Genomic DNA, 61,161 nt, shown 5'->3' on the forward strand with positions numbered 1-61,161 from the left:
AAACCCTCCTCATTCTCGCTAATTGGACTCCCAGAGATCCACCTGGGGCCTAGTCATGGATCTCTGAGGTTTGCAGACAAATGGATGGATCTAGAAAAAATCATCCTGAGTGAGGTATCCCAGACTCAGAAAGACAAACATGGTATGTACTCACTCATAACAGGATACTAGATGTGGAACAAGGATGACTGGACTGTTACTCACAACACCAGGCAGGCTACCTGGAAAACAGGACCCCAAGAAAGACACAGGGATCGCCCAATGACAGAGAAATGGAATGAGATCTACATGAACAGCCTGGACATGAGTGGGGGTAGTGAAGGGCGAGGGTCGAGGGAAAGAGAGCTTGGGTGAGTGGGAGATCCCAGCTGGATCAACAACAGAGAGGGAGAGCAAGGAATAGGAGACCATGGTAAATGAAGACCACATGAGAATAGGAAGAAACAAAGTGCTAGAGAGGCCCACAGAAATCCACAAAGATACCCCCACAACAGACTGCTGGCAATGGTCGAGAGACAGTCCGAACTGACCTACTCTGGTGATGGGATGGCCAAACACCCTAATTGTCGTGCTAGAAACGTCATCAAGATTTTATGCAACTGTCTTGATGAAAGGGTTCTGGTCATTAGACAAATGCGTATTTAAACCACAGTTATATACCTATTATAATGTAAAAATAGGATTTACCACTGATTATTTTTAATAATGCAAAAATTATATCATTTTTGGAAGTTTAGTGGTTTCATATAAAGTTAAATATACATTTACCAATTTCCCCAGCAACACTACTAGGTACTTACCTAAATAAGTGAAAATTCATATATAAAATTTTTTATAATGACATGTTCATAACAGCCCAAATGCAAACAACCAAGATATCCTTCAACAAGTGAACATATAAGCAGTGGCACAATATACTGCCAAGGATTACAACTCTGCAATTAAAAAAGTTATCGACCCTACACAATAACATGGTGAAACTTTTTTAAAATTATTTTTATTTTATGTTCATTGGTGTTTTGCTTGCATGTATGTCTGTATGAGGGTGTCAGAAGTCCTTGAACTGAAGTTACAGGCAGTTGTAAGCAGCCATGTAGGTGCTGGGAATTGAACCCAAACATTGTAAAATATTATTTTAAGATGTGGTGCATTTGTTTATGCTGTGGAACATTTGTGTTAATGATGCAAAGATGTGCTGCATTCTTTTATGTTTCATTTGTTTAACCCTATGAAGTTGTGTTACTTTGCTACTTTGCCTGTCTAAAACACCTGATTGTGGTGGTATTGTATTCCCCAAAATATTGTGCACCCTAATAAATTTATCTGGGGTCAGAGAACAGACAGCCACTAGATACAGAGGCTAGAAAATGGTGGCACTCACGCCTTTAATCCTAGTATTCCAGAGGCAGAAATCCCTCTGGATCTCTGTGAGTTCAAGGCCATATTGGAAACAGCGAGGCATGGTGACATACGCCTTTAATCCCAGGGAGTGATGGTAGAAAGGAAAGATATATAAGGTGTGAGGACCAGGAACTAGAAGCATTTGGCTAGTTAAGCTTTTAGCTGGTTAAGCTTCAGGCTTTTGAGCAGCAATTCAGCTGAGAACCATTGGGATGAGGACACAGAAGCTTCCAGTCTGAGGAAACAAGATCAGCTGAGAAGTTGGCCAGGTGAGGTTAGCTGTGGCTTGTTCTGGTTCTCTGATTTTCCAGCATTCACCTGATGGTCTAATAAAGAGCTAAATGGCCAATGTTGAGGCAGAGGAAAGGACAGGTAGAGCTGAGGCAGAGAATATAAATAGAAGGAAAAATCTGGGAGAAGCAAGAAGGAGCCAGAGAAGGACAGGAGAACTTCAGGGGCCAGCCACCCAGCCACCTACCCAGCCACAGAGTAAGAGGGAAAGTAAGATTACAGAAGAGAAAGGTAAAAGCCCAGAGGCAAAAGGTAGACGGGATAACTTAAGGAAAGCTGGCTAAAAACAAGCCAAACTAAGGCTGGACATAGATAAGAAATAATAAGACTCCATGTGATTTATTTGGGAGCTGGGTGGTGGGACCACAAAGAGAAAAGAGTAAAAACAAACAACAACACCCGAATCCTCTGGAAGAGCAGCCGGTGTTCTTAACTGCTGAGCCATCTCTCCAGCCCACATGCATGAATCTTAATTTCCTAAATTAAAAAGATGCCAGAGCCCAAATGTTACTTACTAAGAATTACAAGACATTATGAAAAAGTAGTATGGAAACAAACAAACAAAAAAAAAGGATGAGTGATTGACAGAAGTAGTGTGGTTGATATATTGTTCACCCCAATAAACTTATCTGGGGGTCAGAAAACAGAACAGTCACTATATTAAACATAGAGGTTAGGCAGTGGTAGCACAAGCCTTTAATCCTAGCATTCAGGAGACAGAGATCCAGACGGATCTCTGCGAGTTCAAGGCCACACTGAGAACAGAGCCAGGTGTGGTGGCACACACCTTTAATCCCAGCACTTGAGATCTCATGTCTTGCTTGGGAAAGACACATGCCTTTAATCCCAGGAACTGATGGCAGGAAGCAGAAAGGTATATAAGGCGCGAGGACCAAGAACTAGAGGCTTTTAAGCTTTTAGGCTTTTAGCAGCAGTTCAGCTGAGATCCATTCGGATGAGGACTCGGAGACTTCCAGTTTGAGGAAACAGGATCGGCTGAGAAGTTGGCAAGGTGAGGTTAGCTGTGGCTTGTTCTGTCTTTCTGATATTTCAGAATTTATACCAATAGCTGACACTGAGTTTTTTATTAATAGCCCAGGACTAATTCTGGCTAATGCACAAAGGGGAACTGGCCCTGAAGAGAAATCTCTTATGGCTTATATAGGTAAGTTGCCTTTAGATTCATGGCCCCAAGTTTCACTTTGGTTAGTTAGACCTGCCTTACAGAGACAGAAAACTGCAAGACTTTGGACATGTGAGAGATTTACAAAGTAAGATATTGTTACAGTTATGTGAAATAAGCCACAGCTGTTCTTTGGGAGAGCTGTTAACCAGGGTCACTGCTGCCTGGCAGAACTATGCTCTTCCCTGTTAAGAAGCACAGGGTTTTATGATCAGCTGTTAGCCAGGCAGAGGTATATTTGTTTTGATATGCGAATAGTGCTTGATAAACTCTGTCTTGGGGAACAAATCTTGACCTGAAACATCCTCAGCACATCTAAAACCTAGTTATGTTTGAAGTTCAGTTGCACTCTTATCTTCTTGTTTTCTAGGGGGTCTGGGTTAGCATGCTATTTATCTGGAGTTAAGGTTAAGACAATGCTTCTTCAACTAACTTCTCTGTGTAACTTAATATTTTCTAAGCAAACTTAGTGGTAAACCCTTTATGATATTAGTTTACTTCCACTTTCTCCTTCACCTCTACATAATTTCTATAACCATATATAATTATGAAAAAGCATCAGACCAACAAAAGTTGAGGGTGTATGATCATAGAAATGGGGAAGACTTTTATCACCATGGAATGCCTTTACTGTCTCCAAGACTAGGGAACAATGAATGTTGGCTGAGATCGACATGTTTGGAAGGGTTATTTAAGGACTCCTGCCTTTCATAATGGGAGTTACAGCCAACTAGCTTCTTGAGGAGAACCACTGGGAAAGAGAAATACTGCTGCCTTAGCCATCAGAGCAAAGCAATGAGGGAAAGATTCCACCCGTGTTAACCTAGGCTTCCTGATTCAAGGCCATGAGAGACACGCTACCTGTCCAGTCCTGCAACCACTGGGCATTTGACTCTGATAGTAACTTTGTCTACCTAGTTAGCCTTCCAGTTAGTAAGTCTCAGTAAATATGTCTCACAGGCTACCTCTTTTTCTTGTCTCTCAGATACCTACTCCAGCTAGAGAGGGCTATTCAACAAAATACCTGACCTATACTCTTCAAACATATCTAAGCATGAGAAACAAGACTAAAAAATTAGCACAGACCACAGGAGACAATGGAAACAATTTCTAAATGTATGTGGCAACCTGAATCCTGAGAGAAAAACTGGACATTAGTAGAGAAACTCTAAAATCCAAATGAATGTTTTGTATCAGTGTTAATTTCTTAGTTTCGATAAATTTGCCATGGTTATACAAGGTAACACAAGGGAAACAGAGGGGCTCTACTGTCATAATTTTTCTGCAAACTGTGTATTGTAAAATTTCACTTATTTTGTGGTGTGTGTGTGTGTGTGTGTGTGTGCATGTGTGAGTGTGAAGGTTAGAGAAGAATGTATAGGAGTCAATTCTCTCCTAAGGATCAAACTTAAATTGTGCTTTGCAGCAGGTGCCTTTACCCACCGACACACACACATTATCTCTCTCTCTCTCTCTCTATATATATATATATATATATAGATAGATAGATAGATATAGATATATAGATATATAGATATTTAGATATATAGATATAGATATATACACATATATGTATATATATTTCTTTTGTTCGTTCAACTTCTGTTCCATATCTACCTTTACTATTTGACCTTAATATAACTGGATTTTGTTATTAAACATTTTACTCTCATCTTTATTCTTATCAACGAAAATTTCTGGAATATTAGTTATTAATGGGCTTTTGCTCAAGCAAACTAATCAAGACATCTTGATAATAACTAAAGAAAAATACTTATTGCAAATGTTACAAGAATGAGATTGTTTTGTCTTTGATTTCATTACACACTTGTGGATGAATATTATTTCTTGCTACACTAGGTAAATGGCCATCAATCCTATTGTCCTTTTCTCTTCCCTTAATTTTAAAAATAGCTCTGATTCTTGAGAAAACCTGCCCATACATATAAAAGAGTAGATGCATCAAAATGTAAGTTTTGTGCTAACAAAACTCAATACTTTGAATTCCTTGATTGCATGCCAACACTTGGTAATTTACTGTTGAAAATATTTTCAATTACCTATCAGGTAACACCTTGGTTAGGTTTCCTTTCGACTTTTATGAGGAAAAAAAAAGACTAAAAAATGTGTATTTTGGGGGAAGGGGGTTGGAATCAGTCACCCACATATTAGGGCCATTTGCTTCCAGCCTCACATCTGACTTCCTTACGGTTCTTTGGGGCCACACTAGTGGAGCTTCTGCTTGTCAAAGGTCTAACCCCTGGGCCCTTCTTAGTTCCTACCTAGAGATAAAGTGTCTTTGAAATAAGTCTCAGGTATCCCTGGCTGCCTGGAAGGACCCTGGGGAAGTCCTCCTAGGTACAGACACTTAGGCAGGGTTAGACAGCCATCTGGTGTTTTGTGAGGGCTGGCACACTATGTGTAGACAACTGATGTGACATGGTGCACTGTGAGGGCTGGGGTCACCCTCAGTGAGGCCGGGATAAGCAGCCGTGCCATGCACTGTGAGGACTGGGGTCATGCTAAGACAACTGGGGTGAGGACAAGCAGCCTCATGAGCAGGTGAGGGGGGCAGGGTAGGAGAAGAGGCTGAACCTTGGGACTTTGTCTTCCACAGAGATAGACAGCTGCGGACGTGCCCATGGCCAGGACAGACACGAGGCCTGGAACCCGTGCAGCATTCGCCCTGACCCGGACGAGCCTACGCAGCCAGCGTGCGCCAGGGGCGCAGGGGCGGAGGGGCGGGGCCGAGAGCGGGGGTCCTTGCTGATTGGACGACGGGCGCCGCGGGGGCGCAGGCCCCACTCCTCAGGGTCAGCACGAGGGGCCTTTTGAAAGACGCGACTGGCCGCGTGCCCGGCAGAGGCCTGAGGCGAGAGGTCGACGGTGGCAGCGCAGCCATGGCGACCGCGGGCGGCAGCCGACGAGCCCCGGTCCCGGGCCCTCGGCTCGGCCTGCCTCTGGCCGCTCACCTGCCTGCGAGCCTGGGCGGCGAGGGCGCGAAGGACAGCCTCGGGGGTGCGCTGGCCCGGGGGTGTGGGGGCACCGTTCGGTTCTGTCCTCTCCTGCTTTCATCTCTCTAGACCGTGCTAATGAGGCCCCTCAGTCCCCAGGAGACTCCTGGTCCTTCCTTTCACGCCCACCCCGTGGTCCCTCCATTCCCTTTTGTAGTTGAGCTTGGGGGAGGAATTCTGAAGACTTCATTGTCTGTTAAAACACAACTCAGCTTTGAGGTCAGTTACAGAGGGATTTGGCAGTAGCCACGGGAGCCTATGTGTGTGTGGGGGGGAAATCTGTGGATTTAAAAGTTTTCGTGGGTTTCTCTTCCTCCTTCCGGGAACTTATTTCCCTGGGATTTTTTATTTTCTGCCAATTTCATCCTAAACAGATGAGAAAACTTCTGGAAACAATGACTGGTTTCAGAGTTCCAGGGTCCCCAGCTTTGCTCAGATGCTGAAAAAGAACTTACCAGTTCAGTCATCAGCTCAGACGGTCGCTCTGCCCACCGGTTATTCCTCCGAAAGTTGCAGCCTGTCGAATATGGCATCCAAGGTTACACAAGTGACAGGTACAACTTCCTTTTTATTTGTAGAAGTGCCTTGGTACATTAAGACCCTGGGATTGCCAATAAGTGTAGTGTTGGTTTGTTTTTGGGGGGTGTGTCTGCCTGTCTGTCATCTCCGTGGCCCTGTCGCATTTGGAGTTAGTAACTGTGACTTACAATACAGTAGATGGCCTGTAGAACTCTTTAACCTTGCATTTCCTAGTTTCCACCTTCACTGTTAAATTACTTAAAGTATCTCACACACACACACACACACACACACACACACACACACACACCCGCCCATGAGGTGTCAGGGAAAGAACTAGGCTAATAAGTCCTTTGTATTCTATAGACCACTTAGTATAACATAAAGCAGAGGCAAGCATACTGTAAACCTTAGGCTGAACTGGAATCAGTGGGACTCAGTGGGATAGGCATTATAGCCGCAGATTAGAGCACAAACTAGATTGTAGTCCCAACTAAACCAGATCTGTGTCGTTTCCATTCTAGGCCTTAGTGAGCGCATCTGTAAAAATAACTTCTCTCTGAAAACATCACTAAAGTTCCAATATTTTTTCTAGCACTAATATAATTAATATTTCAGTACAGTGTGTCCTCAGTGTGCCAAAAGACATTTACAATAGCAAGTTGTGCTTATATGTGTGCCCAGACTGTCTAGTAGGAACTTGGGGGAAAGATATGCTTATTTAAGAAGGATTTTCTTTAAACCATTCTAGGCCTTAGTGAGCGCATCTGTAAAAATAACTTCTCTCTGAAAACATCACTAAAGTTCCAATATTTTTTCTAGCACTAATATAATTAATATTTCAGTACAGTGTGTCCTCAGTGTGCCAAAAGACATTTACAATAGCAAGTTGTGCTTATATGTGTGCCCAGACTGTCTAGTAGGAACTTGGGGGAAAGATATGCTTATTTAAGAAGGATTTTCTTTAAACCAAATTGACCAGTATAAACATTTGTTCTTAGGTAATTTTCCAGAGCCGTTGCTTTCCAAAGGGCTTTCATCTATTTCAAATCCTGTCCTTCCTCCAAAAAAAATACCTAAAGAATTTATAATGAAATACAAACGTGGAGAGATAAATCCTGTGTCAGCCTTGCACCAATATGCACAAATGCAGCGTGTTCAGCTTGACCTTAAGGAGACTGTAACAACAGGCAAGTTTGAAGTTATGTCTAATTATCCCAGTGCTAGCATTTTTTCCCGATAGAAGTAGGGCATATAAGTGGTTCTGTGTTCACTTATGGTATGCATTATTAGGGCTAATGAGTGTCTTATGATGCAAATAGTGGTACAATAAAGACACATTTCTGGCGATGTTAGGGATCTGTCCTGAAGTGTAAGAAACATTCTGTGACTGTGATGGCCTAGAAAGCAATATGTTCAAATTTGGACCGTGAAATTCAAGGATTTGATCTGAAAAGAGCGCTTCTGTGGTTGATGCTGTATGTGCAGACTTGTCTGTCATTTCTTCCACTCTCCCTTAAACCTGAAAAAGTCTCTTACCATGTTGTACCTGTGGATGGATTCAGGAGTGTAATCAGTTAAGACCAGAAAGAGGCTTCTAATCTCTTTATGTTGTGGACACTAAGTAAGAACTTTAGGAACTTGGGAAAATAAGAGATTAGGTACTTTTAAGAAACATTGACTAGCCAGACAGTGGTACACACCTTTAATCCTAGCAATCAGGAGGCAGAGGCAGGTGGATCTCTGTGAGTTCTAGGCCAGCCTGGTCTACAGAGCGAGTTCAGGACAGCCAGGGCTACATAGAGAGACCCTGTCTTGAAAAAGAAAAAAAGAAGAAGCATTGACTAAAAATGTGATAGTAAAAACACAGCTTTAAAATATTTGTATGCATGCATAGTTTTGTTTCTTATTTTGCAACTTTGCCTGTATATTCCTATATGTATCTCAAAGATTTGCAACATAATTTAAAGCTCTGGAATTTTTTTTTTTTTTTTTTGGTTTTTCGAGACAGGGTTTCTCTATGTAGCTTTGCGCCTTTCCTGGAACTCACTTGGTAGCCCAGGCTGGCCTCGAACTCACAGAGATTCACCTGGCTCTGCCTCCCAAGTGCTGGGATTAAAGGCGTGCGCCACCACCGCCCGGCAAGCTCTGGAAATTTTACTGAAGATTTTTAAGAAGTTTCTTTGGGTGAAATACCAGTAACCTTAACATGACAAAAATGTGCACTGTAGTATAAAGTAAACTGTGGTCTCAATCCTTGTTTAACTTCTTAGCTTTCCTACACTATTCTCAAATAGATAAGCCTTAGAAAATGTAAGCTATTAGAAAAAGATAAAAAATGCCCAGTGTAAATGCTTCACTGGTCTGAAGAGTGCCAGTGGTGTTCGTTTTGTTATAAGTATGATTCAGTACATTTGTGAACCTGTGTTGTAAACAATGTGAGGTTCAAAGCTCAGCATTCTCATACAGAACACTTTTAACAAATTTAATATGTAATATACCTAAGAATCATCTGAGCCACTTGTTAAGAATGTAAAATGTTCTCTGGTTTGGTAGTTTAGATAAAAATACATGTAAACATGGAAAAATGGAAAATAGAGATGTTTAGGTAAAGGAGAAAAAGCAAGGTTAGCCAGATATAGATTTAAGTTCCTAATAAAATCTTGAGTGTATCTTTTAAAACCAATTAATATAGCATGGTTGTGAGAAAATAAGACAGTCCCTAGCCAAAAAGTAGTGATTTAGAAATTTAGTATAGATTCCTAACATTAAAATGTTCTACCTGTAAATTTAGAAGATGATTAAATTTCATTTTTCATGAGGCAAATACAAAATCCAAGTAAAGGTAATAGTGTAAAGGTAATCCTGTTGGAGAATTTGTGGAAGAATGGGCATTCAGTTTAATTCATGAAGATGCCTTTTCTCTTTCTTGTTTTGTTTCTTCCTATATGTTCTCCGACCCTCCCTTTCCTGAGTGGTAATGGATTCAGTTGCTTACTATGATGCTTTAATGGGTATACAAAGTTTCTCCAAAAGTATACCTTATAATTTGGAGCTTATAAAATTAATAGGGCCATCCAAAGATGAGAGAAATTTAATTTTATTTGTATTGAAATTTTGAACATGAATACTTCTAGAAGTCTTCAAATATTTTATTACCTCTCAAGTAGTTTAGTAAATATTTGAGTGCTAACCATTGCTATACATTATACTGTATTCTGAAGCTGTCTTTATTGCTTGCATTATATCTGCAGCCAATATAGCTGCTTGAACCCACAAAATCAGTTTAGGGGCTGATAGAACTATAATTTTAATCCCTAATTAGTCTACAGAAAGTTGAGTTTATACTAAAATGAGATCATTTAATACTAAATAGTTTTCTAGAACTTTATACTGGAATATTTTCATAACATTCAGACATTAATTGCAAGAATATTCTGTGAATTATTGTAGTGTTCATTCTTGGTTCTTTTTCAAGGTAATGTTATGGGACCATATTTTGCTTTCTGTGCTGTGGTGGATGGTATTCAGTACAAGACTGGACTGGGACAAAATAAAAAGGAATCTAGATCCAATGCAGCAAAATTAGCTCTTGATGAGCTTCTACAACTTGATGAGGCCGAGCCAAGAGTTATAGAACCAGCAGGTAAATTGAACTGACTACAGTGTGTTTGAATGTGTCATTTTCCAGAAGGAATCATCTGAAAGACTTAATGAAGGATTACTTAACAACTACAAAATTAGATTTTGAATAATTTCTCTCAGTTGCTGTTTGCTGAAATGTTTCATAGTTACAATGATCTTGCATTTTCATCACAAAAAGATATAATCATGTTTTGCCAGTAGTCATACTAAAGGATGTAAAGTAGTATCTTTTGTGGTTTTGACTTAAATTTCCCTATTGATGATGTGTTTATTGGACATTATCTTTTTAAGGAGGAGAGACAAATCCTGTTAAAGTCATTTCTTCCATTTTAAACTAATTCTATTGTTAGTGACTTTTAAAACTTTGTGTATTCTGGGTATTTATAAGATACTTTATGTACAAATAAAAACATTCCATCCTGTGGGTTACCTTTTAACTTTATTGATAGTATCCTTTGATATATAAAACATTTTATTTTTTGATAAATCCAGTTTTCTTTTGTTGTCCGTAATCTTTGGTGTCATACCCAAGAAACTATTGCCAAATCCAATGTCATGAAGTTTCTCCCTGTGGTTTCTTTTTAGAGCTTTCTGGTTTTAGCTATTACATTTACAAATTTTTGATAAATTTTTATTTTCATATAAGATGCCAGTGTACAACTTTATTCTACAGCTTGTGAAAATTAGTTTTCATGGGAGCGTTTGTCAAAAAAATGCCCTGGCACTCCTGTTAAAAACAACTAGATTATATCTTTCTGGGCTCTCTGGTATGTGTATATGTCCTTATGCCAGCAATACACTCTTTTGATTACTGTCATATTGTTTTGATTACACAGCTTTGGAATAAGTTTCTAAATCTGTGTATGTGAACTCTCTATTTTTATTCTTTTTCAACTTTGTTTGGCTATTTTACCTGGTATTTTACAATGAAGTTTTCCTTGTGCAGTTTTGTTCTGGTTATTGAGATTATTTATTCATAATAAGCAGAATTTAATATCTCTAGTTTTCCTTCTGCTTAAGCCATATTCTCTTGAGTAAATGGATTTTAAATCCTTCTTTCTGAGTTTTCAGCTTGCTTTTCTCAAGTCCAGGAATATGTGTCTAACTCTAGTTAGCATTTTCTCTAGTGTGAGATGTCAGGTAACATCACCACTCTGTCTTTACTTGTCTCTGTATCTTTAACTGGTTTTTCATCTTGTTTTCTTTTAACTAAGTTTAAAAACCTTAGCTTCCAGAGCCTCTTCAGTTAAACCTTCCTGATCTTTTTCCTCAGGTGTCCCTCTGTCCCTGTGTCACTATCTTGTTTTGCATGTGCTCTGTAGCTTTTAGGGCTGATCTGGAAAACATTTGCAAAGAATAGGACTAATATTATTAGAAAATTTGTAGCACTGTCCTGTTAAAAGCCTAATAAGAGCATTTAAAATAATTTTACTCATTTTGATAAAATGTTAATTTTAAATGTTTTACAAAGTATTATTGTAAACAGATTGTTCTCATGTATCTGAAGTAAGCTCAGTTTCAGAATGGTGCAGCTTTTACAAAGGAAGCTAGGCTGTGCTGTTAAGATCAGGAAACTCAGAAATTAGTTTGCACAGCTGATGTCAAAATAGGAAGACCAACTGAGCCAGTGAGTACTTGATGATGACAGAGCTGACAGAAGTGTAAAGAAATAGAACCATTATGTATGGTCGTTCTTGGGTTGTTACTTTTTGGAGTGCATTTTTGGATTACTATTACTACAGAACAGTAAAGTGCTGGCTCTCAGTTCTTTCTAAGGTTGCCACTTCATTGTCTCTTTATGTCTTCGTTTTATTTACAGGACCTCCTCCTATCCCTGCAGAACCTGTTGTCACACCCGAAGCAGCATATGTTTCAAAAGTACAATATGGTAGGACATGATCTTTTTAGACTATTAACCTGATGAAAAATTAAAGTGCACAGATATGAAAATGTACCTTAACATTTTATTCAGACCTTTCATGCTTCTATTAAAGGGGAAATGTTCCTTAAAAATTTGCTTGTAGTGAGAGAAATGAGGTTGGAAAGGAAAGATTTAAAAAGGGATTTTAGCCAGTTCCGATGGTACAGCCATATATAAGTCCTAGCTGTTCTCAGGGCTGAGGCAGGAGGATAGCAAGTTCAAGGCTTGCCAGTCCACCAAGCAGCCTGTCAATGTAGTGAGGCTTCTCTAAAAATGGGAAAGGGGTCTTGGACATAACTTGGTGGTAGAGTGCTTGCCTAGATGGTATGAGAACTTTGTCTCAGTTGTCAGAACCACATGAAATACTGGTGGGCAGGATCCTTTTAATAAAGAGGTAAGTTAATAAAGCATGTACATGGTACACACATATACATGATGACAAAACACATAAAATAAAATCTTTAAAACTCATGTATATATACATATAAAAATACACATTTTATATATGTATAAATGAGATTAAATATATAGGTAAATGTACATATTTATATATGTATATATTTGTGTGTATAAAACTTCAGTTGAAATTACTGTTTATGTGACCAAGAACTAATTAATTCTCGTTGTACTTTAATTTCTTCACTTTTAAAATTGCCATTAAGGCAATTACCTCATCTAATTATTGTGAGGATTGAGTTGATAGGCACAAAATACATTGGTTTCTGGCGTATAGAAAGTGTTAAATCAGAACTTGCATTGTTTTATCATGATTGTCATATTCAATATTGTAAAGCAATTGTATCCTTGACTGGTAGCCTATTGTCTCCTGGAAGGCAGGAAATTCTTCTTAATTCCTATACTGATGATATTTGAGAGACACTTCAGACTTTAAGGAAGGCATTTGTAAGTTGAAAAGAGTTTCATTTCATTTTTCTAGGCCTGGAGGTTAGGGTTTGGGAACTTTGGTTCCAGTCAGCCTTGCTGTTCTAGTCGTCTTTCTAAGACAAAGAAAAAAGGTCTCAATTATTTGTGTGCTTGCATGGACAGACCAGGGAAATAAGCACATTCAAGAGACAAAATCCACTAAGAGATAGGTATGGTCACTTGACCTCAGAGGTATAAGAGTTCATGAACATCCCTGATGGCTCAGTCTGCAAGAGTGGTTGCTTATGGTAGAAAAGGTTTTGCCATTCCTATTAGCCTCTGAATATCTTTAATGATCAAGGGGGTAGATTTCAAAGAATTGGTAAAGGATCTAAATCGTATTACCCTAGGAGAACCTGTCATAGTATGTGAGTCAGAAAGGATACAGTTAATAATGCAAAGGTAGAGTCCAGTTTTGGAAATTAAGTTTTGGAGCCAAATGTCAGAAAAGGGTAAGCAAACAAATATATGGGGTTAAAATAGGAATTGAATGTTTAAGCTTTTGAAGAAAAAATAAAGATTTGAGACCCACAAAAAATTTACTGAACATTTCATGTTGGGCCAGTTATCAAGGTCTGTCTGCTTCGAAGTACATTTCTAATAGACTGTATTTCAGTAGTATACTGGCTCTGAAAATAGATTCAGGTTATCATGATAATGGGTATCTCTTGAAGTTAGCAACTTGTAGTCAAAGAAGTAGCATAAGAAGGCTGGAGAGATGGCTCGGTAGTTAAGATCTCCTACTACTCCTGTAGAGGATCCAAATTCAGTTACCAGCACTCATAGCAGGCCACCCACAACTGCCTGTAATTCTAGCTCCAAGAGGATTCACCACCTCTGGTTCCTATAGGTACCTGCACTCACATATACAACACCCCTCACACACACACACACATACACATACACATGATAAAATACCTTTAAAAGATATTGTGAACAGATTTTATGTGTGTCACGGTTTCATCTCGTTATTCCTAATACCTTGCGATGCTGTTTTATTCCCTCAATAGCTAGCACACATGTATAGGGAAAACAGTATTGTACTTGCTCATTTTTTTACTCATTTGCTGAGAGGAATATTTAGTAACTATTTGATTTGATTATATTCAAAATATTTCTTTCAATATTAAGACCAAGGGGGCTGCTCAGCAGTTAAAGCGTGTTCTGCTTTTGCAGAGGACTGGAATGGAGGGAGTATGTTTTCAAGATTGGGTGGCTTACAACTGCCTGTAATTCCCAGCTCCAGGGGATCTCACATTCTCTTCTGGTCTCCATGAGTCCCCCCCCCACACACACACATGCACATTCACACAGAAAAACAGAATGCACACACAAATAAAAATAAATCTTTAAATTAAGAGAAGAGCTATTTTAGCATATTGTTTTGTTTTTTATGGTGTTCAGGATTGAACCCAGGAGTACATTTGAAGCACTTTATTACTGAGCTATATCCTCCTCATATATTGGCACAGTGATGAGTCTCAGATGTTCTTTGTGATGTTTTTAATATGCAGCAAAACATTTTCTTACTATATCCATAATTTGTATTCTGTTGCCCCTAATTGCAGTGTACTTTCTGTATCATAAAATAAGACACAAAATAATTGCAAACCATATAGTACATTCATTCTTGGAACGATTAAAGAGAATGAAAAAACATTAACAGCCACCTTCATTGTTCATGACTAAGTAAATACAAAGAGTAGGCTTTAGTGTGGTCTTGGCTTTATTTTTTCAATGAAGTATGTTCATATTTATAGATTGTGTTTCAAAATACCTGTAGAGAATTGGTGGTAGTGGTCCTGCATCTGGAGAGGGGAACTTATGAATCTATATCTTTCCTCTATAAAAGAAGAATAATTAAAAACATTTTAATGGAAATTTCTTTTCCTGTACCATGAATTCTGGGTGATAAACAGAGCCACTAACAGTTCACTTAGCTTTAACTCAAAGTTTAATTTTGTAATTTTATGACTGTCCTTTTACTCTTTATGTTTTTTGTAATGTGATTCACCTGGTTTGTTTCAGGTATAGTGTTAATAATATTAACAAATAAAAATGCAAGTTCAATGAAAATGAGAACAGATAAATGGACTTAAAATAAGTTATATCCACTTAGCAAGGTACTGAGACTGCTAATGCATTTGTGTGCCTTTTAGAAAATTATGATTATTAAAAGAATTTATTGAAAAATTTAAATAGTCATACATTTCATATACACGCATTGCACAAATGCAAAATCATTTCAGTTTTCTTTGAAAATATTAAATGAACTATGAACCACCTGATAAACCATTAACATCCACCAATTTAATATCAATGTTTGGGTGGGAGCTCCACTTCAACCCCTGGCACCCTGGCATCCCTGTACCCAAAGAGTCTGGAATGTTCTGGTGGAAGATCCACCTCAACTTCCTTCCTGATCTCTTTCCCCAAACCTGCCCCTTCAAAGCCCATCAAACACAGCTCCTCCCCCAGAGAGGCTCAAGACCACTCCCACAGGGTATATAAGCTGCATCCCCAAAAAACAGACTCATGGTTCTTCTGGTCTGTCGTCCTGGTCTCCTCTCTGAGGGGCCCGGGAATCACCCGGGAACGCTTTACCCATTAAACCTGGGCTTTTCCAATTCGGTCTGATTCGATTTAATTTGGATTGCTGTGTCAGCAGAGAGGCCTTCAGGGTGAAAAGACTTATCAATTAAGAACCTTTTTCAGTGGTCTAGGCATGTTGGCAAATGCATATAACCCCAGAGCTCCAGAGGCCAGGCAAGAGGATCATGAGTTTAGGGCCAGCCTGGCCTATACAGTGAGATACTGTCTTAGAAACAAAACAAAGAGACAAAAAGCAGTGCTATACAACCAACTTTGAGAAACACTGAAGTAAGTGCCTTTTGCCATTGCTGACCCTCTGGACAGTGACCTTTCATTAGCAATGCACAGTTGTAAATGAACAAAATATTAGGTCTCCAGGGCTCTGCTGTGCTATTTCAGGCACCATCATATTAAAAATAAATAAATAAATCAAGCTTCCTGGGTAACTAATTTATATTCTTGGTTATATACACTGTTCTATAGTGATTCTGGTTACTACTGAGAATTACTTGAACCATCTTTCAAGGTCAGGAAGTTTTTTAGTTGGAATGTGGAACTGTATCAGAAGTGCAAATACTTTTTGGGTTGCAGTGGTTCTCATTGGGGCAGATTCTAAGTAATTTGTGTCATGATGACTATGATGAATGTGTTTAGATTGTCATAAGTTGGGGAGGATTATTGTCATTAAGTGGAATGTTGCAATATGTGGCATAGACAGTAATGTACAGCCAAAAAAAAATACCATGTTTATCATGAGTTTGAATGTCATGTCTAGACTGAGTTCAGCAAACATAAGCAGAGTGTTCAGGTAGTGAGGTTGACACTGACATATCATTCATAAGAAGTTATTCACAAAGCTCTATAATTTGTATTATTTATTTATTTATTTATTTATTTGAGACAGAGTTTCTCTGTGTAGCTTTGCGCCTTTGCTAGAACTCACTCTGTAGCCTAGGCTGGCCTCAAACTCACAGAGATCCACCTGGTTCTGCCTCCAGAGTGCTGGGATTAAAGGTGTGTGCCACCACTGCCCAGCTTAATCTGTATTCTTTTACAACTGAATACAACCATGACAAAAAGTGGAAATTTGTCCATGTGTCTCTATAAATTAATAACTAGTGTAACTGCAAAAATAAAACATTTCTTGGAAAAATGCTCTTCAAATTTGTACTGCTTTTTATTTTTTCTAGAAGGGAGACAAGTCCAGTATGCCAAGATTTCACAGCTTGTTAAAGAAACATTTAGTCAACTAATTTCTACCCACTCGCAATATCTGAAATGTAGCAGTTCATTGGCTGCTTTTATAATTGAAAGAGGTAAGTCCGTATATTTGGTATATGTTACTTTGCAGAATTAATTAAACCTCAGTAATTTGAATTATACTTCAGTAATAGGGTTAACTGTCTGCTTCTTTAGACAGTAGTGATGCATTGATTTGAAGTGACCTTTTCTGGTAGGTGAGTCATTAGATTCAAAGCCTCTCAAAGGTAGAAATTAAATGGACTGACCAGGAGCCAGTGGAGAGCTGCAGAATAGAGACCAGAAGCTCTGCCATCTCCAAATCTAGACCTCAGTATAGCAGACACTGAAAATAGAGCTGTTTGGAAGAGTCTGTTCCTGTGGACATGTTGATGTTGCAGCTCTATTTTAACTTTACCCTACCTTTTAATGTTTAGAGTTTTACTTTCATGCTAATCCCTGAAGTTGCATTAGAGATGTTGATAAAACCTTTTTTTTTTTTTTTTTTTTTTTTTTTTTGGTATTTTCAAGACAGGGTTTCTCTGTGTAGTTTTGGTGCCTGTCCTGGAGCTTGCTCTGTAGACCAGGCTGACCTCAAACTCACAGAGATCCGCCTGCCTCTGCCTCCCGCGTGCTGGGATTAAAGGCATGTGCCACCACCGCCCTGTGATAAAACATTTTTTGATATTTGATATATTCTTAAGGAATTTTTATGATATACAGCATATATATCTTCTCTTCCCACCTAGATCATAAATATATATTAGATACAGCATATATATCTTAATATATACATATATCTTTTATATATAGATATAGATATATAAGTTGAAAATCTAAGATGATGAAACACGAAAAACTGATTTTAATCATGCACATGTGTGAGAAGCTGGATATGTTGAGACACTCTTGTAATCCCAGAACTCGGGAGTCTTAGATGGAGGATCCTGACTTGAGAGTCAGCTTGGAATTACATAGTGAGGCCCTATCTCAAAAAACAATTTATGAGAATTCATAGATAGGAGAGAAGTAACTGAACGAAAATCTTTTGCAACAGGCAAGAGTTAGGCAGAAACTTTAAATGCTAGTGAGGTTTCTCTGAGTAGAGGAAAGGAAATATTTTTAGAGAGAGGGAGGTGTGAGGGAAAAGAATAGCAAAAAATATTTATTGGACAACAAGGAGGTGAATTTATTGATAATACAAGGTATTATCAATATTGTTATATGTAAAGGAGTAAAATAAAATATATTTAGATAAGTTATGGTTGGTACTAGACTAAGAGATGGCTTAAAAGCCAGCTAAAAATTAGATTTAATAAGATAGATAATGCAAAATATATATACATCAGGAATACTTGATGTATGTTATTATTGGGAACATTAGCACCAGACAGATCTACAACCAAAATTTACTTTGGGCAAGTTACATACTTAGCATCTCTGTGCTTTAATTTTCTTCTCATTTTTAAAAATAGAGATAATGGAAATAATAACCTGTGTACATTTTAGAGTTCATTGAATTAAATACTATAATGTAAATAATTTAGCCCAATATTTAGAGTTTAGTGATTTACTAAATGTACTAATTTATATTGTGAATTAAAACTTTAATTAAGGTAAATTCATGTGTAGTGGTTGAAAACCACTTTAAAGAAAAGATGATGGAAGTTAAACATGAATTAGATCATCACAGTTGAAGCTGTTATACTGGAATTTCTGTGTAAGAACTAAGAACATGAACAGAAAAAGAAAATTCATATCTAAATTGATGATATGAAGATGATGATAATGAACTAGAATGGATAAAAACATCACTTCAAGTTCACGTGGTAGAATAGTGTCTCCATGTTCACAGAAATTCTGGAAGGTGACATGAAGTTGTATGAAGAATATGAGAGAGAACTAAAATGTTCTAGAAAATACAAGTGTGTATGTGGGCTAGTAAAATCTGAGGGAAATTAAGTGAACATTCCTGCAGTAACTCATGTGTTTCTAGACTTCATTACCTTCCTTGCCTTATTTTAGTTGAGTTGTAAGAAACTAACAGGAAAATGGATGGATCTGGAAAGTAGTTAAATGTTCTGACAAAGGCCCAAAAAGAAAATCACATTCTCTTTCATATGCAGATTTTAACTTTTAGTGTTTGCATGTGCATAAATAAGTGGGAGTGGGCATAGATTGTGAAACTAGATAGGAGACCACAAGAGGAAACAAGAGTAAGTGTTAAGGAAAGGGAGTAAGGGCAAAAGGAGACATGTGACATAAAAGCAGAAAGGAGCCTGCTGAGGTGGAAAGCTATATGGTAGAGAAGGGGACTGAAGGAGGAGAATTAAAAAACAAAAAACAAGAAAAACAAACTTTGTTTGAAAAATATCATGCTAAAAAATGAGAAAGAATATATTCTGGCTTTGGTATGTTGTTCATGTAGATAGGCCCTTGTCAGTCATGTACCTCAGGGATTATTATCATTGATGTCAATTCTGTGCACATTTCACAATGAAAATTTTTTAAAAGAAATAGTCTGGGGAGATGTCTCAGCAGTTAAGAGATCTTGGTCTGCAATCACGAGGACCAGAGTTTTAACCCTGAACCCATACACCAAGCCGAGTGGTCCCTTTAAATGCCTGTAACCCTAGCTTCAAGCAGAGTAGAAACAGGAGGACTGCTGGGGCTGCTGGCTTCCCTCCTAGCCAAGAAGTGATCCCAGGTCCACGAAGAGATCCTGCCTCAGAGGATCAGGCAGAGAGTAGTGGAGAGGCAGACCTGACATCCTCTTCTGGCTTCTGAACATGAACACACGCACAGGCATGCACACCCTCACACACACTTGAGCATACACTCACACTTCCTAGTGCAGCTGTGCTGGCTGTCTCTGTTTCCTCAGGGTGATACCTTGCATGATTTCTTTACCCACTTAGGTTGCAGCTTCAATTCCAGCTTATTTGGAGAAGATTTAGCACCAACCTTGCATGATAACCTGTTACTCTTCACATCAGTTCCATATTTTTTCCTTCAAAGAACATATTATAATCTGGGATTTGTTTAGCTTTCCCCCCTTGTCTCCTGCATGAAAGTATGTCTTTTTTAACATTTAATCCTAGCATCTATTCAGGCCCGGTCTATGTCAGGACATTTCTAATTTCTGTTGAATTAGTAAGTCATGCAGGTTGCAGATGTAAATTGAACTTTGTTCAAAGGGCTGAGACTAGATTATCTGAAATCATCAACATGGAAGTAAAAGATGGAATGAGGAAGATAGGGTGAATTTTGTTGGTTTGAAGGAAAAGCAATGAACTACTCACTACACTTGACTCATGATTAGGATGTGAGAGGAAAAAAGACTGCTGATTTGAATTGCACATTTTCAAAGCATGGAATTTCAAGTGTGAACACAGCAAAATGTGGATGGAAACAAAACAGAGAAATACATAGGGATCTTTATTTAAAATAAATCAGCTTCAGTATAACAGAAAAAAAACTAATTCGGTTTATAGAGTTTGAGTGGACTGAAAAAAAATAGAGGCATTATATAGAGAGTATTCAGAAGTAGAATAGTAAATGGAGTCTGATTAATTGTGGTACATATTGAAGGTTAAGGTTATTTGGTAATTCTGTTGCTTATATTAAAATTTTAGATGATGAACTGTGACATAAGATAGTTGCCACTTAAATTGAGATAACTACATCTAAATTTCATTTCTGAAAACATTCTAAGACTGTTGGAACTGCGTTTTCTATTAGTTTTATCTGACTGAAAATTGAGGATAGGTACTGGAGAGATGGCTGTGCAGATAAGAGCCCTAGTGGCTCTTCGGAGGACCCAAGTTTGGTTCCCAGTGCCCACTTTGGGTGACTCATAACCACCTGTAAAGTTCCAAGGGCTTCAACACATTTGGCCTCTTGGGGCATTGGCATATACATAGCATAAACACAGATATATGCATACACATAAATAAAAAATAAAATCTTCAAAAATGATTATAAAGGTAGAATTTGAGCAATGAAAGAGAGAGGTTAAAACTAACAACTTGCTGCTGTTTTCAGCTGGACATCATGAAGTTGTAGCTGTAGGCACAGGTGAATACAACTACAGCCAGTGCATCAAGCCGAATGGGAGGGTGCTGCATGATACTCATGCAGTTGTTACAGCAAGAAGGTCTCTCCTTAGGTAAGTAAAGCCTTCAAATATTAATGTTTTCAGACCAAAGTAAAGAAAACTATAAAGAAATTTCCCTGTTTACAAGTAGAAAGATACTCATAATAGAGCAAAGAATATGACAACCTCTACTACAAGTCATCTGATATTTTTGTGTTGCTGTGGTAACCTCACGACGGTAATTACAATGTCTTGTGTAGACGTTGGTGACTTCCTTGTGAACTAAGTTTTAAGAGCCCTGCAAGATATTTTAAAGTTATTATTCCATTTTTGAATGATTAAAATTATTGGAAAGTGTAGCTTAAATTTGCACAAAGTAAACTTGATCTTATTTCACTTCTAAATTAGATATACTTATCTGTCTTCGTTAGGGTTTTTAATGCTGTGAGGAGACATCATGTGCACAGCAACTCTTATAAAGTGTTGGGGTGACTTGCTTACAGTTTCAGAGGTTCAGTCCATTATCATCATGCCGGGGGGTAGGGGAGGTGGCCATGGTGGCATACAGGCTGACATGGTACTAGAGCTGAGAGTGCTACATCTTGCAGGCAACAGGAAGCTGACTAAGATACTGGGTGGTATCCTGAGCATAGGAAACCTCAAAGCCTGCCCCTGTAGTGACACACCTCCTCCAACAAGGCCATACCCACTCCAACAAAGCCACACCTCCTAATAGTGCCACTCCCTATGAGATTATGAGAGCCAATTACTTTCAGACTACCACATTACCCAAAGGCAGCACCAGAAAAGCACAGGTTTCCAGTTACAAATTCCAAACATAGTCTGTGATTTAGGAGAGTATAAACAATACATCCTTTAGACAAATGGTTCTCAACGTGTGGGTCTCAACCCCTTCGATGGGTGATCCTTTCATGATCCTTTCATAGGGGCAGCATATCAGATATTTATATTACAATTCATAACAGTAGCAAAATTACATTTATGAAGTAACAATGAAATATTTATTTAAATTTTGTTTTCATTTTACATACCAACCACTGTTCCCCCTCCCTCCCTTCCTCCCTCTCTCCTCCAAGCTTCCTCCCATCCCACCCCCATCCACTTCTCATAGGGTGTAAGGCCTCCCTTGGGTTTTTAACACAGGTTGTCATACCAAGTTGGGGCAGGACCAAGCCCTCCCTGCTGCATCAAGACTGAGTAAGGCATTGCACCATAGGGAATGGGCTCTAAAAAACCAGTTCATGTACCTGGGATAAGTCTTGGTCCCATTGCTAGGGGACCCACAAACAGACCAAACCACACAACTGTCATCTCATTCAGAGGGCTTACTCAAATCAAGATATCTTTTTCATTGCTCTCTCTCTCTATCCCTCCCCCAACTTGGCCATCTCAAACCCTCATGTTCCCACCGCACCTTCTATACTCCCAGTTTACCCAGGATATCTTAACCCTCTCCCCTTCCTGGGGCAATCCATGTGTGTCCCTCTTAAGGTCCTCCTCTTCACCTAGTTTATCTGGGGTTGTAGATTGTAGCCTGGTTATCCTTTGCTTTGCATCTAATATTCACTTATGAGTGAGTACATACCATGTTTGTCTTTCTGGGTCTGGGTTACCTCACTCGGGATGATTTTTTTTTCTAGTTCCATCCATTTGCTTACACATTTCATGATGCCATTGTTTTTTATGGCTGTGTAATACTCTGTTGTGTAAATGTACCACATTTTCCTTATCCATTCTTCAGTTGAGGGACATCTAGGTTGTTTCTAAGTTCTGGCTATTACAAATAGTGCTGCTATGAACATAGGTAAGCAAATGTCCTTGTGATGTGGTTGGGCATCTTTTGGGTATATGCCCAAGACCCAGGAATGAAATAAATTTATGGTTGGGGTCACTACAACCATAAGAAACTGTATTGAAGTGTCGCATTAGGAAGGTTGAGAACCACTGCTTTAGACTGATAGATCAAAAGAGAAGGAAGGGTGCTGAAGTCAGATTTCTCTTGTCTCTGTGTCTGTCTGTCTATCTATCTATCTATCTCTAGCTCTTTCTATCTCCCTCTCTTTTTCCAGACTGATCAGTCATTCTGCTCTTAACAAGAGGAAGGAGTAGCAGGTGGTTCAAAATGGCCAAGAATTTTCTCTCTACAAGTTACTGTATATAAAAACATTAACAGTGGAAATTGAGTGTTACATCTCATAATATCACCAACTTTTGATTCTCTTAAGCCATTAAACTTCTTATTAACTTCCATTATACTAAATGTCTAATCCAAGTCTAAGTATGTGTCCTCATCCAGTTTTTTCAGTTATTAACATTCTGTTACTCTTGTTTAATTTCTGTATGCTCACTGTTGCTCTTTTCTTTGTTGGAATATCTAAAAACAAATGTAGACCTGTTTTACCTGAAAAAATACAAGTAGGTATCTCTAATAAAGAAAGAATTGTAAATTTTAAAATTTGTTAGAGAGAGTGCTGGGGAGATGGGTCAGTGTGCTTGCCCTGCAAGCATGAGACCTTGCAAATCTCTGGAACTCAAATACAAGGCTAGACATGGCTGTATGTTCCTGTGCCCCCAGCTTTATGGAATGGAGACAGCCAAATCCTCAGAGCTCGATTGCCAGCTACCCTTTCCGAAACTGTAGGCCAAACTGCCTTTCTCAAGGCAGTAAGGGAGAGAGCAATTGAGGAAGACACCCATCACCCTGCCCTATCCTTTGTATGTGCACTATCATGTGCACTTGTGTACATAAACCACACACACACACACACACACACACACACACACACACACACACACACACCATTATTATGGAAGCCAGCCCATTAGGACATTGCAACTCATGGTTGTCCATTCTTTCTTGATGCTCATGGAATTATCTGACCTTCTTAATGCTTTTCTCAAGTGTGGCATTTTCCTGTGCTTGGCATAGTTATATACTGGTGTTTAATTATGTATTTCTGGTAATGGGAATAAATAGAGTCTATCTTAAGGTCATGATGTTTTGTAAAGTAATGGCAGTCCCCTATCGATTAGTTGCCATCTTTCAGGATATCTACTTCACTTCTTAGTACAGTGTAATGTTCTCTGTGTTGTAGCTGTCCTCTTGGATTTTTCTTTAACAACGCTAAGAAACAGGAGCCACTGTTGGTGATGGTAGTAGTAAAATAGTAGGAGTAGCTTGTTTTGATAGAAAAGAAAGGCAACAAGTTGGCTTTTCAGAACTATCTCTGGAAGAAACAGGGAACCTGGAGTCAGGGTTTTTTTTATAAGATACGATAGAGACTCAAATTGCAGTGTAGAATAGTAATCAAGCAATGCCACTTTAATCCAAGTTACAGGGCAGTCCAGTGTGAGGACTTCTTGAGGGACTTAATTTTTCACTAGATAAAGCTAAAGTTATGTTAAGACTCTTATCAATATCAAAGCTTTTGACATACAGAGACATTGCTCATGTTATATTTGGTACTCATTAAGATAATAGCTGCAATAAATGTTATTACTCAACAAAGTTACAACATTTATTTTAGGTACTTTTATAGACAGCTTCTACTCTTCTATAGCAAAAACCCTGCTATGATGGAAAAGTCAATCTTTTGTACAGAACCAGCTTCTAATCTCCTTACTCTGAAACAGAACATCAACATTTACCTCTACATGAACCAGTTGCCTAAAGGATCAGCCCAGATTAAGTCACAGTTGTAAGTATTATTGCTTTTAAAAGATAGAATGATCACTGTATACACATTCTGAACCCCTGTCTCAAGAGTGAGCTCATTTGTATCCATATTTTCTGTGTAGCCTTGAGTTATTTGTGGGCTTCAGAGCACCACAAATCTTCTCCCTCCTCTCCATTCACTCTGATCTAGACCAGTTTTTAAAAGTACTCATGCTCCATCACTTTCTTTTCTAGTCTATTGAAAAATCTGCTTTTAAGATTTCACAAGCTTTAGGAAATTATGGGTCTATGCAATACTTATATTCAAATACAGGAGATTAAAAACTGCTCTGTGGTCAAAATGTCATTGCTTTGATGAATACATAGTATCAGGTAAGACAAACTCTGAACAGTACAGACAGGCATAGTGAAGAAAGAAAACCCTATCCTAAATCTGACCATCTAGAAATAACTATGGGCAGTATTTTTATAAAAGATCCTAAGAATCACTTTGAAAATAAGATCTATGGATAGATAAAATTCAAGAAAAATAACTTTAGATTTTATTGACGTTTTACCATAGGTGATTCTTAAATAAAACTTTTTCGATTACATCATTTTGTAGTTTTAAATTTTTTTATATAGAAGAAGCTAGCTCACAAATTACAAGAACAAAAATTTCTGTTATTATTATTATGGGTTTTTTAAGATAGGGTCTCATGTAGCCCAGACTAGCCTTGAACTCATTATATAGCCAAGGCTGGTCTTGAACTTCTTGGCAGGAGTCAGAGGGTTGAGACAACAGCTCACTATATATCCCTGGCTGGCTTTGAACTTGCTATGTAGACAAGGCTGGTCTTGAATTCATGAAAATCTGCCTGCCTCTGCCTCCCAAGTGTTGGAGTTAAAGGCATTTACCACCGTACTAGGCCTTACCATTCTATTTTTAAGGGACGTAAAGAATGATAATAGGAAAATTATGCTGAAGCTCTGTGTTGGTGATTTGTTCTGCATTAATTTTTTTTGTGTGAGGGTTGATGAATCCATCCCTATTTTCTTTGTGTTTGCATCTGTTCATGTTATTGGAGTGGAGTGTATGCTGGCAAATTAAACCTGTTAGAAAACAAGTCTTGAGAACATGCACATTTTACTTTTAACAAATTTGTACCGTTATTATTTTAAAGAAAACTTTCTCTCTCTCTCTAGACGCCTTAATCCACATTCTATTTCTGCATTTGAAGCCAATGAAGAACTGAGTCTCCATGTGGCTGTTGAAGGCAAAATTTATCTTACTGTTTACTGTTCTGCTGATGGAATTAATAGAGTAAACAGTATGTCCTCAAGTGACAAGTTAACAAGATGGGAGGTACTTGGGGTACAGGGAGCATTGCTGAGTCACTTTATACAGCCAGTTTATATCAGCAGTATACTTATTGGTGAGTTTTAGCACATTTTGGATATATTCAATAAAAAAAATGCCTATATTTGACTTACCAGTATACAGCCAGCTTTTGCTTTGTTGAGCTGTTTGGTTTATAGTGACTAGAAATTACACTTACTATATGACTTCTGTAATCTTATAGGAGGTCAAGAATTAACATACTAGTCACTTAGATTTATTCTGTCTTGAACTTACAGCTTCATTTACCTGATAATGAACCCCATTTCTGAAGGGATAAGATGCTCTTTTGAACCTCCTAAATCTAAAAGCTTATGCTCTGTTTTATCTTCTCTGATATAAGAAATTAAATACCCATTTTGGCTCTTTCTTTATATCATCTTAATACATTTGATCATTATGTAGATCCTTCTAATTGGTCAAATGAGTATGATTAACTAGAATGCAATGGACAATTATTCATTTCCTAGATAGAGGACGCTATAGAATTTTGGATTTATAATTGAATGGCTTTCCAGATACTATCTCATTGAAAAAGAGTTTAGGGCTCTTCTTCTTTTAAGTTGGTATACAAAATAATGTGATTCATTTTGACATTTTCATATATACATGTCATTATACTTATTTTTGTTGTTTTTTTATGTATTATCTCACACAATAATGGGAATCATGATATTTACATGCATGTATGTCATTGTACCGTGCCCATATCCATGTCCTATTATCTACTAACGACATCCTCATTTCTCCCCTTCCCCCTACTTCTGGTCCCCTTTGGCTTGCATGGTGTGTGTGTGTACACATATATGCATGTGTGTGTGTGTGTGTGTGTATATATATATATATATATATATATATATATATATATATATATATGTATATAAATTTAGATTCTTCATATGAGAGAAAACATGACTAAAAACATACTGTGTTTATATACAGTTTGATCCCTTTCCCATTTACCTGTTGAAGGGCACCTAGGCAGGTTTCATGTCTTGGGTATTGTGCTTTTCCTGTTGTCAGGTGTGTGTGTGTGTGTGTGCCGTGCACATATGCCAATATCATGGTTTTTTTGTCATTATGGCATTATACGGTAATTTGAGATCAGGTATTGTGATGGCTTTAGCATTGTTCTTTCTGCTAGGATTACTTTGTTTATTTGGATCTTTTATGTGTCCATAGGAATTTTCTAATTGTTTTTACTAATTCTGTAAAGAATGCCGTTTTTATTTTGATGGAGATTGTATCAAATTTGTAGTTTTTTATAGTCTTTTTACAATATAAATTTCGCATCCCGATGGATATGATCAGTCTTTCCATATTCTGTCTTCCTCAATTTCTTTGTTTAGTGTTTTAAAGTTTTCATTGTAAAGATATTTCATCTGCTTGAGTAGATTTATTTCTAAATGCTTTTTTTTTTAAAGCTATTGTGAATGGGATTCTTTCCTTGGTTTTTTTCTCTGCAAGTTTGTCACTGTCATATTGAAATGCTAGTTATTTTTTAAATGTTGATTTTGTGACCTACTTTGAGAAAAATGTTTATAAGAAAGATCTTTGTTCATAGAAGAACATCCTTGTTTCATTGCTGATTTTAGAAGAAACACTTTAAGGTTTCTCCCCAGTTAGTATAATGTTAGCTATAAATCTGTTATATAGAGTATGTTTCTTCTATCTTGATTTCTCCGGGCTTTACTTATGAAGAAATACTGAACTTTGTCCAAGGTTTTTCCTGCTTCCATTTGAGTTTATGATATGATTTCTATCCCTAAGTCCATTTATGTTCTGTGACAGGGTCTTGTGCTATTCCCTTTTGGGGGAGAGGGTGAGTAAGTGGAGAGTCAACGTCACAGACTCTGGGAGAATGTTGAAACAAGCTCAGTTTATTCAGGAAGAGGCAAGCCTTATATACCCTCTACCCCACCCCAGGGGAAGGTCTGATGAATATGCATCTGCTGTTGTGACATGGCTGCCTCTCATTGGTCCAGGTCATCTCAGATCATGTCTCAGCTGCTGTTACTAAGGCCCTTAGGCAGACCAGGTTGGCTCTCAGAAAGTATCTTATTACTGTTTGGCTGGCTGGCCCTCAGGCCTGTTAGGGATGAGTCATCCCACAAGTTCTGCATCACAAAGCATTCATTTGTATATGCTAACATTTGTCCTTAAATGCCTGGAATGAAACCAACTGAATGTGGCCCATGTTCTTCATGTATCATTGAATTTGGTTTGCAAATGTTTCATTGAGAATTTTTACATCTGTGTTCTTTGAGGCAATCAGTATATAGTTGATGTTGTATCCTTGTCTTGTCTTTGATATCATAGAATGAGCTGGGTAGTGTTTAATCCCTTTCTATATTATAGACCAGTTGCAGGTCAAAGATGTGCAACTTTTAAAAATATTACCAAATAGCCCCTGGTGCACCTCCCCAGTAACTGTGGGTGAGAATACCTGTTTACCCACATTAGCAGTCATAGTCATTTCTTTTTTTTTTTTTTCATAGTCATTTCTTATGCTCCATGGGGAACTACATTTGACACTTTCTAAGATCATATTGTTGGCTAATGTTCTTATTATGTTTGTTGTTTTAGTCAATTCAGTCAATCAATTCAAATCCTTTCTCAAGACATTTAAAGTTTTTCTAAATCTTCTGTAGCAGATTGTTTTTGTTCTTGATAAATATGAGTATGGGATCTAAGAAATTTGTGTGCATTCTCTGGAATCACAGATTTGGTGGTCAGAGCTTTTGTTAAGTTTATGATCTTTTTAAAAATTTGTCATTTGTGTGATGTAACTTCACACTGTAGTTATAGTGTTGTTTAAGAGGATAGACATTGATTCCTGTAGGTAGTTGATTAGTGGTTTGGAACAGGAGCATAAAAATTAGATCGGTCATTTGACTGCCATCTTGTACCTGGCAGTTTGGGGCAGTGGGGCAGGGGTGGGGAGGAGTTGCAGGGGGCAGTATACAGTCAATGAAAAGAAAACGGCTTTAGAAAATTGCTTCAGATTTCTCCTCTCAGCATCTCTGTGGGTCCCATATGAAAATAATTGGTGGTCTGGTATAACCTAAAAAAGTGTAATGTGCATGAATAAGAAAATTAAGATTTCTGGAACTCCTGGAATCTGTCCTATAAGCCCAGAAACACGCACTTTAGAAATTTTTCAGGGGTTCTGATGCAGGTCATTGAGTGGCTCACATTTTAGCAATTCTCACTTGAATGACTGTATTCTAAAAGAGAGTGATTTGATACCTGGAAGATCTTGAGAGTTAATGGAACTTTACTTGTTGTGTCATACAGTTTCTTACCTAACACATAGCACTTACTAAATGTGTTCTAAGTAGGTATTCATCTAAGCCTAGTGTTAAAACAATCAGTAAAATGGAATATAGGTGTGAGCACAAACAATTGTGTTAATTAAGCAGCTCCAGTTCTTTACAAACTTCTTCCTTTTATATAATTGAATTTTGTTTCCCTTTTAATTCTGTAGTGTGGAGCATTACAGATTAAATTTAATTCTTTGAAGATGACTTTACTGCCTTTCTCTTAAGTACTATAGAATGTTTATAATTCCTTTTAAAATTATATTTCATTTGTGTTTGTGTGTTCACCTGTCACAGTATGTATGTGCATGTGGAGATCAGAAGGGAACTATGTGGGTTCTGGGATCAAACCCAGTAAGAGTTATGTCAGTGACCCTATAATTCTTTATATTGATTCCACCAAGCCTATGTTAACTTAGTAGAATATCAATGGAAAGAACAGTGTATTTAAAATTTCATTTTAGTTTTGGAAAGGTTTTTAGGGTCTTTAGTAGGAGGTTTATGTTTCAATAAAGGGCAGGAGGCATGCATAACTAACGAGTCTCTTGTTGGGGTCTGGTCCCACCCATCATCATCTCAATTCTAGTTTTTCCTGCAAGATTATCTGACAAGTTGTCAAGACAGTATGAAATCTCTTTCTGAGAGACAACCCCTACCCTTTCCCTGGATGCCACTAGGATCCCAGGCTTTTCCAATTTCTTGGGGTCCATCTAAATTTTAGTAGTTTGGTAGCCAAAGTGAGTGGCACTTGTGTCTTTTGAGAATACCTTCACTCTCTTCAACAATATTGTGTAAATACAAAGCTTTCATTACTGTTCATAATATTAACCAAAATGGTCATTCTTTGAATTACTTTGTGTCCTGAAATTGGAACATTGTGATCCTGTAACAGTTTATAATGTGTGGTCATTAGTTATAAAAAAAAATTACTTGACTTTTGCCAACAATCTGCTGCTGATTTCATGTGGAAACCAAAAAATCAAGACAGAATGAGCAGGTTCTTTCTGGCAGAGCTCTGTAAAAAGTACCATTTCTTTGTGTGTCAGTACTGGCTCTTTGCATTTTTAAATTTTTAAAATTTTATGTATGTGGGTGTTTTGCCTGCATGTGTGTCTGTGTACCCTGGGCTTGCAGTGCCTGAGGGAGCCAGAAGCCATCAGATCCTCTGGTACTGAAATTACAGAAGGTTGTAAACTGCTGTGTGAATGCTGGAAATCAAACTCTGGTCCTCTGGAAGAACAGTCAGTGCTCTTAACCCCTGAGCATCCTCTAGCCCCTGGTTCTTTGTTTTAGTATTGCTTCTTTTTTCATTTTTGAGCATTTCTTGATGGAAATTTTGTCATTACCTTGTCCTGATTCAGGTCAAATCTATGAAAATAACTGCTAAGAGAATAGATGTGGGCTAGAGAAAAGAGATGTGAGCTTTGGATTATTTACAGTTAACCTATTTCCATTATCTATCTTTCTTTTTTAGCACAACCTTTTCTTTTGACTTTGAATTTCTGAGTGTGTTTTGTTTTTGCTTTCTAGGTGATGGGAATTGCAGTGATACTAGAGGCTTAGAAATCGCAATAAACCAACGTGTTGATGATGCACTCACTTCAAAACTTCCCATGTTTTACTTGGTCAACAGACCTCATATTAGCTTAGTACCCACTGCATATCCACTGCAAATAAACTTGGACCGTAAATCACTCAGTTTGAATTGGGCACAAGGGGACAATTCTTTGGAGATTGTGGATGGCCTGAGTGGGAAGATCACTGAAAGGTTAGAATTACTACTTTCTCTAAAAAATCATATATTGAGCAAAAGAAGGCATTTTATTGAAATTTTACTCTAACAATTTTTTATATTATTTATTAGATTCTGAACAATTTGTATTGAGTATGGCCATGTTGCTGACATCATATTCATTATAAATTTCTTTTTTGAATAATACAAGCTTACAAAGCCATATAGTAAATGGTGAAGCCAGCACTCAAACCCAAGGAATCTGGCTCTAAACCTTGTGTTGTTAAAATATTAGAACCATAGAAATTGTTCTACTAAGTCTGAATTTCTGGATGTGGGATTAGGAATCTGCATTTTTTCATATTCTATTGCAAATATTATGAACACATAAGTGTAAGAACTATTATAACATGTTATGCTGCCTTCTACTATAATAGCCATGTAAGTTGCATGTGATTTTCTAATGTTTTATCTGGCCACCCCTGTAGTAAGGATTACAAACTGGAATTCTAATATAGACATTTTTATTTCCAAAGGCATTATTGTTAACCATACTATTCTATGCCTTTTGGATATTTCTTTGTCATATTCCTATAATTCATTATTGAATAAAAATAAAACCTTGTAGTAATGGATATATTCTATTTACATGAGCAGTGAGTAATGCTAAAAGCTTAGTGCTCAGGGGAGGAGGAGTCTTTTTTTCTTTAGGACTATAGTCATGGTAAGTTGTCTAGGGTCTAGTAAATAACCTTACACCCATGTACACACAAGCAGCCCAGAGTAAACCCAGTGTTCTTTGAGCATGGCTTTTGTTTTCTTTCAAGTTTACATGCTTTAAATATCTTCCTTTTGGAAGGACATTTAGTTAAGACCAATACAACTATTTCTTGGCATGAATATCATCAAGCATAATACTCGGGGTAATAGAATAAAGTCAAGAATAATACAGACTGTAGCACAACAAATACATTGTCTGAGCTTTGGATTATAAATGGATTCAACCTTACACATTCAAACAAATTAATGATATTTTAAAACTCAGAAAATAATGGCATGACAAAATGGAATAAATAAATGTGAAATTAGTTTAATTTCTTTTTGGTTTTTTGAGACAGGGTTTCTCTGTGTAGCTTTGGAGCCTGTCCAGGAACTCACTCTGTAGCCCAGGCTGGCCTTGAACTCAGAGATCCACCTGCCTCTGCCTCCCGAGTGCTGGGATTAAAGGCGAGTGCTGGGATTAAAGGCGTACGCCACCACCGCCCGGCTTCCCCCCCCACCCCCCCACCCCCGGAGCTGAGGACCGAACCCAGGGCCTTGTGCTTTCTAGGCAAGTGCTCTACCACTGAGCTAAATCCCAAACCTTAGTTTAATTTCTTATTATGGTCTAGCATTTGCAAATAATTACAAATAAAGCAGTTAGATGTATCCAACTACAGACTGTGAATTTTAGTCCCAAAGAATCAGTAAAGCAAAGAAAGTCTAACCCTGGTCCCAGGAGGAAGAAGCAGAGAGGATCCTGAGTTAGACTAGTCTGGGCTTTTAACAAGTTAGACCCTGGCTGGCCTGGAACTCAGCAATCCATTTGCCTCTGCCTCCAGAGTGCTGAGATTAAAGGTGTATGCCACCATACCCAGCTTCCCAAGAATGTCTTACATTTTTTGAGTTATGTATATATCACATTTTTATTATCCATTCTTCTGTTGAAGTTTCCATTTCCTGATGTTTAGGTTTCTATTTCCTGACTGTTGCAAATAGAGCATCAATGAACATGAATGACCAAGTATCTGTAGAGTAGGTATAGATCCAGAATGATACAGCTGGGTCATATGTTAGATTGATTGATTGTTGTTTGGTGATTTTCCATATTGATTTCCAGAGTAGCTCCACCAGTTTGCATTCTCATCAAAAGTTATTAAGGGTTCTGCTTTCTCCACAGTTTCCCTAGCATTTGTTACCACTTGTTTTGTTTGTATTAGCCATTCTGCCTGGAGTGAGATGAAATCTCAAAGTTGTTTGAGTTTGCCTTTTCCTGTCTGTTAAGAATGATGAACTCTTTTTTTTTTTTTTAGGTATTTCTTAGCCACTTGTTTTAAATGGAAAACTCCCTAGCCCATTTTTTAAATTGGGTCACTAGTTTCCTTGATTCCTGTTTGTTAGAGTTTTGTATAGTCTGGCTATTAGCCCTTTGCCGGTGTGTAGCTGGAAAGGCTGTCCCACTCTGGGGGCTTCTTCAGGCACTTGATTGTTTCCTTATCTGTACAGACGCTCTATAGTTTTAGGAGGCCCCCTTGTCAGTTGTTCACTTTAATTTCTCAGTGAATGGAGTCTTATCAGAAAGGTCTTTTCTGCACCTGTATCTCATAGGATACTGTCTGTGTTTTCTCTTGGCAGTGTTAGTGTTTCAGGTTTCGGAGTGCGATCTTTGACCCAGCTGAATCTAATTTTAGATAAAGGTCTAATTTCCTTCTTCTGTATGTGGACATTCCATTTTCCCAGCACCATTTGTTGAAGATGCCGTCTTTTCTTCAGTGTATGTTTTGCCTCTTTGTCAAGTATCATGTGGCTGTAGTTAGAGTATACACACACACATACTAATAATACTATAATAATAATAATAATAATAATAATAATAATAATAATAATGCCATCAGCTTGAGATGGTGACATAAGAGGGGTTGAAGGGAAGGAAAAAGGAGACCATTTTATTTCAATTAAAAACATATTTTTTTTTTAAAAAAAAAAGCAAACAAAAAGCAACAAAGAACTAAGGTATTGAGCACTGTGAGTTTGAGGCCAGCCTGGTCTACAAAGTGAGTTCCAGGACAGTTGAGGCTACCCAGAGAAACCCTGTCTCGGGAAAGAAAAAAAAATGAAATGAAAGAAAGAAAGAGGGAAGGAAGGAAGGAAGAGCATCTAAGTGCTGGAGAGATAGCTTGATGGTTAAGAGCAGTTGCTGATTTTGCAGATGGGAGTTTGAATCCCAGCACCCACATGAGGTGGCTCACAACCACCTGTAACTCCAGTTCCCGAGGATTTGACTCCCTCATCTGAATTCCAAGGATACTTAACTTGCACTATATTCATATACACATGCAGACACACACATGTAAATAAAAATTTTAAGAGCATCCAACTGTATGTGTGTATGCATGAGTGTGTGTGTGTGTGTGTGTGTGTGTGTGTGTGTGTGTGTGTGTGTTTTAAGACAGAGTCTATGTAGGTTAGCCTCAGTTTTTCGGTTATCTTGCCTCAGCCTGCTAAGTGTTAGGGTTACAGGTGTGGACTACCATATCTGTTATGAATCCACCAATCCTTACATGAAGCAAATGTATCTTGCATCATGAAACATGTTGAAAGATTATTTCCTCCCCAACATACACACAAAACTTACAAAGAAAGCTTCCTGATAATCAAAACTGCAACAAAAATTTAGCAGCATATTAAAAACACTTAGATATTGTATACAACAGTACTAATTGAAGTTTTTCCACATAGTGGCAGAGGTGACATCAAACTAGAAATTTAAATTTATCATCATTATTCATATCATTATTCTACTAGAGCATATAACAGATCTACTAAGGACTAAGAATAAAAAGGAGAATAGTAGATGGTTTGTTGGGGGATAAAATACAGCCTTATTGACTCAAAAATACTATCATGATTGGTGAGAAAATGTCAGGGTGATTGGTTACTGTTACTGCTGTTGCATAACATCGATATGTTGGATAAGAAAAAAGTAGAAACAAAATATGGGGAAAATGAGGTAAAACTACCACTGTTAGGGGGATTTTCAAGATGGAACCCAGTACCTCACAAACACTAGGCACACGCTCTTCTTCTGTGTTCCCCAGTTCTACTGAAAAGCCCAAGAAATTTACAGAAAATCTACCAACACTATCATGGTAGGAAAGTAATTAGAGATTAATAGATTTTGTATGTATAAGTGCATGCTAACAGTTGGTACATATAAACTACCTCAAAATTCAGTGATTTAAGGCAACAATATATTATTACTTCTCAATAAATGTTTGGATCAGCTGAGTGGTCCTTCTGGATCTGGTTAGAAATCCCTCAGGCATCTGAAGTCAGGTGTGGGTCAAATGAAGAGTCATTTTGGTTGATTTCTTAGAGGAATAACTGTTGTTTGCCCTTTAGTATGGTAGTCACAGCACACTTAGCTGAGCATGAAGGAATCACAAGAGAAGACTTCCCCTGAAACCTGGACTCTGAACTTGTACATTTTCTGTTTGTTCACCATAACAAATCACAGGGCTAGCACAAATTCAAGGGGAGGTATGGCTCTGGAAAGCTACCTGGAAACTGGAAGAATGGAGGGATTTTCCAGTTTTAATCATCTGTCACAGAACAGCTAATAAGTTATAACGAGAGGGAAAAGTTACTTAGTAAAAAGGTTTGTGATCTGTGAACTCACTTTTATTAGAACAGACAAATTATGCACACATATACACATGTATGGATGGTTTTGAAGTAGTGTTTTCTAAATTAAAGTTTGCTTACAGGGAATGCACTGTACAATTTCAGGAGATTTGATACATGTATCCATCCAGGTCACCTATTACTCTAGTCAAAATTCAATAGCTGTCACCACTCCAGAAGGTATTTTCACACTCCCTTTCAGTCAGTCATGGGAAAACAACTGCTTTCATTTGTATTATCATAGATTAGTTTTATCTCAAATAATAGAAATATTCAAATACATTAACTTTTGATGTAGTACAATAATAAGTTAAACTAACTAAAGTTAGCTTCTGACAGCAGTTAAGTACTCAAGATGCTTCTTATCTAAAATAAAGCTCCAACATGCATTCTTCTGCCTAATTGATATCATAAATATTTGTGAACTGTTATTTAATCCCTACAATTGTGAACATAAATCATTAACTATGATTACGGCATGTTTCATTTCTTTCGACTTTAGTTCCCCATTTAAAAGTGGTTTGTCAATGGCAAGTCGGCTTTGTAAGGCTGCAATGTTAAGTCGATTTAATCTGCTTGCCAAGGAAGCTAAAACAGATGATTTACTTGAAGCTCGGACATACCACGCAGCTAAGGTAAGGTGATCATAGAAGTACAACTAAAGACAATAATGTGGTGAATCTATGGAGAGAGCAAAGATGTGTTAAATAGTTCTGAATGTAGCATATTATCGAACCTATTTTGACAGTATTGCTTAACACCTTCTTGTTATACCCAGAGAAACAAAGGTAATAAAACCTTTTACTCTGCATAGCATTATTAACTATAGAATGTTATGTCTTAAAATAATACATTACTCAAAATATGTTTAATTTCAGACCCTAATTTGGACATGATTTAGCAGATAATAAAGATTTTTTTCTTTCTAAACAAATTTTTAGTGACGAGGGCAATAGATCAATAGTTAAGATAGCTTGCACATGCAAGGCAAACACTGAGCTAAAGTCACATAGCATACTGGATTTTATTTTTTCTACTTTCATTTAATATGACATGTCATGTGCGTGCTTCCATGTTATCATTAGTATTTTGATTTTCTGATTTTAATAATACAATGTTGTATGAAAGTCACTTAATTTTTGCAAGCACTGAAATGACCAAACCATACTTTTGAGCTGCAAAGCTTCATATCAACTATAAGCCTGTGTACATATTCCCACTTATAGTTATATCAACTACACGCCTGTGCACACATACTCACTTATAATTATATCAACTACAAGCCTGTGTACACTACCCACTGACAGTTATATCAGCTATAAGCCTGTGTACATAAACCAGCTTATAGTTATATCAACTATAGGCCTGTGCACACATACTCACATACTGTTATATCAACTACAAGCCTGTGCACACATACCCACTTACAGTTGTATCAACTACAAGCCTATGCACACATACCCACATACAACTAAGTGTAAGCTTCTTTATATCATTGCTGTTTTCAGTGATGTCAAAAGGCTACAAGTCTTTTAAAAAAGTATAAAAAACTGAATGAAAACAGCCTTTCATAACTCTGGAAGTAAATTAAAGGTAGAAAAATCAAATATCAAAACTATATATTCTTGAAAAAGTGCTAGGATTTTAAATAAGAATAACGAGTTTATGTTCTTGCCTGGAGCTGTTTTCATTCTCTTGTCTTCATGTCTCTAGTTTGAAGATGGGGAGTGTAGTTTTCCCAGAATGAAGGTGCTGCTAAAGTCATAGATTTACTGTCAGAGGAGTGGGCTTGATGTGGGTCAGAGGATTTGTGGATTTTTTTTTTCTGCTTAAGGTGCCAAAATTGGTAGGAAATGAATAAGAAAAGCTGGTGAATTCACTGGCTCAAGTTGCAGTCCTTGTTGGAGGCAAGTGGTAAATCTGGTTATCAAGATAATATGGGGAAATTAAAAGACTAAAATGAATTTGAAATTCTCTGTGTTCTCTGGCCAATGGGAAAACTATAGAGTCTTAATGCAGACTATTGGAGTCTAGCCCCTCAAGAGTCCTCTCCCAGGGACTTGTAGCAGAGTCATAAACATGAAAAGTTCAAGAAAAACAGGCAATGAACAAAAGCTAAAGGATGCTTAAGATACAGATGCAATGTTAAATATACCCACTTCTTCATGCAAGTTTGCCAGAAGAAGGCAGAAGCCTTACGGGTCTTATGTGTTTGAGTACAATGTCTGCTGTTACTAAATCATTTATCTCTAAGCTATAAAAACACGATAACTACTAGGATTCTAGGCCTAGTATAATAATAAAAAATAAAATAGAATAAAAAACTAGGATGAGACCATAGCAGCTGTATACCTGATAAAGACAGATCTCATAGTAAAAGCAGGAAAACTTAAAAATAAAACATAAACATCACAGAAAATATATTCTGGCCACTGTGGCATTAAAATGTCAATTAACAATAGAATGAAATCTGGGAAATTGCCATATATTTGGAAATTATGAATTACCAATGGATCATAGGAAAAAAACTTTCAGAAAAACTAAGAAATTAACTTAGAATGAGTTAAAAAGGACAATATATTGAAATGCATGGATGATTAAAGAAATAGGGAAAGTGTATAGCTTTAAATGCTTATATTACAAAAGAATTCTAAAATCAGTTATTTAAGCTTCCAACTCAAGAAGCTGGTTAAAATACAAGTGGGAAACTGGGAACACAGAAATAAGTAAAATGGAATAAATAGTATGAATCAGAGTGAAATCGATGAAATTTGAAACAAAAATTAATAGAATAAATGAAATCTAAAATTGCTTCATTAAAAGAAATAAAATATAATCTCTTAGTGATAAAGGAGTATAAATGAGAACAGAAATTATTGAATTCTGGAATGAAAAAAAGGGTCAGCATTATGGACCACAGGGAGCCATTGGATTTCCAGCAGCTGTTTGTTAACAAGTTAAATAAAATGGACATGTTACTAGATAGACACAAATAACAAAATCTGACTAAAAAAATAAACAGAATATCCAACTGTAACTTAATCAAATAGAGAAGTTGTGAATTGTTAACATGTTCTTTTCCCATTTAAAATATCAGACCCTGAATTCTACATAACAAAATTATATAAATCCTACAAAATCACTTTCACATAAAAAGGACATTTCCCCAGTCTTCTTATAAGACCAATACTTCCTTGATACCCAAACTAATGAAAGTATCACAGAATGGAAATAACAATACCAACATAAATGTGAAAAGACTTTAGCAATATACTGAAAAACCATCCAGCAGCATATAGTAATCATAAGTATTCTACTCTGTTTGTTATATCAGGTTTACAAGGTTGATTTAACATCAGAAAATTATTTTTATGTAAAACACTATATTAATAATACAAGTTTAAAGCTTTCATAATTATCTTAAATATATTCAAAATGAACAGTCTACCATTTTACAATAAAGCACTAAGGAAGTAAAAAAAATAGAAGTGAACTTACTACAACTTCATAAAGGGTATCAACAGTGAACTTAACAGTAGTATTATTTCTAATAGTGAAAAACCTGAAATCTCCCTTCCCTAGTAGCTATGACTGGAAAAAAGACAGAAATGTTATCTGTTACCCCTCTTTTTTTGTTTTGATTTTTGAGACAGGGTTTCTCTGTGTAATGTTCCTGGCTGTCCTGGAACTTGCTTTGTAGACCAGGATGGCCTCAAACTCGCTGAGATCTGCTTGCCTCTGCCTCTAAGTGCTGTGATTAAAGGTGTACACTACCACTGCCTGGCCCATTACCCCTCTTACATTATTCTGTTCATCTGTTCTGGTGGCCCATAGAGTGATATACAATAACCATAGTTATCAAGTATGTAGCAAGCCAAAGTAAAAGAATAAACAGCAAGAGATAGATGGCAAAATAATAACAATACTACTACTACTAATGATAATAATAAATAATCTGGTGCAGAAACCTACTGGAGAAGCCCTGTAAGACCATCACCTGGAGGACCTAGGCAGAGTGTCCCCTTGGGTGAGGTTTCCAAATAAAAGAACAAACAGCAACATGGAGCATGTCTTCTTCCTCTGTGGGCTGCAAATGTTAGGAAATAACATTGCTAAGACTATAGGATAGATTTCCTGGGTATCTGCTAGATAACTTATCATGTGCTGTTAGATTGTATGTAAATTAGGAATGTCGCAGATAAGAACAATTTATTTATTTGTATGTATGTGTATATGTATGAATTATGTTGTATGTGGGTACTTGTGGAGACCAGAAGAGGGTGTCAGATCCCTTGGAGCTTGAGTTACAGGTGGTTGTGAGCCACTGATGTGAGTGCTGGGAACCAAATGTGAGTCTTCTGGAAAAGCAGCGAGAACTAACTCTGAGCCATCTCTCCAGCCCCTATATAAGAACAATATGAAAAATAAATTATATAATTACATCCTAAGAGCAGATATTCCAAAAATCTTATTTTAGAAAGCCATTTCACACAACAGCAAATACACAGGCACATACACACAGTAATACATTTAACAAAAGAGCTATAAGACTTGTGCACTAGAGTGATAAAACATTGCTGAGTAGCCGGGCGGTGGTGGTGAATGCCTTTAATCCCAGCACTCGGGAGGCAGAGGCAGGCGGGATCTCTGCAAGGAGCAGATACCCTAGCCTTCATGTCTCTGTTGGAGGAGAAACTACTCCCTGTGCTAATACATACTTTTTGGATAGATGCCAAGAACTGTGTGGAAGTGACCTGAAAGTGGTATGCAGAGGCTCTGCCCTTTCCCTCAACTTCTTCCTTCCAGGCTGCATGCAACGCCAGTACATGGAGCAGCTGCAGCTGCTGTGTGGTGAGCACAAACTAGAGGTTGAAGAAGAACTCGAGAAAGAGCTGTATCAAGAGGCTCGGGAGTGCTAACCCTTCTCTCTCAAGGTCTGGGCTCTCAGAAGTTCTTCTTTGGCGATGCCCCTGCCTCCCTGGATGCCTTTGTTTTTAGCCATTTGGTCCTGCTACTGCAGGCAAATCTGCCCAGTGGGAAGCTGCAGGCCCACCCTCATGGGCTACACAACCTCTGTGTCTACTATACCCACATCCTTAACCTCTACTTTCCCTGGGATGGAGCTGAGCCAGACACCAGCAGGCCCTGAGACCCGAGGAGGAGCCATACCGGTGCTGGAACCAGATTCTATCTGTGCTGGCAGGGCTGGCAACCATGGTGGGTTGTGCCTTGCTCAGTGGCATTGTTTCTATTCAGCAGGCAACCCCCGCTCGGGCCCCAAGCACCCGGGCCTTGGGCATGGCTGAGGAAGATGAAGAGGAATGATGTGTTCATCCTCTTAGGACTTATTTTTCTACTGTCATGCATTCCAGATGCCTCATTGCTGGAGCAGCCAAAAATGGGGTGCTCTCCTTAGAATAAAGCTGTTCACTAACTGAGAAAAAAATGTTAAAAAAAACTGATATGCCAAGGGATCTATGATATTTTAAAATAAATTCTATTTGTGGAACCAATCTACATAGCTTTTTCCCCTAAGTTTTTCATAAAAGCCTAACATCTTACTTGTATATTCAGAAAAGATTTATTAACACTGTATTTTAGGTACTTGTTTATATCTCACAATAGTATTTTGTAAGAAAGCAGTGATTATTCATTAGCATACTCCAAAGCATGTCATAAATAATGTAAACTATAGTTGTCAAACAAAATGAAAAACTTTATTCTGTACTCACTTTAATGTTTTATTATCTATGTTTTTACTTGCTTAATAATTAGCAAATCTTATAAATCAGAGTTTATATCTATTTAGAAAAATATACTTGTGTACACATTCAGTAAACCATGCTGTAAGCAGATGTGCTTTCATCCAGACTTCATTGTTTCATTTATAAATCACAAAAAATATATTTAGTATGATCCTTTCGATGACTATAAGGATTTTGGGGTAGTAAATGAACATTGGCTTTCAATTATAGCCAGTATCTGCATTAGCCCTTAACAAAACAATCAGGTTATCCTTTTAACTTTAAGCCAGGCATAGACTTCTCTTTAAGTCATAGATGTCATATTCTTCAAGATAAAGCTGATTACTTTACAATGAACACTGTGTAATTCAGTCTCATTGGCCAGTTCTAGCCAGGGATGGGTCATTTCTTCGGCTTCTTCATCAGCACTTGCTGTTACACTTCAAAGTTTAGTGGAGTAAGCTTCTTTCTCTAAACCTCATGAACAACCTGTAGTCCATAAGCTGGACCACTCCAGGTGCTGCTAATCATTTGGAGAAATGAGTGCTCATGCATTACAATGAGACTGGAAAAACGGTGCAGCCACTTTGGGAAACAATTTGGCTTCTTCCACCAACAAAGGTAAACATTCTTGCTGTGGGACTCAGCAGTACCACTGGTATTTGTGAGAAACAAAACTGACATGTTTATAGCAGCATTTTCCTGATAGTTAAAACCGGAAACAATGCAAGTTCATAAGCTGGTGAATGGACAGATGTGGTAGACTTATACAATGGTATTAATCTACCATAAAAACCTAACCCTGACATGGAATAGCATGAAAATGTTATGCTAGCCTAACATAGTGGCGTGCTTAGTGTGTTAATAAAGTTATATGGAACTTCCCAGGAAGAAAAACTAGAGACAGAAAAATGTCTAGTTGCGTGGGGCTAATACAGACTGACTGCAGGCAGGCACAAGGGAAGATTTAGAGGTGGAAGTTTATCACTGGATTTGGATGACATTTGTACATCTCAATAACTTTAACAAAGACAAAATTGTACACTTGCAGTGGGTGAGTTTTATAATAAATTATAAAAGGTAGCTTTTTAAAGGTATATATATGTTTGTTTATAGAAAATGAGAATACATGAAAATAGCAATGGGAGTTATCTACAGTTTGGGTGTTATAGTGCATACTTTATATGTTTTTTTCTTTCAGTTTTTCTGTCGTGAATTTGTTTACTCTTAATTAAAATAACAAGCAAATGTTAAATAACAAGCAAAATTGCCTTTTTAGGCGTGTTGGGAAATAATTGTTTTAAATTAGCACAGGAATTGAGTTATTAGTTTTTTTTAACATAAAGTTAAGCAGTGTGGGGTTATTGACTTTGTAGGCCAGTTGATTCAGTTCAACTTTTCTCTTCTCTAGTGTATGTCTGGACCCTATCAAGAAGCTAAAGCACTACTGAAGTCCTACTTACAGCAGCACGGCTACGGCTCCTGGATTGTGAAGTCTCCCTGTATAGAGCAATTTAGTATGTGAATTAGACAACACACTGTCATATTAAAAAGCTTTTATTTTTGATGTGTTTGACTGTTTTAAAACATGGAGGCCTCAGCCTTCACAGTAGAAGTCTTGCAACAGCAATGCCCAGATATTGCTAAAAATGTGTAAATACCTATGTCACCTTGATTGAAACATTATGCTCCTTTGCCTTTTATAAAAAGAATTACTTGACTAAACATGTAGACATTTTCCATTTATTTTTATAGACATAAAGCTGTTATAGCCCTTATATAGTTTAAGAAGCCATTAACCTTTTATAGTTTAAAAGAGAACTCATATTCCTTTGTTTTTACTTTAAATTTATCCATACAGATGTAATATACAATGTTGTCTGGTGTCCCACTATAGGTTTTTTTATAATTAAAAGTGAAAATCAAGAATAAAAGTAATACTAACTTAGTGATTAGTTTAGCAGGCATCTGAGTGTATGATCCATGCCATTCACCATGCTAGGTGATAGAAAACCAATAATTAGAATGTCAATCTGTGGCTCAGAAGTTCATGAGTATACTCCACATACAAATACCTGAAAAATCTAATCACAGTAGGAACGGGTCTGGTAAATGATTATGATTAATACATGATTTCCATATATTCTTAAAAAAAGAGTTCCCATTTTAAGTGCCTTATAGAATTTATAACACATGTAATTTACCTCTTTATAATTAAATTAGCAGATATTTTTAATTTATATGGAAATAAAACATTCCTGAGCAGCGTACATTTTTGTTTATATAGTAGTTAGATGAAGGGACAGCTTAATCATTAATGTATCTTTAGTGTAATTATTTATTCCACACCTAGTATTTTTATTTTATTCCTTTTTAATCAGAGTGTTATTGAGTATTATTGGTTCTCAAATGTGTTCCTCTTATATCTTTACTAAATTTATGAGTCCTACTCACCCTACACAAGCTGTTCTCATGAGATTGTTCTGCTCTGAGTGTGTGTTCAACCGTTCTGTAAAGACACTGATCTAGACCATTTACTAGGTTGAACCATGGGAAATTGCATTTTTATAGGATAAAAATGATTAAAATACAGGCAGTTTCCTATGGATCAGCACAACTATATTATCAAATTACATCTTAGTCAGTTGTATGATATTTATGATTAGCTGACATTTCCTTGTAAATATTTTTTAATCTCCTTATAAGCTGCTTCCTTTCAAGGAAAAATTTCCGCCTTTATTTCTTTGATTTTGCTACTTAACAGTAAAATTGTCTTTGGAAACTTGAAGTGCCTCACCTTCTCTTGGCCTCTCACATTTATACCATCTGGGAAGGCAGCAGCAGATGGCTAGTCTCTGAAATCCCTGTAGACAGGGGTCATAGTGCTCTCCTGCAGTGAGAGTCAGTAAAAAATGATCTCTCTCCTCAAATTTGCAGTTTTGAGGGGAAATAAAACAAATGCCCAGTTGCTTCTAATTTTTTAAGTTAGATTTTATTTTCAGTTGTGGGGGAGGTGTGCACATGAGTACCCATAGTCTGGAAGAGGGTGTCATATCTCCTGAAGTTAAAATTGATTGTGAGCTGCCTGATGTGGGTTCTGGGATCAAATTCTGGTCTTCTGCAAGACCAGTGTCTACTTGTGACTACTGAGCTATCTCTTCATCTGTCATAGAACTTTATGGCAGAACTAGTCATTGACTGTTTCTAGATACTATTCCTACTCATGGGTGTCTGTATAGAGAGGGTACCAAGGGGAGACTCGTTGGTATAAGGCAGTGTGAGTCAACAGAAGTGGAAGGAGATGGACCTGAAGGCAGCGTGGGCCTATTGACTATGACTGTTGGAAGGAATTTAATCTTCTAGCTCAAGCTCTTACCATTCAAGGATGAATCCTTGTGGTTGTCATTCATCATTCAGAGATTAAGGCTTGAGGACCCTGGATACCTTATCAAAAGCAACTCTACTTTTTGCCTCTTTCTTTGTGATCTATTTAGATTCTGCAAGATAGTTCACTTGAGGAAGCTTCTAAAATCAGACTTTTAAACTTCCACTCCTAAGCTTGTTCAAAACTCACTAGCTAAAGTAGTTGGATCTACGGCTAAGTCCTCTTTTAGCTCCATGGGTTCTACTGTTTGGGGCAAACACTGAAGGATGGGGGTAACATTTGGCAGATGGAGATAGGAAAACGCATTCTGAATGGAAACACTGAAGCAATGCTAAGACAAGAAATGTTACAGCACTCGGGAGCTATCATGCAGACCACTGGAGGAAAAATTCAGAGTTAAATCTAGCACACAGTAGGGAGAAAGCTCTTGAAGGATTTATGTTGGGAAATGAAATTTTCTAAAACATTTTTTTCCTATTGTGAAAATAAAAAGATTTCAGGGTTCTGGATTGAGAAAGGGCCTCATCTACAGGCTGGCTTTAAGCTTGCAATATAGCCAAGGATGAACTGATTCATGTGCCTCCAACTCTCAATTATTGGGATTATAGCCATGCACCCCCACACAAGGTTTATGTAGCACTGAGAACTGAGCCCAGAATTTCATGCATACTTGGCAAGCACTGTATCAATTGAGTACATCCCTAGTCCTTCCTTATCTCAGAAATTGTGAGGATTTAAAAAAGAGAATAGTAAATGAGTCTCCATGTACCCATCATATTGCTTTAACAGCTTTTAAATGTGGGTAGTGTAAGATCACATAAACTTCCTCAACTGTTTTAGTACACCATAATAGTAGTATCCCATTATAGGGGATACCAGAATTGCCATGACATTTGTATAGTGGAATTTAGTTGCTAAGTATTAATCTATAGGTTTCCTATCACTTTGTTTAGTCTTTGTAATTGAATATGTCCAATATACTGACTCCTCTGTAAAGTTTTCCACAATCTTAGTTTTGTCTTTTTCATCTCCACAATAACATTTACCAGTCTGTTTCATTTTCTGAAGCCAATATTGAATCTGGAGGCCCCAAATTCAGTATCAGGTTGTTAAACAAGAGTGCTTTGTGTACAGTGTTGTGTACTTAAAAAAATACTATATTGTGTATGGGGGAGGCGGTCAGAAAACAACTTGGGGTAAGTTCTCCTCCTGTGGATCTCGTTTTCTCCTTCCCTCGTGTGTTCCTAGGATGGAACCCAGGTAGTCAGGTTTCAGAACAAGAGCTCTCACCAGTGGGACCAGGCTCTGGTCCAGTGTTGTGTACTTGCAAGAGAAGGCACAAGCCACTGGTGCTGCTTGTGCGAATCCTTTGTTTTTCATCAAAAAGACCTTGAATATTTTAAGTTTGTATATGTCTATAAAATGTTAAAACTTGTTGATTTTCTATTTTTTCCCTCATCCTGATAGGCATAAATATTCTTATTACCACCAAATACTCTATGTACATAATTATTACAGCTCAACAAGGCACACTTGCTAATCACATTAACAGTATTACCACTCATACACATGAGAATCTACACTTATAACCTTCTACATTATCCCCTAATTTTATTAATTATTAACCCCAAATTCATTATAGGACACACATTCTGTAAATATAGAATACAAAAAACATTTGACTGTGAATATAAAAACAGGAGTTGTCAGCTGCTTCTCTACCAATAAAGTGTACAAGAACCGCTAATTCATGCTTCCGTATATAAACATATGGCTTCCTTCCTTTTATAGGATAGAAGTAATAACATTGGCCTTAGGAGTCAAAACTTGGTGCAACAACACATAAAAGTAATAAATATAGCCACATCTTCTGTCTTCTTAATTTCTCTAATCTTTGGCTTTCCAATTTTTATTTCTATAACTGACATTAAATCAGTTAATTTTCCCTTATACATAACTTCATCTATCAAATATGCTTTTCTTCTTAGCCTATTACCCCTAATATCATTCTTCTACCCTAACATTCCTAATTACTGACACAGAATTGCTATTAATTCTATCAAAATATCAGTTTAAAATTTGACTATTTCTGCATCTTTTTACCTGGTCCTTTTTTTAAAATTTGTAACCTGATCAATAATAGAGTTTTCCTCATGATTTATACATTCCAACACCTAAACTGTTTTATCAAATACCTTCTATTTTTAATCACCATAATTATCCTTATCTCAGCCAACAGCTGTTTATAGGTTGGGAAGGCATAGGTACTATATCATTTCTTTTCTTTTTAAGACAAGCTTTCTCTGTAGCCTTGGAGCCTGTCCTGGAACTCACTCTGTAGACCAGGCTGGCCTTGAACTCAGAAACCGCCTGCCTCTGCCTCCCGAGTGCTGGGATTAAAGGTGTGCACCACCACTGCCTGGTACTATATCATTTCTTACCAGCTGATGATTTGGTTGAGCCGACACAGACATTGCAGGCCTATAAGCAATCTTATTAATCACAGTGGAGACTTTGGATTCAGTTTAACTACAATATGATTCTGTCTAAACACCAACTCCTGAGATCTTCAACAAATTTTTCTTTCCAACAACATCAACTGAATTCCTCTCCTTGGCCTTCTAATGGCAGCCCCAGGCAAAATGGAACAACTTGGCCTCCTCCCCTAACTCCCATCAGCCATAGATGGCCCTACCTCTCCTTCACTCAAGTACTGTGGCTGTTGCAGGAATCTTATTAGCCTGCTTTTACCCATGTATTTCAAATAATAGTACTGTTCTGACACTTACATTATGCCCTGGTTCATTAACCAACACTGTTCACTGCCATCTGTGCACTTACTAAAAATGACATTTAGAAATGGTAGCATTTTCTATGTCCAGCCAACTAGGCCTTATTATAGTAACTTTATGTGTAAATCAATCCTATCTAGCTTTCCTTCACATTTGCACTTGGTGTTCTTCAAAGCTGTGGTGATATTGTGTCCCCCAGTATATTGTGCACCTTAATAAACTTACCTGGGGTCAGAGAACAGAACAGCTGCTGGATAGACCAGAAAATGATGGCACTCACACCTTTAATCCTAGCGTTCTGGAGGCAGAGATCCATCTAGATCTCTGTGAGTTCAAAGCCACACTGGAAACAGCCAGGCATGGTGACACATGCCTTTAATCCCAGGAAGTGATGGCAGGAAACAGAAAGGTATATAAGGTGTGAAAACCAGGAACTAGAGCCTGGTTAAGCTTTTAGGCTTTTAGTAGCAGTTCAGCTAGATTCATTCCGGATGAGGACTCAGAGGCTTCCAGTCTGAGGAAAGAAGATCAGCTGAGGAATTGGCGAAGTGAGGTTAGCTGTGGCTGGTTCTGTTTCTCTGATCTTTCAGCGTTTACCCCAATACCTGGCTCCACGTTTGTTTTTATTAATAAGACCTTTTGGGATTCATGTTATACAAAGCTATGTTTTTTATATGCTCAGGATCCATTATTCACATCCTAAATGATGAACAAAACATCTGAAAAATAGGTAATCTACTAAAAAAAAAAAGAAAAACACCCTTCCATTTACATCGTCTTGTCTAACTATTGGTAGCCTTGTTTTAACTGGCATATTTTTACTTATAGGATTGTAGTCAAAAGACCTAAGCATTAAAGCTATTAACACATCTAATACCAATGTCTGAGCCCTTGTTTTCCTTTGTCAGATACATTCATATAAAATTAACTGAATATTTAGTGTAATTTTATTAATTCTATAGACTTAGGGAGAATTAACATCTTAAGATTTGAAGCCTCATAATTCAGTAATCTATTAGATTACTCAATTTACTTAGCTTTTAATGTCACTTAATTTCTTATTTTAACAGGCATATATTTATTACAATTATTCCCAGATATCTGATGTTTTGGGTTCTATTGTACATAGTATTGTTTTTAAATACATTCTTTGTGATGCTGACATATAAAAATACAATTGACTGCATATACAATTAACCATATTATTAGTAATCCCATTAAGCTCACCCATTTACCCTAGTATTTTTCATTCCATATCTTTCATTTACACATCTGTGAGTAATAATTTAACATATTCCTTGCAACCCTTTTCTGCCTTTCTCACATTCACCACACTTGTTTAAACCCATGTCAGACCATTGAGCAAAAATGGTGCTAAAACCAGCATTATAAACTTGTAACCCCACGCTGAAGAGCAAGAGGCAGAAGGAACATGAGTATAAAGCCAGGCTGAGCTACATAGTGGCACACTGTCTTGCTGTGCATGGTACCCTTATGGAGATCAAAGGACAACTTGCAGAGCAATTCTCTCCTTCAAGTCATCAGGCTTGGTAGCAAGTGCTGTCACTGCTGAGCTATATTGCTGGCTGTTGTAAAACTTTTAGAGCAGACTAGAGTATTCTATGCTCAGAGGTTCCTACTCCAGGTTTGGGAGGCTATGTGGCTCTTAACTTCTAAGACACATGCCCAGAGTGGTCTAAGGCTTTCTCCGCTCTGATTGATTGAACCCGGATGCCTTCCAGTCTTGTTTGAGCATCATTAGTTTTTGAGGTTATGGTGTTCCAGTGTACATTCTTTACCTGACTCTTATTCTTGGTTTAGAGTTGTAGATTCTAGTACCTAAAAATATGTTTGTTGCCCAGAAAACAAAAATTAGATATTTTATTCATATTTCTGTAGCTACTTTTATAGTTGCCTCTTTTGTTACTGTGGTTCTGTTACTGTGGTTCACTCATTCCTCAAGATAATTTTAGTAAACCTGAACTTTAGCCTCTATTTCTTTAAGTCAGCAAAATTACAGTGTTTTCTGTGGGAGTTCAGCTTTGTCCACTTTTTAATGTCACATGTCCCTGCCTGTGGTTCAGAGTGCCATTTTCATGGGTAGTCACAAGAGGGCTGCTCTGGTACCATGCTCTATCAGGGCTGGATGCAGAAGCTTTGGTCTGTGTACTTGAAAGTTGTGCTACAATTAGATGGATCACATTTAGAACTGGTGTATGTTTTTTTGAATGAACTCACTGATCTTTATAAAATAATGCCCTTATCTCTGCTCTTCCTCCTTTAAAGTCTGCTTTAGCTACGTATTGCTTTTGTTCTGTTTTGTTGTTGTTGTTGTTCAGGATTAGTATTTGTGTAGCATATGCTATTTCCTGTTCAAGTGTTCCTTCTTCTATTTAGAGTAGTTTTAAGTAAACGAGATTATATAAATAGTTATATAAGTGGTATTGGCACACCATAAAATCAGAACATATCATGTAGTGCTTGCCTTTTAGCTTTATTTCATCACATGCTACCATTGGCATAGCATGAATTCAGGACATACCATGTGGTGCTATCACTGTGTTCCTTCAATATATGAGCAGTACAGTTCCAGAGTCCTATTTGGGGGTGTATTTCTTCATGCCGTTTCTGATACAATTAGTTCATTTGAGTCCTAGCAAAAAACAAATGGCATTCCCAAGAAGAAGGGAGATTTGATAAAGGGGTAATTTTATAAAGTTTTGGTCAAAATAAAAGTCTGTAAAGGACAACACAGGTACCCTATAGCTAGCAACAACTAAAGGAGAACCCACAGCTTTAAAGGAGCTGTGGAACGAAAGGTAAGATCCAGGGAGAAAATATACCCAATAAAACCACCGTGAGTGAAGGTGGGCTTTTTGGCCGAGAGACACAGCCAAAGGCAGGAGGATCTTTCTCTTAGACCTCTCACCAGTACTTGCCATTGTCAGGACCCAGTGAGAAACCAGAGAAGAGGAGAGACCTTTTGATTTAGCCAGATGAGGGTCTTAAAGGCAGAGAGCAGTGTTAAACTGTAGAGGGCACATTATTCTGTGAGATGTGCTGATTTGTCCTCCAAAGGTTCATGTGATGGAAAGTTGGTTCTCAGTATGGTGGTGTGAAAGTGGTAGGTAGTGGTAGGATTGGTACAAGGTAATTATGTTATGGTCCAGGACTTCAGGAGAGTGGGTCAGTTTATGTGGGACTGAACCATTTCCTGCAAGAATGAGTTGTTGTAAGTCTCACACACACACACACACACACACACACACACACACACACACACACAATCACTCTTCTTCACATACTCCCACTATTTTGATGCCATATTGCCATGAGATCCTCACATGAACTAAACTCACTGTGAGCTAAACTTCTCTGTATAAAGTATCAAGACTTTTGTGTTGTTACAACACAAAGCAGATTATGACAAAAGGTTTCAAGAATTTTTGTTTAGTATCCTGTTTAAATTTAAAGGAAAGAAAAATAATATATGCATTTCTTAGGCCAGAACTAAAGATCCAATCAATACTTAAAAGAAGAGTGCAAGGAAATTGAGAAATTCTTGTCTCATTTTACATCCTTCTCCAGGGGAAGAGTGATTCTTATTACCATATTGACCATCATAGAGTTCACAAGAATAACTGAGAAACATTCTAGAGCTTACTCTGTGCTGCCCTAAAAATGACAGACATCTGAGCTTTTTTATATTCACCAACTCTTGTAAATACTTTTATTAACTAATCTACATAGACATGATATTTAACAATTCAATATAATAAATAATTTCAGATAAATAATTTAAAACATTTTAGAGCCCTTGGGGCTTACAAAAAGAATCCTTAAAGATCCATATGTATCATCTGAAGATTAATAGTTACAAAAGATAGTAAACAATACATCCAAAATAAATATAAATTTAAATATTTAAATAAATATAAAGCCTTGTGTGTTGTAAGCAGGAGCACATGATTATTGAGCCATTCTTTTGATGGTGCTTTGACAGAAGATGATCCATCTTCTCAGAAATTCCACCACAGTTACTGTCTCATCATGGAATTCACACGTGGATGTGTTTTCAGAGCCCTAAAAAAGAATAGAAAGTTTTAGGCTAAGGTAGTTTAACTTACATACAGTTATTCTTCACTAAATTCTCTAGGCATTTATTTTAACACTCGTTAAATACATTAATCATTCACACTTCTTGAATGATCCAAATTGTCAGATTATGTTTTATTATGATGCCAAATGATAAAAGCATACAAGATAAAATTTTGCTGAGTTGAGTACAAATGAGCATTTGAATGAAAGCTTTGAACACTTCTGTAGAATGCAGTTGTTTGACCTCTTTATTCTGGTAAGTGAAAACAGCTATGCATCGATTTAGGTTGTATGAATGAAGAAATGATACATGTTACCTGTTCTTTTTGAAACCTTAAGTTTTCTATTATTCTCTTAATTCCCCAAGTCACAGAATAGAAACAACCCAGAGTAGGTTAGGACAAAAGTCTATTGGGGGAAATTTGGAGGAGAATATTTAATGGAGATACCTACCCTGGTATCAATACAGATGACTCTCCCTGTTTATACAGGTAGAAATATTATAAATTGGTGGTGTAGACTGGCTGTTTGGAAGCTAACTTCCTTGGCTAAAAGGATATACTTCAACTCTGTTTCTAGGTAACAAGCTGAGAGGAAATATTTTGATAGATTTATGGGATGACTTTTCCAAATCTGAGTAATCTTTGTAAGTCAAATGAGGTAGAGTATTTATTTTGAATAAATGTTCCTTTTAAAATAAGCTGCCATGATCTTATATACCCTCTTTACATAGTTACTTGAATGTTCTAATATCTTGGATTTTTTAAGTGTGGCTCTTGAAGTATGCTTTTCTAGTTTTCATACACCTCTAAAATTTATACTTTACATAAAATTATATTTTGTATACTTACATAAAATTATATTTGGGGTGAGCTTTCTAGTGTGGGCTAGAGATTTTAGAGCAGACTTCTTTGCATAGCTAAGGACCTGAGCCTTTCAATGCCTAGATGACATGGACATCAGCCTATTTTACAAGCCTCAGACAAAAGAAAGTGGTGCACAGAAAAAGTGAATTTTGTTTGGAAAGGACTACCCTGACACCCTCTTGGAGGCTTGCTGCTACTGCAGAAATCAAAATGATGCTGCTTGCTCAGGATACCTGTCAACTCAGCAATTTTGTTTGGCAGATGGAATGAGAAAAGAGAACTACAATTCTCCTTTGCCTCACCAAAGTCCATGTTTCTTGTGCATTTAAAAATAAAACCCTGCTGGGCGATGGTGACACACATCTTTAATCCCAGCACTTGAGAGCCAGAGGCAGGTGAATCTCTGTGAGTTCAAGGCTAGCCTGGTCTACAAAGCGAGTTCCAGGACAGCCAGGACTGTTACACAGAGAAACCCTGTCTTGAAAAATCAAAACAAACAAACAAACACGAAAAACAAAAACCCGAAGTGGCCTCTCACTGTTTTCCTCTGTCCATTTTAATGGCTGCTATTTTGGAGACAAATCTCTGTGTTCTTCTGTCAATGACCGCAAACCTCTCTGGAAAAGCCTTTCAGATCATTGGTCCTGTTCTGATAAACATGTGAAGGCAACCAAAGCTGCCTGTTCCCTTGTGGAATTCAGTACTTTCTCTCACTTCAAATTATATGCTAGTGTGAGAAGAAGCAGGGTGTTCCCAGAATTTCCTTGCAGATGATGATGGGTGGGGACTCTAGCATCATCCTGTAGTGGAAGTATTCATGCTCTCAGTGACTTTAAATTTTGTTTGATTAAATGCATGGAACCTGGCAAAGACCAGAAATGTCATGCCACTTTAAAATGCAGTGCTTCTCTCCTTTATTTTACTTCCAGCTTAGCAAATAAAGCAACATCTTACCTTTAGCTTCACAACTGTTACTCTAATATTGCTGATGGAATTCTCAGCATCTTCCAAGCGAAAGCTCTTGCTTTGAGCCAAATCCAGCACACGCTGCAGAGCTCCGAGTTCTTCTTCTAGGCACTGAAGGTGTTTCAGTTCTGTGGCCTAGAGGAGTAATAAGCACAACTCTCAGCTCAGTTCACCACTCTGAAGAACCAGAAGGCAATCCACAGTTTATCTAATCGAGAGTAGGCAGTGCATAGCTTTTACCCACTCCCTGTTCTCAGTGTAAAGAGGGACTAAAGTAGTGGATACCGTAAATCTAGAAGAGCAAGAGCTCAAAGTCCTATGGTTAACATTAACTGTTAGGTCACTCTGGTGAGTCCTTTGTTCTAGCTTCATTAGAGTTTGTAAAAAGTCTGTATTTCCCTGTCGCAATGCATATCACAGGTGCAGAATATTTTTCCAAGACGCAAAGAAATCATAGAGAATGTGGAAGTACAAGATTCACATTCTACACTCTAATGTCTAATAATCCCAGAGTTGAGAATCACAGAATGATAAGGAACAGGAGTCCTTGGGTGCCAGCTGTCACAGACCCAAATCTTACAGGTTAGGTTATCATGACCCAGAATGATGACTGTCAAGATACCCAGGAAGGCACATTTAATATGTCTTAAATTTTTACTTCTCTGCAATTACTAAAGATGAATTTTTAAAAACTTATTTGTCAGGGCTAGAAAGATGACTCTGCAGGATAAAGGCACTTGCTACCAGGTTTGATGACCTGAGTTCAATCTCAGTGACCCACATCGTGGAAGGACTGACACAACTCTCACGTCTTGTCCTCTGACTTCCACATGTACACTGTGGTACACATGTACCTCCACACACACAAACACACATACACACATACATACATACATACATACATACATACATACATATATACATACATACATACATAATTCTAAAACTATTTGTCTCAATGAAATCAAGTCACAATATTTGGACAGAGTATTTGGAGAAGTTTCCCGTACATTTCTGGAAGAATATATAGATACATATATATCATGCATATTTATGCATATATACAGTGAGAAATAATATTGTCTAGTACTATAGTACACTGTGATTTCCATAAAAGCCATCTACTTTAAGTCTGCAGGTCCTCTAGAAGCAAGCAGTGAACTGGATTATCTCCATTTTACTAAGTCTCAGAACTTGTGTCTTCCCTACAGCCACATAAATAGATGGGTCATGGATGGTATGGTCACTCCTTTTCATTGACTGCACCCTTTGAATTAAATGCCTCTATTATTTTTTAAATCTTACATATATACAGAATGGAGGTTAAATTGAAAAAAAAAAACCCAGGCTTTATTGCACTATTCTCATTACCAATAGTTATTTAAAAACTTAGATTTCTAGGAACTTCACCACTTTCTACATTAACATGATCTCATGTCTCTCTAGCAAACCTTAGAGGAAGAGGTCTGAGCAGACAACATATATTTCTGGATTTGTCTATCTATTGCCTTCCAACTTGTTATGATGAGTTCTGCATATTCAGTGTGGAGCTCTTTCCCTCACAGAACTATCTAGTTTTTTATTGTTGGAGTTGAAAGTTATGTGACTCTAATTAAGCTGGAAGAGCACTTAAGGGCCATTTCCTTTTCATCTCCAGCAGAACAGCTAGAGGCAGAGTTCCCTTGACTTCATACAAGTGGGTCAACAGCATTGCCTCTTTGTCCCCTTAGGTCCCATTTTGCTCTAGGCTTGGATTTATCCTGGGAAAAGCTCTTTCTAGCACCAAAGTTGTTCACCCTCTTTTGACTGTCAGGACTGTAGCAAACTTCTACCCTTGATGTAGCTCTAGGAGCTTGGGTGAGCTGTTGCTTATTATACAGCATTCTGCATCCAAAAGAAACAAAACAAACTTTCAATATTGGAAGATAGTGTCATGTAGAAATATTACAGCTCTCTGGTTCCCCTGGTTTTAAAAAGACTATATAAATCCAAAATTGTTTTATACATCTCAGACTTTTTCTTCACTAGCACTAATAGCATGTTTATGTGGTGCTGGCTAGACACTGTTCTGAAGCCTGCCAAGCTATAAGCATACAATTATCATTTATGTAAGTAGGTGAATGAACATAGGCAACTTTCGAGGCCATAAGAGCTAGTGCCTAGCAGAGCTGGGACTTCATTTCAGACCATCTGCCCTATAATCTATGAATACTGGATATGCTGTTCCTCAAACATGGAGTCCCAGGAATCCTCCTTAAAACAGTAAAGTATTCATAAAATGAGCCCTTCTGAAGTCAATTTTGATTTCATAAGCTAAAATAATGCATCATATTCAAATATCTCTAGGATAAGCATAAAACAGAAATCAGCACAGTCTTTAAATTATCCCAGAATCAAAATGCAGTTATCCTGTGTTTTCTTCTCAATTCCTCTTTCCCAGCACACAAATACATAAGAAAAATTTAGATAAAACTACTTAAAAGAAATGCCATTATCAAACAGGAACTTTTACACAGAGATATTGAAGTAACTTTTTTCTTTAGATGAGGTACTATTCATCTGATCAGTGTGCAAACAGGCATGCAACTTTGAATTCATTAAAGCACCAATTGAACATAGAAACTCACTTACCTCCTTGGGCATGTAAAACTTGAATGTGAGCATCATGGGGAGTTTCGGGTTCTTGTAATTCTGAGAAAGCATAACGCATTGTTATTAAAACACAACCTTTGGCAAGAAAACTAAATGTAATGCCTATAGATAGGAAGGGCATGCACTTACATCGATCCCTTTCAGAAGCACCTCCAAGTCCAGCAATAACTGCTCGAGGTGCTGCTGTGTTTCCTTTGTAGAGCTTGAAGTGGGTGCGCTGTTGACGAGGAGTGCGAGCGTCAGTGCAACACAGGATGCAAGCTGCATGTTGTACATGCCTGCAGGACTTGAGGTCACTGAGAAGTGATTAGCGAGGGTGATAGGCAGCCTTTCAGCATGGGAGGCAATTTATACTGTTAATGCTGGAAAAATAATACGGGGGTGTCAGAATGTTTTACATATTACACATATTTTCAAAGACTCTACCTGTGTGGCAGAAAGCATTACCTTTGTTTTTCCTCTTCTGATGACTCTCTGGAATTTCTTTAAACCCCCATACACTGACTGAATGGATGTAGGTGAAATCCCTCTTGGTTGAGTTAGCCCACACTTAGGTGGCAGTTTTCATTCATACAATGAACGCCTTCTGTATGAAACAAATTTTCCTCTTTTCTTTAAGGGGGTGGAGATACAAAAGTAACTCATGAAAATACTCTGTGTCAAAACTGTTCTGAGCCTGTAAGCAGCCTGTTGTGGTGGACAAGAGCAAGAGGAGATAGATGAAAAGAATAAATCTTTTAGATTTGTTGATTAGACAGGAAGACTATTGGTTTCCTGTTTCAGGATGGTTTTACCTTCTTATCTACACGATGAGCTAATTGCACACAAGGTGATAGATAGGTGGCTTCCTACAGTTAGCCAGAGAAATAGTAAGATCAGGACACTTAAAACACTTGTGAGTTGGCGGTACTACTTTAACTTGTTTTAAACTTAGTTTAACATGTTTCTGTATCTGTTCAAAAGTCTTCATGTTTACTATGCGTTTTAAAAAGAGTATGATGTCTAACAAATTTTCAGAAAGGTTAGCATCTAAGGATGTTGATGCTATTTTTATGTTTCTAGTTGCACTTTCATTCTTTTAGAATATTTTCGTGTGTGTGTGTGTGTGTGTGTGTGTGTGTGAGAGAGAGAGAGAGAGAGAGAGAGAGAGAGAGAGAGAGAGAGAGAGAGAGAGAGAGAAGGAGGGTGCATGCACCACAGTTCACTTGTGGAAGTCAGAGAACTCTTGCTAGCTAGTTCTCTCCCATCACCTTGTGTGACCCAGGAATTTGAACTAGAGTCATCTGGTCTGTGTGCAAATGCCTCTACCCACTGAGCCATCCCGACAACCTTGTCTTCCCCTTCTTGAATAGTTTTGGGTTTCTCCTCAAAAGTACCTGGGGCACTGTGAGAGTCATAGCGAGGGAATATTACCATGTGTTCTCAGTGGGTAGACTGAGAAGGATACATCAGATCCTTCATCCCCAGTGTAGTGCACTGGCTGAGTGATGGGATAGGAACACACTTCCGAATCAACTGGTAAAGATGAAAACTTTCTCAAAGAGGTTGTCTGTGACCTCTCCATTTTCAGTGCCTTATACTGGTCTAGTCTTTATGCAGACATTTATCTAGCATCTAAACCACCCTTGGGTACATAGAAAGGGAAAAGATGTGCAAGTCCACAGATTAACTTAAGCCTTACCACATACCTGTGACATGATCCCATTTTGCAGATCCAAACATTGAGTGTCAAGGCTGATGAGATGGCTCCAAGGGGCAATGTGCTTGCTGCGCAAACCATGCACCCTGATCCCAGAACTCACATAAAGGTGGAAGGCTAGAACTGACTCCACAAAGTTGTCTTCTGACTGCTACGTGTGCACTGTGGGTACACGTACCCACATACACATCATGCATACATATAGAAAATAACAATGGATATAATTCATTTTTTAGAAAGAAAGAAAGAAAATGAGAATCACAGAAGTTATTGTTTGAGGTTACTTAGCCATTGCTGCCAGTATAGAGTAGGATGAAGATTTGAAACTAGAATGTTCTGACTCCAGAATCCACTCTCTTGACATTGTCTTCCTGTTGAACTAATGCTTGGGCGTAGACAAGTGAAATAGATGGTGGATGTTGAGTGTTGTAAAGAATTTTGAAAATCAATTATTTAAAGTGAATTTTGACACTGGGGATAGTGGAAGCAGGAAGGTTAAGCATTGTAGAGAATATTAGCTTGTAATCTCTCACAAATAACAGAGATAATGATTCTGGGACACTTCTCCATGCATTGAGCAAATTCTGGAAAACAAAACAAAACTCCGCACATATCTTGTAGTAAGCATGACAGCTCCTTGGTGACATGATTGAAGGAAGGCAGGTCAGGGGCAGGTCTCCTGGTCTTTATTTGTTACCTAAAAAAGACTTTTGTCTGTGCCTTTCCGACTAAAGCATGCCATTGTGAGGCCAGGCTACCTAATGACCTGTCAGCGTCAATGTTCTTGTCTCACTTCTCAGATCTTCAGTCTCTCATCCCAGCCCAAGCAACTCAGGTCTCCCCCTTCCAGAATGGAAGAAGTCAGGCCCACATATTTTCCTGTGTCGGGGCTTTCCCCCACAATGAGGCCTTTGATGGCCTCACGGGCTTGCTACCTGTCTTTCTCCAGCTGTTTCCATTAGAGAAATTTACATGGCTGCATTTCTAAAGGCCATAGAAAGTGGAGTTCCTGGGGCCAGAGTCTACCCCTAATGCCACTGCATAATAGACAAGCACAAACATGGCCTCACAGTTTCTTGAAGTGCTCGGGAAGAAAGCCACCACCAAGTACGGTGGGTGCACTTTCCATTTTCACCATACTTGACACAGCAGCTGGGGTTTCTGGCTGAAGTGGTGATATAATCAGTAGCAGCCTGACTACCACCTGTGTCATAACCCACAGAGCTCTGCTGCTCAGCGTTAGCTTTTAGCTGCTCCAGAGTCCTTTGGTAAGGCAGCCCCAGGCCCTAGAGCTGCTGACCAGGAAGGCAGTCAGCCACTGTACATACGGCCCATCTGTGTAAACTACTTCTGAGGACTCTGCCTCCCTCAGGAATTTCTTTTTCCTGCTCTTCCATGGGCTTAAAGCTTCAGTTTGGTCTGGTGTGTGTGAGGCCAGTGTTATTCATCTCATTGGTTTCTTTAAAGTCCTTTTGGTTTTCAGTAAAGATCCTGCCATTTCCCTTTGAAAGTAGGATGTACTGTTAGTGAAGTCTACATTTCCTCGGGGTGGTGCCCAGACTTGGTCTTTACTAGGCAATTTTTAATGATGTTTATGACCTTCAGCACGGAAACTTTTTTTTTTTTAATTTCTTTGGTACTTTTAATTTTCACAAGTTTTCAAATTCATCTCGCTGAGTCACATTTAATGGATAAGAAATCTGATGTTTAAGGAGGTTGGGTGATTCCATGATTCTTTTCTCGATTGGTGGCAGGTTGTAGTGAAAACCCAAATCTTCCTGACCTCTTCACCATCCCATCTATTGTCAAGTGAAAGACAGTGAGGCGGAAGTCCCTTTGAGACAGGCTGAATTCAACTGTGCCTGCTGCTCCATCTCACTCCAGCCTATGAGAGACAGCTGGGGAACTCGGGGAAGGCTCTGTTTGCCTACAACTCATCTGAGCAGCTTTGGGGGTCCACAGAACTTAGAATAGCTAGATTTACACAGTAACTCCAAATCCTGGTGTGGAGAGCAGATGGAGTCCTGAGCGAATGTGTATTACAGAGCTATGGCGAGGACCTCAGTGCCTCAGACCCACAAATATTGTCAAAACCTTCCCTGGACCAGTCTCGAGGAATTGTGAAAGCCTTCCTCTGATCCAAGTGCGAGTGTTTATGGATGATGGACCAGTATGCACAAAAACTAGCAACCATAGCTTCCTCCTCCCAGATGACGGCTCCCCTTCAGATACCTCCCTCTGAGCCTGGCTAGCCTGCATCCTTGTGCTGTCTCTGGGTTGTTGCACAGAAGGTGCCCTCTATCAGAGTATGTACAACCCACCCCATCCCAGCTTTTCTGTACATGTATCTGTGTGGCTGTCTTTTCTTCTACCTTATTGCCCATTCAGATCAAGTCCAGAGCTGTGCAGGACATGGCAGCCTAGGTTTTGCTTAGGTTTTAAAATATATTTCAGGACCTTTAAAAGTGCTAGAGCCCTTGGTGGTCCTTAACTTTTCCATCTAAAGTAGGGAAATGATGGTACTCACAGTGCATCCAAGTAGCATAGTGCTTTTAGAAGTGCAGTGCCCCAAAGCTGACAGGAAAACATCCTGGTGACTTTTAATATAGCCAGTAGAACCCTGTGATAAGAACTGGAGCGTCTTTCAAACCCTGAGGAGTCTCAAGTAAATAGAGACCTGTACGTTAGATCAGGCCAGGCTTAGAGACTCAATGTACTTCTCTTCTGACAGTGGAGATTGCTTTGCCAAACACGGCAAATGTATACAGCACTTTCACATCCACATATCTCATTCTTTATCTTGTCATCTCATTTCACTAAATTGTTGATGAAACAGTTTCATATATCCAGTGACTTTCTTTATATGTTAAGAAACACAGATAAATACTAGCATTTCTCTCTGTCAGGGCAAGTGAATTCATCAAAATTATGAAAATAAAATTATTAGTTAGTTTTTCAGCTCATCTGCACCTGATGGTTCCTGTCATAACTTTCCCTAAGCTCCTTTTTTTTCTTTCCTACAGTGGTTTGGATAGACTAATTGCAGAGTCCATTGGAATATAACTCTAAATAATACATTCTTATAGGAATCTAGCCCATTTATTCAACATTTCATAACACATTTTTCTAAATAAAATAATATATATTTATTATAGAAAATTTCAGAAATGCAAAGCCTTTTTAAAAACATATAAGTAAAAAAAAAAATCTCTTGTAGTCTTGCCCACTAAAGCTAGCAATTGTTAACTTACATTGCTTCACAATTTTGAAGATTAGGGGAAATTATTATTATAAAAAATAGTTATTCTGGAGAAGAGGAGGAAGTGAAGGAAGCCTGAATGTCTGCCAAGACCCATGGAGATGCTGGGGGCAGTCAGACTGTACAAGAGAGAAACAGGTAGCTCCTGCCGTGGAGAGGAAGGAGTGCCTGTCATTTCAGGGTCACTGCTTGTCTACGGCTAGGGCTTCCAACTAAAGCTACATGGGTCACTAATTTCAAACCTAAGGCATATTAACCATACTTCAGGCCAGGCCCCACACCTAGGAGTAGATGGCCAACACAAA

General features: G+C 37.8%; 2 protein-coding genes and 1 pseudogene across 2 annotated transcripts; 2 read left to right on the forward strand and 1 right to left on the reverse strand.

Annotated features, from left to right (window-relative positions):
- Positions 1-5,708: 5,708 nt before the first annotated feature.
- On the forward strand, positions 5,709-42,864 carry Adad1 (adenosine deaminase domain containing 1). Its single transcript, XM_059265251.1, has 12 exons — positions 5,709-5,893; positions 6,264-6,443; positions 7,410-7,598; positions 9,887-10,054; positions 11,873-11,941; positions 16,681-16,806; positions 20,774-20,897; positions 24,374-24,544; positions 25,708-25,937; positions 30,751-30,988; positions 35,898-36,030; positions 42,551-42,864. The coding sequence occupies exons 1-12, from the start codon at positions 5,776-5,778 to the stop codon at positions 42,662-42,664; spliced, it is 1,860 nt and encodes a 619-aa protein (XP_059121234.1). The 5' UTR covers positions 5,709-5,775; the 3' UTR covers positions 42,665-42,864.
- On the forward strand, positions 38,256-42,470 carry LOC131912783 (metaxin-1-like; annotated as a pseudogene).
- Positions 42,865-51,285: 8,421 nt separating the features above from the next.
- Il2 (interleukin 2) lies at positions 51,286-56,174 on the reverse strand. The gene is made up of 4 exons (XM_059264674.1): positions 56,028-56,174; positions 55,878-55,937; positions 53,235-53,381; positions 51,286-51,399 (listed from the first exon to the last, which is right to left on the reverse strand). The coding sequence occupies exons 1-4, from the start codon at positions 56,172-56,174 to the stop codon at positions 51,286-51,288; spliced, it is 468 nt and encodes a 155-aa protein (XP_059120657.1).
- Between the last annotated feature and the right edge of the window lie 4,987 nt (positions 56,175-61,161).

Source organism: Peromyscus eremicus, chromosome 6 (genome assembly GCF_949786415.1).
Source record: "Peromyscus eremicus chromosome 6, PerEre_H2_v1, whole genome shotgun sequence".
In the NCBI taxonomy this organism is placed as follows: Eukaryota; Metazoa; Chordata; class Mammalia; order Rodentia; family Cricetidae; genus Peromyscus; species Peromyscus eremicus.

Coding starts and splice junctions, on each gene's coding strand:
- Adad1 (XM_059265251.1), top strand. CDS start 5,776: ATGGCGACCGCGGGCGGCAGCCGACGAGCCCCGGTCCCGGGCCCTCGG. Junction 20,898..24,373: donor GCAAGAAGGTCTCTCCTTAG/GTAAGTAAAGCC, acceptor CATTTATTTTAG/GTACTTTTATAGACAGCTTC. Junction 25,938..30,750: donor TATCAGCAGTATACTTATTG/GTGAGTTTTAGC, acceptor TTTGCTTTCTAG/GTGATGGGAATTGCAGTGAT.
- Il2 (XM_059264674.1), bottom strand. CDS start 56,174: ATGTACAACATGCAGCTTGCATCCTGTGTTGCACTGACGCTCGCACTC. Junction 55,938..56,027: donor TGCTTCTGAAAGGGATCGAT/GTAAGTGCATGC, acceptor ATGCTTTCTCAG/AATTACAAGAACCCGAAACT. Junction 51,400..53,234: donor TAACAGTTGTGAAGCTAAAG/GTAAGATGTTGC, acceptor ATTCTTTTTTAG/GGCTCTGAAAACACATCCAC.